Source organism: Salvia splendens, chromosome 17, assembly GCF_004379255.2.
Source record: "Salvia splendens isolate huo1 chromosome 17, SspV2, whole genome shotgun sequence".
NCBI lineage: Eukaryota > Viridiplantae > Streptophyta > Magnoliopsida > Lamiales > Lamiaceae > Salvia > Salvia splendens.
The window spans coordinates 7,047,390-7,119,478 of record NC_056048.1 but is presented as its reverse complement, the minus strand read 5'-3'; the positions used below and the strand labels follow the sequence as shown (position 1 = coordinate 7,119,478).

The 72,089-nt window shown below is 40.2% G+C and overlaps 4 protein-coding genes across 5 annotated transcripts; 2 read left to right on the top strand and 2 right to left on the bottom strand.

Annotated features, from left to right (window-relative positions):
* Window positions 1–18,959: 18,959 nt before the first annotated feature.
* Window positions 18,960–31,507, top strand: LOC121774923 (RAB11-binding protein RELCH-like). Its single transcript, XM_042171829.1, has 20 exons — window positions 18,960–19,258; window positions 20,888–21,040; window positions 21,314–21,495; window positions 25,486–25,593; window positions 26,152–26,322; window positions 26,403–26,924; window positions 27,020–27,094; window positions 27,213–27,341; window positions 27,421–27,495; window positions 27,582–27,791; window positions 27,991–28,143; window positions 28,219–28,433; window positions 28,556–28,673; window positions 28,794–28,926; window positions 29,252–29,447; window positions 29,522–29,627; window positions 29,723–29,863; window positions 29,941–30,064; window positions 30,254–30,370; window positions 30,957–31,507. Exons 1-20 carry the CDS (start codon window positions 19,060–19,062, stop codon window positions 31,337–31,339), a joined length of 3,510 nt encoding a protein of 1,169 aa, XP_042027763.1. The 5' UTR covers window positions 18,960–19,059; the 3' UTR covers window positions 31,340–31,507.
* An 892-nt stretch (window positions 31,508–32,399) lies between these two features.
* Window positions 32,400–34,678, bottom strand: LOC121775065. Its single transcript, XM_042172027.1, has 2 exons — window positions 33,872–34,678; window positions 32,400–33,444 (listed from the first exon to the last, which is right to left on the bottom strand). The coding sequence occupies exons 1-2, from the start codon at window positions 34,609–34,611 to the stop codon at window positions 32,676–32,678; spliced, it is 1,509 nt and encodes a 502-aa protein (XP_042027961.1). The 5' UTR covers window positions 34,612–34,678; the 3' UTR covers window positions 32,400–32,675.
* Window positions 34,679–46,695: 12,017 nt separating this feature from the next.
* LOC121774900 (pre-mRNA-splicing factor ATP-dependent RNA helicase DEAH7-like) lies at window positions 46,696–53,122 on the top strand. 2 transcript variants are annotated; one of them, XM_042171801.1, is made up of 14 exons: window positions 46,696–46,849; window positions 47,308–47,479; window positions 47,650–47,823; window positions 47,918–48,033; window positions 48,161–48,258; window positions 48,386–48,497; window positions 48,882–49,059; window positions 49,164–49,393; window positions 49,484–49,660; window positions 50,073–50,144; window positions 50,617–50,793; window positions 51,088–51,149; window positions 51,234–52,431; window positions 52,508–52,645. In XM_042171801.1, the coding sequence occupies exons 2-14, from the start codon at window positions 47,356–47,358 to the stop codon at window positions 52,508–52,510; spliced, it is 2,721 nt and encodes a 906-aa protein (XP_042027735.1). In that variant the 5' UTR covers window positions 46,696–46,849; window positions 47,308–47,355; the 3' UTR covers window positions 52,511–52,645. The 2 variants fall into 2 exon arrangements, with proteins under 2 accessions (XP_042027735.1, XP_042027734.1); XM_042171800.1 differs by having other exon boundaries at window positions 51,234–53,122.
* A 1,557-nt stretch (window positions 53,123–54,679) lies between these two features.
* LOC121774234 (fibroin heavy chain) lies at window positions 54,680–55,096 on the bottom strand. Its single transcript, XM_042171142.1, has one exon. The coding sequence runs from the start codon at window positions 55,094–55,096 to the stop codon at window positions 54,680–54,682; it is 417 nt and encodes a 138-aa protein (XP_042027076.1).
* Between the last annotated feature and the right edge of the window lie 16,993 nt (window positions 55,097–72,089).

The window sequence follows — 72,089 nt, the reverse complement described above, 5'->3', positions numbered from 1 at the left end:
TCGAACCTAGTTCTTGCTTGTTTGTGTTTTGATTCTTTGTGTTGCTTTCTTTTATAAGTCTTTTTTTTTATTTTGCCAGTTGTCTAGGTCCAGGAGTCCGTTTTTGTTTTTGTTTGTAGAGTCGTTCTTGGGGACCGTGCATTGAAATTCACCTTATTTCTTTCTCTTGTCTTTCATACTTGAGGACAAGCATGGTTTAAGTGTGAGCAGTTTGATAAGGCTAATTTCATGCATCGGTCTAGGGGTTTTATTTCGTGAAATTACTGGGTCTAACGCATGTTTTAAGCCAGGTGTGTGAAGGTTTTCGCTAGATCCAGGAAAAGAAGAGGACGCTTGCATAGTCCTGGGAAACTGGCGAAAGAGCGGACATTATGAAAGAAATTGCTTGACGGAGGAAGCCTCGGAGTTGAAGGGTAGAATATGGATTTCTACGAAGACTCTAGAAGGCTATGTCCGCATCTATAAAAGGATGAAGCATGCAAGCTGGAGGGACCTTCTCGGTGGAGGCCTCACGAACAGCCTGTTGCTCAGTTCACTTTTCACATACTTGGTTCTAATTCGCGGAGGATCTCGGGTTCGCGCTGGGGTTCACATTTAGCTTTCCGATAGTGTTTGTGGGTTGTAACACCGTCCTTCTTTGGGGCGAAGAAACAATTTATTTCTGTTTTTTTTTGTTTCTGCTGAATTCGCCGAGCTTCGCTGTTCGAAGCTCGGTCCTCTTTTGTTTCTGGATATTTCTCTACTTTTATGCAAGTGTCGTTTTCGCTTACGTCGATCGTGATGATTTCTGTCGATTGATTGTGTTTACTTAAATTCTGGAGTTGGATTGTTGGAGTTGGTTGTTTTCGTGGTTATTTTCTGGATTATTGCAGGTTAATGGTGAGATCTGGAAGAATGGAGTTTGTTTGTGGATGAATCGGGGTTTTGTTTTGCTGATGTTGTGGAGTTGTTTGTGATTGTTGGAATTTGGAGTTGATCGGAGCAGATCTGTGAGAATCGGAGTTATGGAGTTGATTTTGTTGGTTGTGGAGTTCGGATGGCTTGGATCCGGAGTGGATTAAGCGTCTGCAGTGATTCTGAGCAGGAGTGTTTTAATTTTATGCCTAGCTTACGTGTTTTCATTTCATTTCGCCTAGTTTATGTAGATCTGATGTATTTCCGATTCATAGCAAGTTTCCGGCGTCCAATTCTTTATATTCTGTTTGAATCTAGGAGTGTGCTCTGTTTTCTTCATCTGCGAGTTTAGTTTAGTTGCGAAGGTGCACGTCGTAGTTAGTTGGAGCATGGGTTGGTTATCTGCAGCTTTTTACCGTACTTGCTATTTCTGGAAATATGGTCCCCACTGTTAGTTGCTTACTGTTTAGCTAGATTAGGTAGTCATTTACTTAGTCTAGGGAGTAATTGTGTCTTTCGGTATTGATGTCTGATTCCAGTAAGTTTTCTGTCTCCTAGGTCTAGCGTTTACATTTCTTGCCTAGATCTAGTGGTAGTTTAAATCTCAACCCCTTTGTGTGGCAGCAGCCGTTTGTTTCCATAGTCTCTTAGCACTACTTTGCGAATCCATCTCTGTGGGATCGACCCCACTTCCCTATACTAATTCATAGTATTCGGGTTGAGGGATTTATTTTTGAAGGGGAGTCGAGTGTGTCCAACGACAAAAACACTGTAGTTCTCTAGAGTTCCTGGACCCAGTGATCCAGTGGATTTAAGGAGCGTTGTGTCTGGACCGAGCTTTGCATTAATTCTCATATGTGCACACTCGCTTACTCCTGAGTCTAGTCATTCGACGTTAGAGTCGAGTGAGACCCACTTCAAATGGCGCCGTTGTCGGGGATGGATGGCGTGCTTAGTGTTAGTGTTCAGAGTCTGTGGTGTAAATAGTTTTGATTTGTTTTCTTTCTCTTTTGTTTGCAGTTTATGAGCAGAGGCTCAAGATCTACCTACTGGAGCAACTCATCTGGGTGGAAAACGGCCAGTTTGATTGGCGGGTTAAGGATACAGTCTCTACTGTGACCACCAGATCAGGGTTCACCACGGGAGGTCCGTTTCCGAGTGAATTTACTAGCGACGAATCTTGGACGTCATCAGGACGCGAAGATCCAGAATCACCACCCGAATCAGAAACAGAGTCAGAAACAGGGGAAGCAGAGGAAGTAGTCATGGCGCAGGTGGTAGACCCGGATCCAGAAATCGGCTCTCTCACTGCCCATTTAGATGGAGAACCAGCTCAAGCTATAGTGATGAATCCACGCCAGAGGACTATCGAGATCAAGACAAACGTACTCGGCATCTTGCCGACGTTCTCTGGGCGTAGAAATGAGTGTCCGTATGAGTTCTTAAATGAATTCAGTAAGTTATGTGGTATTCAGAAGAGGCCGAATGATGCAACAGAGGAGGATTATCGCCTACGAGCGATTTCGTTTACCTTGAAGGGTGAAGCTAATACGGGGCTATTGAGGTTGCCTCCGGATTCTATCCGCACGTGGAGGGACTTCAAGTTAGAATTCTTAGATTATTTCTTCCCATCCAACAAGACGAATGCACTTAAGAAAGAAATACTAGAGTGTAAGCAAGATTACGATGAATCGTTGAGTCAGTATTGGTCGAGATTTAAGGGGTTGTTGGATGCATGCCCGAATCACCGAATGATAGAGGCAGAGACCTACTCTCTGTTTTACGAAGGAGCCACTCCCGAGTCAAAGGACTTAATGAACTCCTCGAGTGGGGGAAATTTCACAAGAAAAATGGGAAGTGAGGCAAGAGAGATCCTAGGGAAGTTGATTGACGCTAAGAAGGCGTACGATAACCCTAGGAATGCAGTGAGAAGAGGATCGGTGCATGCTGTGAGAGAACAAGAAGATGACAAAGTCGAAGCAAGGATTGATAGGCTCGAGAAGGCTCTTTTGAACGCGATTGAAAAGGCGATTCCACTGGCTTCACAAGGGAAGGAGAAATCTCCTGGTCCAGGAGATAATCAAATTCAACAATATTACGGGACCCAGGAAGGAGATTATCAGGCCCAGGTCAATGCAATGGGAAGTTGGAATCCCGATGGGAGCTGGAATCCAGGGAGACAGAGAGATGCGCCCTGGAGAAACCATCCAAATTTCAGATGGACTGACAATGAACAGAATCAGCCGGCACCGCAACAAAGTCAGCAGTTTGCACCTCAGCCCGAAAGACAAGGTAATTGGTTAGGAAGGAATCAAGAGGGGCAGGGCAACTGGATTAATCGGAACCAAGGAGACCACTCGAGCTGGGGAAACAGGAATCAGAGCAGTCAATTATGTACCCCCACACCAAAGGAATTTTCAGAACAATTACTAGGGCCAAGGAAATCAATACAATAACTCTTCAGGCGGTCAAGGAAACGCTCGTCAGAATCAAGCAAGTGGACCGACTCAAAGTATCGGCCCAGGACCCAGTCAGCCACCGAAACCACCAAAAAGTATCGATGATATGGTGCACGACCTCGTCAGTTCTCAGCAACATATGCAAAACAACCTGCAATCGAACAATGACGTAGTGCACAAGCTTCAAGATGCTCAACAGGAGCAGAAAGCAGCCATGGATATGCTGGCTAAGAAATTGTCCCAGATAGCTACTTCTTTGTGTGATATGAGGGGAAATGAAGGGAAGATTCCCGCCTCCGTAAGGCCACCGGACAGAGCTAATATAAGTCAGATTACCTTGAGATCCGGGAAGGGATATGATGGGCCAGTGGTAAGAACAAAGGAGGTGACAGATCCCAAGGAAGACAGGGAAGAAGAGGATACAATTCCTAGGCCAAGACACTTGGAGGGAGGAAGTCCCTTGGTCAAGGATGACCTTAAGACAGGAGATTTAGAGAAACCTTTGCCTAGATCAACTGAACCATTCTTCCTCGATCCAGAGCCGGAGTTGGAAGATGAGGCAGTGGGAAAAGAAACTGTAGAGTTATCAGCTGAAAGTTCTACCGGAGCAGGGAAGCGACTGAAACCTTTTCCGAGTCGGGGGGAAGCCAAGAAACAGAAGGAAGAACCGGTAGACTTCATGGACATTTTTGGGAAGTTGGAAATCAATCTGCCATTCTTACAGGCCCTGAAGATGCCAGTCTTTAGCAAGTTCATCAAGGAATTTATAGCTGGGAAGGCTAGGCCCAGTGGGAAAATTCTAATAGGCGAGAACGTCTCCGCAGTGATTCAGAAGAGGAAGATGCCTTCAAAATGCAATGACCCAGGTATGTTCACCTTGCCCATCTCTATTGGTGATGTGAGAATCGAGCACGCTATGTGTGATTTGGGTGCGTCGATAAATGTGTTACCACTTTCCATATACAAGAAATTAGTGGGGGTAGGCATGGTAGACACGAGGGTTGTGATTCAACTGGCGGACAGGTCATGCATCTGTCCTGAAGGGGTGCTTGAGAATGTGATAGTCAAGGTACATGACTTCTTGTACCCTGCTGATTTCCATGTGATTAAGATGAGTGATAATGAGTCTGCAGAGTCGGGCGGAGTACTTTTAGGGAGACCCTTCCTACGTACCGCTAAGACTATCATTGATGTTTTTTATGGAACAATTTGCCTTGATTATAATGGGGAGAAATACACATTCAGCATTGATGAGGCAATGAAGAAACCTCTTGACGTTGAAAATTTGCATGCTATAGATGTTATTAACCCTTTGGTCCAAGAATACCTTGAGACGGAATTAATGCAGGAACAGATTGAGAACTCCGGGATGAGTCATGCCATTGATAGAGAAGTGGCCAGTTGGTGTCAAGCAATGAACACAAGCGAGTTATCAGATGAGGAGCTAGCTGAAGCAATTCTAAAATTCTGTGCAAATCCGGAGCTAGCTAGGTCAAGGAATACACCTTATGTGGCGAGTGTGGAAGGTTCTGCTGGGTCGAGGAAGGGAATGACAACGGAAGTAACAGAGAAAAATCCCTTGCCCCAGGAAAAAGATGTTCCCAAGAAAGAGTTGAAAACACTTCCACCAGGCCTAAAGTATGCTTATCTAGAGGAGAACGAAACTTTCCCTGTGATTATCAACAGCAGCTTGACCGAGGGACAAGAAGAGGGACTGCTGAAGGTAATCCGAAGAAACAAGAAGGCTATTGGGTGGACACTCTCTGACCTGGTAGGAATTAGTCCAGATTTGTGCATGCATCACATCCGCTTGAAGGAAGGAGCAAAAGCCTGCAGAGATCCTCAACGCAAATTGAATCCTAATATGAGGGAGGAAGTGCTAAAAGAAGTATTGAAACTACTCTCCCTAGGAATCATTTATTCCATACCAGACAGTGAATGGGTGAGTCCAGTCCATATGGTACCCAAGAAGTCAGGAATACAGGTGGTCAAGAACGACAAGAATGAATTGGTGCCCACCAGACTAGTTACTGGGTGGAGGATGTGCATCGATTATAGGAAGTTAAATGAAGCGACCAAGAAAGACCATTTCCCTCTACCTTTCATTGACCAGATGCTGGAGAGGCTAGCAGGCAAGCAATACTTCTGTTTCCTAGACGGGTATAGTGGGTATTTTCAAATCTATGTGGATCCCGAGGACTAGGAGAAGACAACTTTCACGTGTCCTTTCGGCACGTACGCTTACAGGAGGATGCCGTTTGGCCTGTGCAATGCGCCAGGCACTTTTCAGCTGTGTATGATGAGTATCTTCTCGGATCTTTTGGAGGACTGCATCGAGATTTTTATGGACGACTTCACTGTGTACGGGAATTCATTTGACTCATGTTTGGCTAGTTTGGATATAGTATTGAGAAGGTGCCAGGAAATACATTTGGTTTTGAACTTCGAGAAATGCCACTTTATGGTCCCTGAGGGAATTGTCCTAGGACACGTAGTCTCGGAAAGAGGTATACAGGTAGACCAGGCAAAGATTGAGGTGATCTCAAAACTGCCTTACCCGACGAATCAGAAGGAGGTGAGAGGATTCCTAGGGCATGCAGGATTCTATAGGAGGTTCATAAAAGATTTCGCAAAAATTGCTCAGCCACTCACCCACTTGTTGCATAACGATGTTGATTTTGTCTTTCATGAGGAATGCAAAAAGGCTTTTCAGTAGTTAAAAGACAGGCTAGTATCTGCGCCTATTATTAGAGCGCCCGACTGGAATCTACCCTTTGAGATTATGTGTGACGCAAGCGATTATGCCGTGGGAGCGATGCTAGGTCAAAGAGTTGATGGGAAAAGCTATGTGATCTTTTATGCTTCAAAAACGCTAAATCAAGCTCAGAGAAATTATGACACTACTGAAAAAGAAATGCTGGCGGTAGTATACTCATTTGAGAAATTTCGCCCGTACTTGCTTGGGTCGAGGGTGATAGTCTTCACCGACCACGCGGCTATAAAGTACCTGTTGGTAAAGAAAGAATCCAAGCCGAGATTAATCCGATGGGTGTTGCTTTTGCAGGAATTCGATTGGGAAGTCAGAGACAAAAAGGGAACAGAAAATAAAGTAGCCGACCATCTGAGCAGGATATTTCAAGGGGAGACCGAGGAAGCAATACCGGATGCATTCCCAGAGGAACATTTGTACTACGTAAAAAAAATTCCTCGACCTATCAGCTGGGAAGAGATTATGGTGTTAACAGGTCCAGGGGATGCCGAAAAAGGGAAATGTCATCAAAACGCTGAGCCATGGTTCGCACAACTGGCAAATTACTTAGTCACTGGAGAGGTGCCCAGTTCGCAAGTAATTTCCCTGGCCCAGAAGATGAAATTGAAAAGCGAGGCCAAGAACTATTTCTGGGATGACCCGTATTTGTGGCGAATGGGAGCCGACCAAGTAATCCGGAGGTGTATTCCGGAGTGGGAACAGAGGGATGTGCTGAATCATTGCCATGCCCTAGCTTGTGGAGGTCACTTTGGACCTAGGAAGACCGCAAGGAAGGTGTTAGATAGTGGTTTTTACTGGCCTACATTGCATAAGGATGCGTTCGAGTTTTGTCAGAATTGTGAGAGGTGTCAACAGACTGGGGGAATCTCCAGAAGAGATGAAATGCCGCAAGTCCCGGTGATCGTTTGTGAAATTTTCGATGTTTGGGGAATGGACTTCATGGGTCCATTTCCATCTTCATACGGGAATACATACATATTAGTGGCAGTGGATTATGTTTCGAAATGGATAGAAGCCAAGGCGACCACATCTTGCGAAGCTAAGGAGGTATCGAAGTTTCTTAGAGCTAATATCTTCAATCGGTACGGAGTACCCAGAGCTATAATATCTGACAATGGGACGCATTTCCGCAACCGGACTATTGAAGGAAGTTTAAGGAATGTTCTAAAAAATGAAAACATTCCTTAAGGAGTCTAGTATTTCGATGAAAACATTCTAATAGGAGTCTAGTATTTCCAAGCCTCTTACTCCAGTCTTTTCTAGACGGATTAACCGTCTTTTCCAGTATCGCCTTTATCTCTCTGTTGGATATTTCCGCCTGGCCGTTAGATTGAGGATGATAAGGTGTAGACAGTCTGTGGTGGACGCCATACTTTCTCATCAAAGCTTCAATAGTCCGGTTGCGGAAATGTGTCCCATTGTCAGATATTATAGCTCTGGGCACTCCGTACCGATTGAAGATATTAGCTCTAAGAAACTTCGATACCTCCTTAGCTTCGCAAGATGTGGTCGCCTTGGCTTCTATCCATTTCGAAACATAATCCACTGCCACTAGTATGTATGTATTCCCGTATGAAGATGGAAATGGACCCATGAAGTCCATTCCCCAAACATCAAAAATTTCACAAACGATCACCGGGACTTGCGGCATTTCATCTCTTCTGGAGATTCCCCCAGTCTGTTGACACCTCTCACAATTCTGAAAAAACTCGAACGCATCCTTATGCAATGTAGGCCAGTAAAAACCACTATCTAACACCTTCCTTGCGGTCTTCCTAGGTCCAAAGTGACCTCCACAAGCTAGGGCATGGCAATGATTCAGCACATCCCTCTGTTCCCACTCCGGAATACACCTCCGGATTACTTGGTCGGCTCCCATTCGCCACAAATACGGGTCATCCCAGAAATAGTTCTTGGCCTCGCTTTTCAATTTCATCTTCTGGGCCCGGGAAATTACTTGCGAACTGGGCACCTCTCCAGTGACTAAGTAATTTGCCAGGTGTGCGAACCATGGCTCAGCGTTTTGATGACATTTCCCTTTTTCAGCATCCCCTGGACCTGTTAACACCATAATCTCTTCCCAGCTGATAGGTCGAGGAATTTTTTTTACGTAGTACAAATGTTCCTCCCGGGAATGCATCCGGTATTGCTTCCTCGGTCTCCCCTTGAAATATCCTGCTCAGATGGTCGGCTACTTTATTTTCTGTTCCCTTTTTGTCTCTGACTTCCCAATTGAATTACTGCAAAAGCAACACCCATCGGATTAATCTCGGCTTGGATTCTTTCTTTGCCAACAGGTACTTTATAGCCGCGTGGTCGGTGAAGACTATCACCCTCGACCTAAGCAAGTACGGGCGAAATTTCTCAAATGAGTATACTACCGCCAGCATTTCTTTTTCAGTAGTGTCATAATTTCTCTGAGCTTGATTTAGCGTTTTTGAAGCATAAAAGATCACATAGCTTTTCCCATCAACTCTTTGACCTAGCACCGCTCCCACGGCATAATCGCTTGCGTCACACATAATCTCAAAGGGTAGATTCCAGTCGGGCGCTCTAATAATAGGCGCAGATACTAGCCTGTCTTTTAACAACTGAAAAGCCTTTTTGCATTCCTCGTGAAAGACAAAATCAACATCGTTATGCAACAAGTGGGTGAGTGGCTGAGCAATTTTTGCGAAATCTTTTATGAACCTCCTATAGAATCCTGCATGCTCTAGGAATCCTCTCACCTCCTTCTGATTCGTCGGGTAAGGCAGTTTTGAGATCACCTCAATCTTTGTCTGGTCTACCTGTATACCTCTTTCCGAGACTACGTGTCCTAGGACAATTCCCTCAGGGACCATAAAGTGGCATTTCTCGAAGTTCAAAACCAAATGTTTTTCCTGGCACCTTCTCAATACTATATCCAAACTAGCCAAACATGAGTCAAATGAATTCCCGTACACAGTGAAGTCGTCCATAAAAATCTCGATGCAGTCCTCCAAAAGATCCGAGAAGATACTCATCATACACCGCTGAAAAGTGCCTGGCGCATTGCACAGGCCAAACGGCATCCTCCTGTAAGCGTACGTGCCGAAAGGACACGTGAAAGTTGTCTTCTCGTAGTCCTCGGGATCCACATAGATTTGAAAATACCCACTATACCCGTCTAGGAAACAGAAGTATTGCTTGCCTGCTAGCCTCTCCAGCATCTGGTCAATGAAAGGTAGAGGGAAATGGTCCTTCTTGGTCGCTTCATTTAACTTCCTATGATCGATGCACATCCTCCACCCAGTAACTAGTCTGGTGGGCACCAATTCATTCTTGTCGTTCTTGACCACCTGTATTCCTGACTTCTTGGGTACCATATGGACTGGACTCACCCATTCACTGTCTGGTATGGAATAAATGATTCCTAGGGAGAGTAGTTTCAATACTTCTTTCAGCACTTCCTCCCTCATGTTAGGATTCAATTTGCGTTGAGGATCTCTGCAGGCTTTTGCTCCTTCCTTCAAGCGGATGTGATGCATGCACAAATCTGGACTAATTCCTACCAGGTTAGAGAGTGTCCACCCAATAGCCTTCTTGTTTCTTCGGATTACCTTCAGCAGTCCCTCTTCTTGTCCCTCGGTCAAGCTGCTGTTGATAATCACAGGGAAAGTTTCGTTCTCCTCTAGATAAGCATACTTTAGGCCTGATGGAAGTGTTTTCAACTCTTTCTTGGGAACATCTTTTTCCTGGGGCAAGGGATTTTTCTCTGTTACTTCCGTTGACATTCCCTTCCTTGACCCAGCAGAACCTTCCACACTCGCCACATAAGGTGTATTCCTTGACCTAGCTAGCTCCGGATTTGCACAGAATTTTAGAATTGCTTCAGCTAGCTCCTCATCTGATAACTCGCTTGTGTTCATTGCTTGACACCAACTGGCCACTTCTCTATCAATGGCATGACTCATCCCGGAGTTCTCAATCTGTTCCTGCATTAATTCCGTCTCAAGGTATTCTTGGACCAAAGGGTTAATAACATCTATAGCATGCAAATTTTCAACGTCAAGAGGTTTCTTCATTGCCTCATCAATGCTGAATGTGTATTTCTCCCCATTATAATCAAGGCAAATTGTTCCATAAAAAACATCAATGATAGTCTTAGCAGTACGTAGGAAGGGTCTCCCTAAAAGTACTCCGCCCGACTCTGCAGACTCATTATCACTCATCTTAATCACATGGAAATCAGCAGGGTACAAGAAGTCATGTACCTTGACTATCACATTCTCAAGCACCCCTTCAGGATAGATGCATGACCTGTCCACCAGTTGAATCACAACCCTCGTGTCTACCATGCCTACCCCCACTAATTTCTTGTATATGGAAAGTGGTAACACATTTATCGATGCACCCAAATCACACATAGCGTGCTCGATTCTCACATCACCAATAGAGATGGGCAAGGTGAACATACCTAGGTCATTGCATTTTGAAGGCATCTTCCTCTTCTGAATCACTGCGGAGACGTTCTCGCCTATTAGAATTTTCCCACTGGGCCTAGCCTTCCCAGCTATAAATTCCTTGATGAACTTGCTAAAGACTGGCATCTTCAGGGCATGTAAGAATGGCAGATTGATTTCCAACTTCCCAAAAATGTCCATGAAGTCTACCGGTTCTTCCTTCTGTTTCTTGGCTTCCCCCGACTCGGAAAGGGTTTCAGTCGCTTCCCTGCTCCGGTAGAACTTTCAGCTGATAACTCTCCAGTTTCTTTTCCCACTGCCTCATCTTCCAACTCCGGCTCTGGATCGAGGAAGAATGGTTCAGTTGATCTAGGCAAAGGTTTCTCTAAATCTCCTGTCTTAAGGTCATCCTTGACCAAGGGACTTCCTCCCTCCAAGTGTCTTGGCCTAGGAATTGTATTCTCTTCTTCCCTGTCTTCCTTGGGATCTGTCACCTCCTTTGTTCTTACCACTGGCCAATCATATCCCTTCCCGGATCTCAAGGTAATCTGACTTATATTAGCTCTGTCCGGTGGCCTTACGGAGGCGGGAATCTTCCCTTCATTTCCCTTCATATCACACAAAGAAGTAGCTATCTGGGACAATTGCTTAGCCAGCATATCCATGGCTGCTTTCTGCTCTTGTTGAGCATCTTGAAGCTTGTGCACTACGTCATTGTTCGATTGCAGGTTGTTTTGCATATGTTGCTGAGAACTGACGAGGTCGTGCACCATATCATCGATACTTTTTTTAGTTTCGGTGGCTGACTGGGTCCTGGGCCGATACTTAGAGTCGGTCCACTTGCTTGATTCTGACGAGCGTTTCCTTGACCGCCTGAAGAGTTATTGTATTGATTTCCTTGGCCATGGTAATTGTTCTGAAAATTCCTTTGGTGTGGGGGTACATAAGAGTTCCCTTGACTGCTCTGATTCCTATTTCCCCAGCTCGAGTGGTCTCCTTGGTTCCGATTAATCCAGTTGCCCTGCCCCTCTTGATTCCTTCCTGACCAATTACCTTGTCTTTCGGGCTGAGGTGCAAACTGCTGACTTTGTTGCGGTGCCGGCTGATTCTGTTCATTGTCAGTCCATCTGAAATTTGGATGGTTTCTCCAGGGCGCATCTCTCTGTCTCCCTGGATTCCAGCTCCCATCGGGATTCCAACTTCCAATTGCATTGACCTGGGCCTGATAATCTCCTTCCTGGGTCCCCGTAATATTGTTGAATTTGATTATCTCCTGGACCAGGAGATTTCTCCTTCCCTTGTGAAGCTAGTGGAATCGCCTTTTCAATCGCGTTCAAAAAAGCCTTCTCGAGCCTATCAATCCTTGCTTCGACTTTGTCATCTTCTTGTTCTCTCACAGCATGCACCGATCCTTTTCTCACTGCATTCCTAGGGTTATCGTACGCCTTCTTAGCGTCAATCAACTTCCCTAGGATCTCTCTTGCCTCACTTCCCCTTTTTCTTGTGAAATTTCCCCCACTCGAGGAGTTCATTAAGTCCTTTGACTCGGGAGTGGCTCCTTCGTAAAACAGAGAGTAGGTCTCTGCCTCTATCATTCGGTGATTCGGGCATGCATCCAACAACCCCTTAAATCTCGACCAATACTGACTCAACGATTCATCGTAATCTTGCTTACACTCTAGTATTTCTTTCTTAAGTGCATTCGTCTTGTTGGATGGGAAGAAATAATCTAAGAATTCTAACTTGAAGTCCCTCCACGTGCGGATAGAATCCGGAGGCAACCTCAATAGCCACGTATTAGCTTCCCCCTTCAAGGTAAACGAAATCGCTCGTAGGCGATAATCCTCCTCTGTTGCATCATTCGGCCTCTTCTGAATACCACATAACTTACTGAATTCATTTAAGAACTCATACGGACACTCATTTCTACGCCCAGAGAACGTCGGCAAGATGCCGAGTACGTTTGTCTTGATCTCGATAGTCCTCTGGCGTGGATTCATCACTATAGCTTGAGCTGGTTCTCCATCTAAATGGGCAGTGAGAGAGCCGATTTCTGGATCCGGGTCTACCACCTGCGCCATGACTACTTCCTCTGCTTCCCCTGTTTCTGACTCTGTTTCTGATTCGGGTGGTGATTCTGGATCTTCGCGTCCTGATGACGTCCAAGATTCGTCGCTAGTAAATTCACTCGGAAACGGACCTCCCGTGGTGAACCCTGATCTGGTGGTCACAGTAGAGACTGTATCCTTAACCCGCCAATCAAACTGGCCGTTTTCCACCCAGATGAGTTGCTCCAGTAGGTAGATCTTGAGCCTCTGCTCATAAACTGCAAACAAAAGAGAAAGAAAACAAATCAAAACTATTTACACCACAGACTCTGAACACTAACACTAAGCACGCCATCCATCCCCGACAACGGCGCCATTTGAAGTGGGTCTCACTCGACTCTAATGTCGAATGACTAGACTCAGGAGTAAGCGAGTGTGCACATATGAGAATTAATGCAAAGCTCGGTCCAGACACAACGCTCCTTAAATCCACTGGATCACTGGGTCCAGGAACTCTAGAGAACTACAGTGTTTTTGTCGTTGGACACACTCGACTCCCCTTCAAAAATAAATCCCTCAACCCGAATACTATGAATTAGTATAGGGAAGTGGGGTCGATCCCACAGAGATGGATTCGCAAAGTAGTGCTAAGAGACTGTGGAAACAAACGGCTGCTGCCACACAAAGGGGTTGAGATTTAAACTACCACTAGATCTAGGCAAGAAATGTAAACGCTAGACCTAGGACACAGAAAACTTACTGGAATCAGACATCAATACCGAAAGACACAATTACTCCCTAGACTAAGTAAACGACTACCTAATCTAGCTAAACAGTAAGCAACTAACAGTGGGGACCATATTTCCAGAAATAACAAGTACGGTAAAAAGCTGCAGATAACCAACCCATGCTCCAACTAACTACGACATGCACCTTCGCAACTAAACTAAACTCGCAGATGAAGAAAACAGAGCACACTCCTAGATTCAAACAGAATATAAAGATTTGGACGCCGGAAACTTGCTATGAATCGGAAATACATCAGATCTACATAAACTAGGTGAAATGAAATGAAAACACGTAAGCTAGGCATAAAATTAAAACACTCCTGCTCAGAATCACTTCAGACGCTTAATCCACTCCGGATCCAAGCCATCCGAACTCAACAACCAACAAAATCAACTCCATAACTCCGATTCTCACAGATCTGCTCCGATCAACTCCAAATTCCAACAATCACAAACAACTCCACAACATCAGCAAAATAAAACCCCGATTCATCCACAAACAAACTCCATTCTTCCAGATCTCACCATTAACCTGCAATAATCCAGAAAATAACCACGAAAACAACCAACTCCAACAATCCAACTCCAGAATTCAAGTAAACACAATCAATCGACAGAAATCATCACGATCGACGTAAGCGAAAACGAAACTTGCATAAAAGTAGAGAAATATCCAGAAACAAAAGAGGACCGAGCTTCGAACAGCGAAGCTCGGCGAATTCAGCAGAAACAAAAAAAATAGAAATAAATTGTTTCTTCGCCACAAAGAAGGACGGTGTTACAACCCACAAACACTATCGGAAAACTAAATATGAACCCCAGCGCGAACCCGAGATCCTCCGCGAATTAGAACCAAGTATGTGAAAAGTGAACTGAGCAACAGGCTGTTCGTGAGGCCTCCCCCGAGAAGGTCCCTCCAGCTTGCATGCTTCTTCCTTTTATAGATGCGGACATAGCCTTCTAGAGTCTTCGTAGAAATCCCTATTCTACCCTTCAACTCCGAGGCTTCCTCCGTCAAGCAATTTCTTTCATAATGTCCGCTCTTTCGCCAGTTTCCTAGGACTATGCAAGCGTCCTCTTCTTTTCCTGGATCTAGCGAAAACCTTCACACACCTGGCTTAAAACATGCGTTAGACCCAGTAATTTCACGAAATAAAACCCCTAGACCGATGCATGAAATTAGCCTTATCAGGTTACCTCACCTTTAGTTCTAGTTCAGAGCTTACCCCTCCTTGCGCAGATACACATTGGAGTTTTTGAGCTCTTTGAGGGTCGCCAAGAGGACAGTTGGCCGACATGAGGTAATGGACATAATAAAATCTCAGTTAGATAATCAAAATCGAGTTCTTACTTTAGCCGATTTTTATGTCGTGTTCAAAACTGCTATGGATGGAGATGGACAGGATTTCAACCATGATTCATTTTGAAAATTGATCACATTGGAAGATCATTACATAGCCGGCATCTCCAAGGCGAGTGCCATCCGAAATCCTGTGCTACGACTGTGGCACATAGGGATCTCAAACTCTATCTTTGCACGCTCCGACAGTGGGAGCATAAAGGGTCTCTTTCTAGACCCGGGAGCTGAAGCTGGATCAAACCAGCCTATAGATGTTCATGGTGATGAAGAGGAGGAAAGAGATGAGATGGCTGAACCTCTTGGAGCCTCTCATAGGTAACAACAGAGGAATCAGGCAGAAGAAGGAATCAAGATGCCCGAGATTCAGAGTTCAGGATTCTGTCACTCGGCAATTGGAGGAGCTGCATACGTCCCCCCAACTTGGGAAATCGAATGGATGAGCGATGGGACCAGCAGCAGACTCAGTGGGTGCAGTCATCAGTGGCATGGATAGTGGAACCAGACTTGGGATCAGCATCAGCAACAACAACATCATAACCAGTGCCAGCAGTTCCAGACTGCCCAATGGAATACGATCCATGATCGGGATATGCACATTGCACATTGCAGTTAGACCATTTGACTGGCATGATGAACCAGTGGAACACCAACTTTTTCTCCAACCACCCGTTGTAACGACCACCACAGTAGTGCAATGTCTCTCTTTTCCACCAACTCTCAAACTTATTCTTTGCATAGCTTTGAATAAGAACTCCATGAATTATTTGCTTTTGAGGTACAGTCCTTACTACTTTATTTTTGCTCTAGTTTATTTAGTTGTGTTTTGTTGTTTTTATTTTTATTAAGAACTCCATGAATTATCCATTTTAAGTTATTGGGGTGAAAGCTAGTCGTCTATGATAAAAAAGAACTATCCATTTTAAGCTATCACTTGACCATTAACATGAGAGTTTGAGTAATAGGGTACATAAGTGATGAATTGTTTGTTTACCTTGATTCATGCTTTTTACCAAGTGAGATTTGAGCTTATATTTTTTTTCATGTGTGTTTTATCATCAATTGTGCATGTGTTTATAGAACTTGTTTCTGATCTTCTTGAGTCTACATAGTGACCTTAAAGATAGGGAAAGACGTTAGGCCATCGTTGTTAGCCTCATTTTTACCTAAACACTAACCATATTATATAAACCCTTGATAGACAAGTTTGTGCCTTAAGCCTTTTCTTTTGTCAGGCTAATCAATTGGGTTAGGAATCCTAGACTCTAGATTTGTCGAACTATGAAAAGAAGAGTTGGGAGAGTTGGAGTGAGGGAGTTTTTGTGTTGTAGGGGTTTCAATCAAACAGGTCCAGAGAATTCACCAAACCGCAAGGTCTAGCAGATCATAAACCTATCTGAATTTGTCGTTGGGTGCACTCTCAACCACTTCAAAACCATAACCCATCATACTATTGGCTAGTATATAAAAGACCTTTCGGACTCTCGATTTATTGTCACACGAAGTAGATGAGAGGTTAGACATTGAGCAAGCCTATGGTAAACCATGCATTTTTTATTGAATTGAGTGACTACCTGATATCTTATACACTTTTGGGTGAGACGAATACACATATATATCTTGAGTGAAGCATGAATCCAAGGTGATATACGCGTTAGTAGTAAAAGTGCATTCAACGGCTTGACTTGGTGGAATTTGTATAGTGATATGCTCCTTTTGAATCCAAGTTTATTTTAGTTCTTTTTCTTCGTTACTCGGGGACTAGCAATTGTTTAAGTTTGGGGAGTTGATTTATTCGGTTTTTGCATGGTTTTAAAGAGTAGTTTTACTTCGTTTTGATCATATACTGTGTACTTTGAGACATGGTTATAACTACTTCTCTATTATATTGGTATTTTGACCATTTTGTGAAGAATGTGTAGAAAAAAAGGTTGAAAATGAGCTTAAATGGCGAAAGGAAGCATTCGAGATGAAAAAGGGAGAAAATGTCGAACGGAGCTGGCGAGCCGCCAACTTCGCACAAACGAACCTGGCGACCCGCCAAGATTCTTGCACCGAATTGCCGAGAGCAACTAGCGCCTCGTCAGCTTCGAGCCACAACGAACCTGGCGAACCGCCAGGTTCGGCCGACCGTGCTATTGAAGGAAATTAAAGCCCTAACTAACTGTAAGTGACTTAATGATGATTTAATGACTTAGAGTGGCGGTTCGGCCGACCGTGCTATTGAAGGAAATTAAAGCCCCTAGCTAACTGTAAGTGACTTAATGATGATTTAATGACTTTGAGTTCCATTAATCTTGGAGTTGGAACTGTAAGTGACTGAAATGTTCACTAAGTATTTTGTTTTGAGTTCGTTGTTTGGTAGTACTCTACATCTGTATTTTAAAAATAGACACCTTTGAAACGATATTAGTTTTAATGCACAATTGGTAAAGTTAATGAGAAGGAAGAGAAAAATTGATAAAGTAACAAAGAGGAAGAGAAAAATTGGTAAAGTAAGAGAAAGGATGAGAAAAAGTAATGTAATTAATACTCCCTCCGTCCCTTTATAGCTGAGTCGTATTCTTTTTTGGGTTGTCCCATTGTAGCGGAGTCATTTCCTTTTTTGGCAAAAAGTATTTTACTCTCTTTTACTTTACTCTCTCTTTATCTCTTTACCTTTTTCCTTTCTACTTTATTCTCCTTTTACTTAACTCATTTAAAACAATTTTTCTTTAATCTCGTGTCGAAAAGAAATGCCTCTGCTACAGATGGAGTATTAGTGGATTGTGAGGTCCACTTTATTAGTGATGTGTATAGGTTTAAAGATTTCCTAAAATTGAAAATTTGAAGGTTTCTATTTTTAAGAGGACTAAAATGGAAAGAGTTGTTATTTTTAAAATACGGAGGTAGTAATTAAATAAAGACTTATATATTTTGATTTTGATATATTTGAACTTATTGGCAATGTCATACAAGCTGGTTCACTAAGATCCTGCATGGTTGTGTATGAAAAAAAATATTCGCGATGCATTTGATGTTATTAACACTCAAAAACGTACGTATGATAATGCCATTTTTTGTTTATTATTCACATTTTATTATGCATGTAACTTATAACATATATATTTTTAATAAATATTCTGGTTTAACTAGTGGTACGATCAGTTAAAACCCTTAAAACCTGGCTGAACCGTGAATCAAGTGGAGGACAAAAATGAAGGTTGGCCAACCTTCAAATGTGCAGTATGAAAATGTCCTCATAGCTTGGGTGACATTTTAGTCCAGACAAAAAGAAAAATAAAATGCAAACTGATAAAAGCAAACGTGCAAACATTAAAGTTCAGGGATCACAAATGTTATTTTTTAAAATTTAGGGACCACATACAAAAACTTTTAGAACTAGGCACAAATAAAGGAGCTTTTTTATTATTTTTAATAATTATTTTATAGAAAAAATGCATACTCCTTTTTATGTGACTGCATTTTGCAATAAATAAACCAATAATTATGCTCTATCTTAATTTCATTATTAGGCCATGTGAAATTTGAAGTGTGTGATAAGGAGTATTAAATTGTGGCGAGTATGTTTTACTACATCCGTTTATAAATACTAGACTAGTTTTACTATTTTGGACCGTCCATTAAAATTAGACTAATTTTAAATGAAAATTTTTAAATCAATATTAATTAACCATATACATCATTCTAAATGTGGATCTCACAATCACTAACACTACTTTCATCATATTTTTCCTCCCTCTCTCTTATATTATAAATTGCACATTAAACCCGCACCATTTATGACTTTATCTATTTTTTGTGGACGGATGAAAGTAGGTAGATGCTGACACGTTTGATTTTTTACAATTGAGTATTAATTTTTGCCAATTATTATATAGTGTATTCTCTAGTTTAAAAAATACAAAAAGTAAGTAGAAAAATAATGAAAAATTGGTAATGTTTTTATACAATAATTTTATAAGTAATCAATATTCATGATATGAATTAATAAAATGTAAAATTATTTATAAAAAATTTAACAGCGGTATTTCAAAATAAAAATACTGTGAAATATTAATAGAGTAGAAATCATTTTTTTTTAATTTTTTTTGCTAAGATTCAGAAACAAGAGCGTTGACCATGAACCGCGTAGCATGCGATTACTCCCCTATGATAGGTTCTGTTCCGTATAAATTCCAAACGCTCATAAAACAATGAAATTCCCACGCTTCACAGATCTCACCAAGAGCTTCACACCGGAAAATGTGGCATTGATTCACCCTCGGCACAGGGTTTAAGTCGGTACACGGATTCTGAATTGGTACCGGCGATTCTAGATGGACGTGGAGAGATCGTCGCTCTGCAATTGCGTAGTCAATTTCCTGCTTGAAGAGAATTACTTGCTGTCGGCGTTCGAGCTTCTCCACGAGCTCCTCGAGGATGGACGCGACAATCACGCTATTCGCCTCAAAGAATTCTTCTCCGATCCCATTCACTTTCCGCCCGATCAGATCTCCCGCTTCAACACTCTACGAGGTTCGCACAATCATTGCATACTAGCGCGCTGGCGACGTGTGTCGCTAATCCTTTTTCTCTATTGGTTTCTGAATTTTTTCTTCGTGAGTTGGTGGAGTTGTGGTAGAGCTGCCGTGCCCCAGTTTAAAACTTATTTCGATTGCAATTGCAATTCAGTTGCAATTAAGATAAATTGCAACTCTTTATGTGCTTTTCTTAGTATGTAATTTAGTCTGGTTTAGAATTTTGCATTGATCATTCAGTTTACTGGGGTGTTATTGTGGCATAGTCCGCCTATTTTATAGCCAACTTATATTTTTTTAGGAAATTATCCAACTCATTCCACTTATCATTAATATTAAATTTGGAAAACAATAATCTCATGCTGTTCTGTTAATCATCATGTGATGGAAATTCAAAGCTTTTTTTTATCAGCTGTGCACTTGAAGATATAACAACCCACAGAACATGCAGTGCAGATGATAGTTAAGTAATTACTATTTCTATATTGAAGATTAATATTTTTGTTGAGAACAACGAAGAATAGTTATTATCTCCCATACTCTTTGTCACTAGCTAATGTTATGTTACAAATTTCTGTTTATGTGTTGTTTTTTATGTCAATGCTATGAAGTTCATAAGATTAGATGATAGTAAGCTATATTGCCAGTCAAGTTTGGAGGGTTGTTAAAAATGGTAAAATTTTGTTTACCACAAGTATTAGAAAACCTGATATTTGTTCGAGTCTTGAGAATTATCCATATTTCATCATAATGCCAGCTTTAAGATAGCTCACCAGTTGACAATGCAAGTACACAACTTTAAGGTGTTAATTGAATGCTTCAAAACACAGAAAGGCGGTTGGTTATACAGTGCATATATTGGTCAATATAGCTGAGGAGGAACCAGAGAATTTGTGAGAAGGAGGAATTCGATGGCTTTATGGGCCCAAAGCAAAAATAAAATTATCATCTGATTACCTTGGAGATTTAAGCTTAAATTTCAGTATATTGCTCTCTTCTTGGAGTAGATGTCTTCCCTGGTGGTTGTACTCAAATTTTTCTTGATTACAGTGTTATGCTTTATTTCATGAAGTTATCTGGTGTGTTCTCTGCAGCATGCTAGTGGTTATTATCCATGTTGTTCTTGGAACCAAGAGCAAATTTCCCATAAAAATAGGAACTGAAGAGATGACAATGCAAACGTTTCTATCAAACCTAGTGGAAACTTTCTGAATACTCATTTCTTCAGGTTTCTGTCACTTTTGGATGAATAATATAAGTAATTCATTTTATCAATTTTAAAATCCTAATACAGCACTAAAAACTGGAAAAAGGGGCTCCATAGATATAGCTGCTGATTGGTTTAAGATGTGCTGATTGATAGAGCTGCTTCCAAATAATTTGACCACATCAATTAGATCAGTTATTATACATAGTAGTAAGAGAAAACTGTAAAAAATGAAATAGTCTGCAGATCACTTGTTATGACTTCAATGTAATTTATTGATACTGGAACTGTTCATATACGGAGTATAATGTTTCACATCCTTATTGACTTTACTTTGATGTCTGGTTTTAGTTATAAGTGGAGGGTCCCTTGTAGAGGATGTCAAATAATTCCTTTTTTCTTTTTTTTGTTGTGAAACAGTGGCAGATCCCCAGAGCCTGTTTGAAGAAAAGGAATCATTGGAAGAAAAATTGGCTGTCCGGGAATATGAACTTCGTCTAGCTCAAGAAGACATTGTTAACCTCAAAACTGAGTTGCTCAAGAAAGCTGAAACAACCTTGGATGAATCAAGAGGTAAAGCTACAAGTATACTCTCCAGCACAGCTAATGGTTATGTTCACTGTGCATAGAAATTAGAAAGTGATTGCCACCTTACTTGTATGTTGCTGGAAAATTCACACACATGCATAATGCATCCTTAATTGTGTTTGATTATGTGATCTAAAGGTTCCTTAGTTTTAGCAACTGCTGTATGTGTATCTGTAGTAGTTTTTCACTCTCTCAAGATAAGAAAAAGTACTTGTGTGTTATTTTCTTGTTGACCTATGTGTCTAAATGTGTTTTCAGATCCGAATGTTAACCATACTACAGCAAATAATGGACTGGTTTCCGAACCAATAAACAGGGACATCTCTTCATCAGATTTGGGTCCTTTGAAGGATAATGAACGATTGGATATCAATTGTGCAGTGAAGGAGTATCTATTATTGGCAGGATACCGTTTAACTGCAATGACATTTTACGAGGAGGTATATCGATCAATGACTTTTTAGTTCCTTATGTGGTTTTTTGTCCTTCCTAGATAGCAAATGGCCCTTATATTGTGTGCAATCTACTAATGAATTTCTGAACCAATGTTTTATTTGGTAATTCCTGTTGTTAGGTAAAAGTTCCTTAAAGATATATGACCTCAATTATAACCAATGTTGTCAATCATGTATGGCGGCTTACGGCGGTTCACCTGAAAACCGCCACAAGGATATGGCGTATTGGTATGGCGGGAAATGGCAGTCTATAATTAAATGAATAAAATAATACCTATATATTTATATATAATTCAAAAAATTAGAAAATAATAAAAATATAACATCTAAAACTCTTAAAACAATTAATAAAGCATAAAATACAACTCTACCCTCCATGTTTCTTGCATAATGCCTCATTCCTAAATGCACTACACATGCAATTTTGTCAAATAGCAGATATAGCGGCGCTATGGTGTTTCCACCGCCATATCCGCTATTTGACAACATTGATTATAACTCTGATCAGTAGTATCTGAACCTGGTAATCAAGAAGTAAAAAGGAAAACACGTGTTTGATGGATTTTTATATTTTTCTATCAAGTATGAGTCTCACTATTAGAGCATCTCCAGTGGGCGGATGTCCCACTCGGACATCCACTAGGACATCCCGAAAACACCTCCCGCCATGTCACTAGGACTTCCCATCCCACTGCCATGTCACTAAGACATCCCTTCCACAATCCGCCCTTCCCACCGCCCTTCCCGCAATAAAAAAAATCACAAATTCACAAATAAAACAATTTACGTTTACGGAAATAAAATTTCAACACGAATACAAACGGGAAAAATTAATAACTTCATTTAAAAAAAACATACATGATTTGAAAAAAAAATTACATAGTAATAAAACAAAAAAAAGTACTAACATCAACGTCAACCCTTCCGCGTCCAAACCTCTTCGATAATATCGTTCTGAAGTCTAACATGGGCATCTGTTTGCCGCATGTCGGCAAATGCACGCATCCGCTCGACCTCTCCATGAGGTACCCCCATATTCACATTCGCGGTGGCCACGCCGTGACTTGGACCTGGACCCGTATCATCTTCATTGGTCCATTGAGTCAGTTCCGCACCTTCATTTTCGACAATCATGTTGTGCATTATGATACATGCGTACATGACATCGCCGATGTTGGGAATATACCACTGCCGTGCAGGACCCTTGACTACCGCCCATCGACTCTGGAGCACACCAAATGCCCGCTCCACATCCTTGCGCGCTGCTTCCTGACAGCTCGCAAAGTATGACTTCTTTTGTCCGAGCGGATGCTTGATTGTCTTCACAAAGACGGGCCAGTTTGGGTATATCACATCCGTCAAATAGTATCCCATATTGTGCTGGTTGCCGTTGGCGACGAAACTGATGGCGAGACCAACGCCCGCCAGTGTTGTTAAAATCGCGCCCCGAGCGCGCTTGGGTCGTGGGTCGCAAGGGTCGAGACCGACGTCGCCCCATTGTGGGTGGGTGGGTCGAGATTCAGGGGTCGCCGTTGGGGCGGCTGAGGCGACTGGGTCGAGCGGCTGGAAGAAGAAGATCGTCGGCCATGGCAGCTCAGAAATGGGTCTGTGAGAAGGAAGAGAGACGAAGGGATGAGAATGAAGAGAGAAGAAGGGGGGTTTACGAGACAAGAAATTTTAAAAGTAAAGTAGGTAGAAGCTATAGCTAGGGCTTAGGGCAGGACCTATAAAAGTTAATAATCATTTTCTTCCCCCTTCACTTTTTTAATATTAGTATTAATATTGATTGTGAGATTCTCTATTCCTTAAATATGATTAGTTCTTATTTAAATAAAAAATACCTTTAATTACCAATTAAAATTACATTCAAATCTAATTAATATATTGTGATTGTTCTAATCAAATTAAATATATGTTGATTTTTATTTAACTATATAACTAATTTCTTAGAGAATTGCAACTGCACTTTATTTATTTGTTTAATTTAAAATTACATTTTATAAATTACTATATTAATTTGAGAATTATAATTAAATTTATTAATTTTACATCTAAATAGTTATAAAATTAGGTTTTAATTTGTAATTTATGATTTTTTGAATATGAGTGGAGATTTATTGATTTTCATTATTTATTATTATTATTACTATTATTATTGTTATTATTATCTAAAGTCTCTAATAGATATTAATTTAGTTAATTATTTTAATATGGGTAATGATGTATGTAGATTTATTAGATGTGACAAATATTCAAGCAACAAACTTATAAAAGTGACACAAATATAATCATCATTTGTCTATTCTGGCGCCCCGATTCGTGGGTCTCTCGCCCCGTCGCCCCATCGCCCCGCGACCCGGGGTCCCCCTCATCGCCCCGGGGCGCCCCGCGACCCTAACAACACTGACGCCCGCGCACTGAGCATTGAATAGGGGCGACGACTGGAGAACGTTGATGTCGTTGTTCGACCCGGCGATTCCAAAATAAGCATGTCATATCCACAGCCGGTAGTTAGCTACAGCTTCTAGGATCATCGTGGGATGCTTGGCTTTGAAGCCAGTAGTGTACATCCCCTTCCAGGCGGCGGGGCAGTTCTTCCACTCAATGCATACAATCTATGCTGCCCAACATCCCAGGGAACCCGTGGACCGACCTATGCATATCTAACAGACTCTGGCAATCTTCGGGGCTCGGACTCCGAAGATACCGCTCATCGAATATCGCTCTCACGCCCGCGCAAAAATTCTGCAGACACTCGACGGCTGTCGACTCGCCAATGTGGTGTACTCGTCGAACATGTCGGTCGCGCCTCCGTACGCCAGTTGTCTGATTGCGACAGTGCACTTCTGCAAGGGCGTGAGTCCGGGTTTGCCAGCTGCATCCTCCCTGATCCTAAAATACAGGTATCTTCTCTCTAAAGCACCCACGATGTGCAGAAACAGCGGACGATGCATCCTAAAGCGTCGCCGGAATATGGCTTCCCCAAAACGCGGTTGCGGAGCGAAGTAGTCTGCATACAACCGAATATGTGCAGCAATGTGGTCACGGGGTACTGTAGTTCGACGATGGATCGGCCGAGGTACCGCAGCCTACTGCCGTCGCTGCGCCCTCTGCTGTAGCAGCCTATCTATCGCACCTTCCACAGCGACCTCCAATTCATTCTCGCTATCACTGTCACTAGACATTCTAGATATACTTAAAATTAGAGATGTAGAGAGAGAAACTTGTTAACACAAGTGGTGCGAATGAAATAAAATTCAGCGAGCCGTATATATAGAGTTTAAAAAAAATTTAAAAAAATTTAAAAATCGGATGTCCGACCCACGCCACAATGGCGGACGTCCGCCCGCCCGTCGCGCCGACGTCCGAGGACACCCGACATCCTCACGGGACGTCCGTATCCGACCTCCCCTGCCACAATGGCGGACGTCCCGGTCGCCCGTCGCGCACGTCCGACCGGACGTCCGCCATTGGAGACGCTCTTATAGAGAAAATTGCTCAGTACTACTCCCTCCGTCCCACTTTAGGAGTCCCGGTTTACCATTTTTTGGTGTCCCACTTTAGGAGTCCCGGTTAGAATATTCCATAAATGGTATTAGGCCCCACATTCCATTAACCTTTTTCCACTCACATTTTATTATAAAACTAATATAAAAAAGTAGGACCTACATTCCACTATCTTTTTTCACCAACTTTCCTTTACATTTCTTAAAATCCGTGTCGAACTCAACTGGGACTCCTAAAGTGGGACGGAGGGAGTAGTTTCTAATTGTCACTTTTTAATATAATAGCACCAGCTATTGATTAAATGATGATCATGTAGGTAAGAAAAATGTCCTGGTTCAGTCATAGAATGTGATTAGAAAAAAGTTCACATGAAATATGGTCTACTGTATATTTTTCATTTGACTGTTGGGTCATTGTTGTGTAGAAACAGGTATTTAATGTTATAATTGTGTTTTATATTTGCAACAGGTCACTGACCAAAATTTGGATGTTTGGCAAAACTCATCTGCATGCGTACCAGATGCATTGCGACACTATTATTACCAGTATCTTTCTTCAGCTAGAAATGCTGCTGAGGTACATCTTAGATATGCATGCGTAACCTGAAAAATAGATGAAGTAAATATAACTTCAGGTCAGCATCTACTAGATCCAAATGATCGAAACCATAAGCCCATCCCCATTTCTTGAATGTGTGGTCGACTACTAGCATGTGATGCTCCAATGCCATCATCATAGGTTTTTGTAAATAACACTGATAAAAATTTTATAAAAAAAAAAACCACCTCCATTAGTCAAATTTCAGAACCCCCCCCCCCCCACCCCCAAAAATAAATCATCAATAAAAATAAAAATTATCTCTTGAATTCTCTTTGTTGCTCTGTTTATCCTGGATTATCAGCCTTTTTATTCAATTTCAAGTAAACCTAATTAAAGGGACTGTCTCATATACTGGATTTGTAAATCATGTTGTAGTTGGAATGAATCTGAATATTGAGAAAGGATGCTCCCTCACTAGATTTGGTCCAACTTACTGAATCAAGATCACTTATATTTCAAATGTGTTTGACGTATTTTTGTAGGATTATTTTTTGTGTTCAATTTCCCATGCTCGTAGTATTCTTTTTACTGCAGGAGAAAATAGTGATCCTTCAAGAAAATGAATCGTTGCTCAAAGAAAATGAAAGGATAAAAAGTGATATACAATCGTTGTTGAAAGAAAAAGAAACGCCAGATCCTCAAGTCATGTCATTGACAAATTCTCTGGATTTGCTCCAAAAAGATATAAAGGAAAAAACAAATACAGTAACTTTCTCAACAGATATCTCTGTGTTATTCATTTTTGGTTTCATTTTATAGTGCTTAACAGTATAAATGCCTGTCAGGTCCAAGCTCTGAAGAAAACATTGAAAAGTCAGAAAAAAGAACTAGATGATTGTAGAGCTGAAATAACGTCACTGAAAATACTTATTGAAAGAGCTCGATCTGGAAACATTCTGTTGCAAGCAGACTCTGAACCTGCTCATTCTGCAAGGAGCAATAACGATGATATGAGACCTCTTCCAAATGAAGTAGATATGTCAAAAGCCAACGCTTCTTTGAATACAGGCCTTGAGTCATTAAGGACAGATGTAGGGATAATGGGGGAAGTGGACATTGTTAAAGAGGCACAAGTCAATGATAAGGAAACATCTGCAGTTGGTTCATTGGCTGTTTTAACTGATGCAGATGCTGACATGACAGGGAAACAGAAATATGATGATGCAATTAGCATAACTGATACAATTCCAGAAGACTTATTAACTCCTCAATATGAAAGTGGGTTTGTCAGAACACCTTCCCTAGGAAAAGATAAACTTGTGATAAGGTCTCCCAAACTTGATGCTGAATTACATACTGAAAAGATGGTAAAACTCTTGTAGTATATTCCTTCATTTGATTTTCTTGTTCCAGAGAAATTATCTTCCTTCAGGATGAAATCTAACTTATGTTTACTTGTCAGGGAGTGGGAACCATACAGATATTATCAGATGCTTTGCCTAAAATCGTGCCTTATGTTCTAATCAACCATCGAGAGGTTTGTTGATATATTTGCGTTTGTTATTCAAAGCATATGTACTAGGCTAAAGGTTATTGGAGCAGTTATATACAATATGTTCCTTGTCATAATTATTATCGGAGTTCATCCCCTTTAGGAGCTTCTTCCTCTGATTATGTGTGCAATCGAGCGTCATCCGGACAGTGCAACGCGGGACTCCTTGACTCACACGTTGTTTAATCTGATAAAGCGCCCTGATGAGCAGCAGAGACGGATTATAATGGATGTAAGAATCTGATGGAAAAGCATCTGCAGTTAATGAAGATTATATATTTTGCACTTATGGATTTTATTTGTGGCATCAGGCTTGTGTTACTCTTGCCAAGAATGTAGGGGAGTTGAGAACAGAAACAGAATTGCTGCCCCAGTGTTGGGAACAAGTATAACTATCTAAAATATATAGTGCTTTCTTTTTCCCATATGATTCAAATGGCCACAAACTTAATGCTGGCTTTGGCACTTGTAGATTAGTCACATGTACGAGGAGCGTAGGCTGCTTGTTGCTCAATCATGTGGTGAACTTGCAGAATTTGTAAGGCCTGAGATACGTGATTCACTCATCTTGTCAATAGTTCAACAGCTCATGGAGGATTCTGCTACAGTTGTCAGAGAGGCTGCAGCTATTAACCTGGCTTTGTTGCTGGCACTCTTCCCAAATACAGACAAATATTTCAAGGTCAGCCTCACTAAATATGCTTCAAGGAAATCATGGAGAAGATATTGGACTTCACAGTTTCCTACACTGTAAGCTCCGTGATCTAGGAATGGAGCATTTCCCCTGGTCATAACATGATGCCTTACAATAAAATAAAAATTTATGGAAAAGAACGAAATAAAAAAATATTTTCAAACACTTACATCTTGATTTTGAATAGGTTGAGGAGATGATGTTTCAGTTGGTTTGTGATCCCTCTGGTATAGTTGTTGACACTACAAAAAAGGTTTTAGTTCCAGCGCTCATGAATTGGGGAAACAAGCTGGACCACATTCTACAAGTTTTGCACTCTCACATATTGGGATCTGCTCAGGTATTATAATTAGCATAATTCCGTCATTAATCGATGCTAACACTATTATGCTTATCTGAAATGTTTGCTTTTCAGCGTTGCCCTCCTCTTTCAGGCGTTGAGGGTTCCATTGAGTCACAACTTCATGTTTTAGGTGAAAGAGAACGTTGGCACATTGATGTTCTATTGAGGCTGCTTGCTGAACTACTTCCATATGTGCACAAGAAAGTTGTTGAGACTTGTCCTTTCTCTTCAGATTCAGATTCTACAGGAATCTCTTTCACGCCATCTTTGCTCGAACAATATGCAGAGTATGATTGCTACCCTTCTCTGATGTCCTGTTTACCACAGAGATTGCATGATACTACTACTTTTTGTGGATCTAGAATGTCGTTTGATGGATTTACTACCCAATGCATTTGTAATTGATCAGGGGACAAGTGGAATGGCCAGCCTTTGATTGGTTGCTTACTGAGTGCTTTCCTAATTTGATTCAGTTATGCTCATTATTGCCTCAGAAGGAAGATAATTTAAGAATCCGTGTTACGAAGGTACAAATTTGAGTTTCATTTATTTTCTTCGAATTTCGATGATTGCTCATCAGGTCTTTTCGCTTTTCTTTTTCTTTTTTTATTTCCTTACATTTTGAAGTTGTGGATGACCAAATACAGTTTTTGCGCGAAGTGGTTGATCATTTTGGTGAACCTTATTTGACGCACATCCTGCTGCCATTGTTTTTAGTGGCTGTTGGAGATGATGCTGATTTTAAATCGTTCCCACCTAAGGCCAGGTCGAAAATTAGAGGTAATATACTCCATAATTTACTCTTAGTCGTGACTCATGAGAACTAGCTTCCATTTTCTTGGAAATAGATCTCATGATTTTTTTATTATCTAGTAGTACTATTGAAGTAGGAGAAAAGGTGCCAAAACAACATCATCTTTTACCCGCGGTAGCAGATCCAATCCTAAACATTGTTTAGACACAAAATACACAAAATTGACTGATAAAAGGTGCAGTAGCCCTTCACAATGTTTGAGGTTGGATCTGCTTGGGTATTTTTTTTCACACCTTTCCCTTTAAGTAATGGCTCTTATTTGTATTAAAGGTATCAACTTTATCCTTTCAGGTTTGACACCTAAATCTGCATTTGCTCAGAGACTTGCTACAATGTGTGTCCTACCGCTTCTCCTGGCAGGCATACTAGGACAACCAAGCAAGCGTGCCAGCCTAACAGTGTACTTAAGGAATCTTCTGATTCAAAGATCTAGGGAGAATAGTCTGCCTGCAAATCACGAGATTATCAATTCAGTTCGTTTTCTTTGGTATGTTTTCCCGCTGACTGTTGCATATTATTGAACTATCTTTTACTGTTACCATGGGTTTTTTCCTGGTGCAGTACCTTTGAAGAGAATCACAGTATAGTATTTAACATCTTATGGGAGATGATTGCAAGTTCTGATGAAATGTTGAAAATCAGTGCTGCCAATATTCTGAAAGTCATCGTAAGGGTTCAATTTTCTTTTAATTTCAGAAAAGACGTCCTTTCATCCAATCTCCTGCAGTGCTTAGTATCATATATCTTTGTTTTTTCCCCTAGGTACCATACATTGACGAAAAGGTTGCCTCAGCTAATGTTTTGCCTGCCCTCGTGACTCTTGGTTCTGACCAAAATCTGAATGTAAAATATGCCAGCATTGATGCATTTGGTGCTGTAGCACAACATTTTAAGAGTGATGTGGTATGCAGATCCTTCCATCCTGTGCTTGCTTTTCTGATGAAGATTATCATGCAATTGACTGTCTGGTTTTTCCTTAGATTGTCGACAAGATACGTATTCAGATGGATGCTTTTCTTGAAGATGGATCACATGAGGCTACCATTGCTGTGGTTCGTGCTCTTTTGGTAGCTGTGCCTCACACAACTGCTAGGCTCCGGGATTATATCCTTCACACTTTTTCTTTGGCATATTAAATTTCTTCCCTTCCGCTAATAATGATGTGTACTATTTATATCCTGTCACTGTCTCTTGGCATACTGAATCTGTTCTTTTCTGTATATAAAATCTGATTTAATTGTGTTTCAGTTCTTGTGGTCAATGTGCAAGCTCATTTTCTTTAACCTTTTGTACATCTAGTCTCCAAGATTTTTCAGTTCACATCATCACCATCCCTTTCAAGTGATGTAACGAGGTGCAGAGACAGAGCCAATGCCTGCTGTGAAGCAATTCGTGCTCTTGATGCAACAGGTATGTGCTCAAGATTTCTTTAAATTACATATCAATATTAGTATGGTCCTAAATGTGTTCTTGCGTTGGCATTTTCTGAATTTACTTTTGCATTGGTTAAACCTCTTCGAGGATTTCAGGCTCAGCTTATGCTTCCACTCGTATAAAAACTCATTAAGTTGACATTACTGATCCATCGTTGACCTAGCAAACGAACCTCATGTTCCATTAACACCATTTAAGCCTGCAATGGCGTGCATTTTCAAATCCTATTTTAGACTAGATGAAGACTTTTACTTTATATACTCCCTCAGTCCCATATAAATAAGCCATTTAGGGTTGACATGAGTTTCAATGTGTAATTGGTAAAGTAAGAGAGAAGAGGGAAAAGTAGTTGAAAGTGTAGTAGATAGTGGGACCCATAAATGATAAAGTAAAAGAGAAAGAGAAAAAAACTGACATAAATGGATATGGCCTGTCTTTGGGACGGAGGAGTATACTAATATATTTTCAATCTTTCAAAACATGTACAAATCTGGAAATACATTCTTCTCCACTCTGGAATTCAGCTTGTTACACTGATCTATGTTCATATCTATTCGTGCAGATCTTTCAGCATCAACTGTCAGGGATTTCCTACTCCCTGCAATTCAGAATCTACTGAAAGATACGGATGCGCTTGATCCAGCTCATAAGGAAGCTCTCGAGATCATATTCAAGGAAAGATCAGGTGGAACGTTTGATGCTTTTAGCAAGGTGATGGGAGCTCATCTGGGCCTTTCTTCAGTGAGCAGTTTCTTCAGCGACAGTGGGCTACTGGGGAAAAAGGAAACCGGAGATTTTGGGACTCCAGTGCCAGTCACAAGTGAGAACACAATTCCACAACCACCAGCCGAGGACACAAGATTTAGACGGATCATGAGGGCCGGTTTCAGTGATATGCTTCGAGGGAGAACTAAGGGCAACGATGAAGTTAATCCCAGTGAATGAGAGACACCTTCATTTTTGTTTTTGCTTGTTGTATGATGATAGGAAAAGAAGGGTATAGGCTTCCATTCATTTGTAATTATTTATTTTTTACATCACAACATAAAATTTATTAAGGGAGGACTTGTGTCTCTTCCGACTAAGGTATCAAAAGTCTGTGCTTAAGCAAAACATGATGAAATATCAAAATTCCTCCCAATATGAAACTTGTGAAACATCAAATTTCCTCCCAATATCAAACATATGGTTAAAACTTAAAACTAGCACACCCTACCACCTGTTCTAAAATGGTTAACATTTTAAATATAAGAGAACAAAATAAACATATATTGCTCAAATGCAATCCTTATATTTTTGAGGCACTTACACAGAGCCCAAAATCTACGAATTTATTAAATCATACGTTTAAGTTAGTATTATAATAAAGGGGTAATATAACCATGAATATCATGAACTTAGGGCACTTATTGATTTCCACTTTGTAGCAAACTTCTAAATATGTTGCTAAAAATCATAAACTTTGATGGATCGTGTCATTTTCCCAATCCGACCTGACTCGAAACTTTGATGGATCGCATCTTCTCTAGATTATCGTCCATTTGTGGAAGCTTGCTTTGACACGGGTGAGAAAGATGAAGCACTTAAATGTATACCGAAACTATCAGTTCCAAGAGAGAGTTGAAGTAACTAAACTAACATGAAATTTTCACATAGCTTTGTGTCTTCTCTTTCACTAGCTGAATGTGCTGCAATTGACAAACAAGCTTATGCGAAAATCAGGATGGCAAATGAAGCTGCAGATACAAGCTTAGATGATTCATTATTTTACAGCTTGAGAAAATACAGATAAAATGTAAATCCACCATCAGAATGAAACAAGCACCATGTAAGAGAAAAGCTAAAACCATCAACACCAGCCAACGAATCATGGCAGCTTTCAGCAAGTAATGTAACATAACAAATTGAAGAAATAAGCTCTTACAGGATGAAATCTTTTCTCTGATTAGCACATCAAAATCAAAAATTAAAAAAAACAGAGGAACAAATTTTTGAAGAAAATACAAACAAATGAACAAATTGTGTATAGCATTTCAGTTAACTTTTACACCTTGAGTAGGTACATATCTCACCAGAAACAAACTTTTTAATACTAAGAAATAACTATGTTCTATGCTCTGTAAACAAAATCTTTGAATATCAACCATCCTCCATACAGGGGCAATTCATCCACAATAATCTTTAACTTCACGCTTAACAGGGTTGACAGAGGCAAAGGAACGAGCACCTGATACAGTATTCCTTTCATTCAGCAGCACTACTGAGGATGCAACGCTGCCTACTACTTTGCATGGACCGAAGGCTCCGGAAATGTTGTTGTTCCCTTAGTCATTGTCTGGTAATGAGAAGGAAATATCGGCGCTGAAGGCTGAGTTTTGTATATTTGGCTGTATGCAATTTCTTCATCAAATTCACTGGCCCCAGTAGCAGAGACTGCCGAAATAGGTTTAGCCGATTCTGAGGGAATCTGGTGCTCTAGAGACCCTACAACTAGTTGGCCTTGATTAGAGGGGATATTAACTAGTTGTGTTGAAGCTGGATTACTACAGTAAGTGGCTGACTCAGATGTTTGACCTCCAAATACTTCTTTATGGCCCACAGGTTGAGGAATAGCTGCAGTCTTTGGATGCAAGGGTGGTAGGCTCGGAGGACTAACTGTATTTGCATCGATTGAGCTACATGGCATCGGAATATTTTGATATTGAGGTGGTCTCATGGGCACCAAATATATTGGGTATGGTTGATTAGGATGACAAGATACATGCTGTGGGTGCATTGGCATTTGATATAAGGGATAGTAAGGAGAAATTGGCACTGGACCTGCATACTGAGGCATATACTGCACCCCTCCTTGAATTAAGGGTGTGTCGTGCTGTTGCTTCATTCCCTCCTGCACCTGAGGTAAAGGATATCGAAGAACTTGAACTGGTTTTTGCCCTGCCATATCAATTAAAGGGTCTTCTGATGATAATTCCGGACCAACCTGAATCAGCGGCTTTTGGGAGACTCCGGTTTTTGGAGGGGCAGCCGAACTTCCACCACTATTATCACTGTAAAACCACATACTACTAATTCAGCCATCAAGTTCATATCCACAGTGCAAGAGTTTTGCTGAGCTGCTCAAGAAGATTAGCTTCAAAACTAGACTACATACGTACTCCTCAATTATTCAACAAAATTTATACCGAATCTCTGATGTATTTAGTTCCTAGTCAAATTATAGATTCGATTAAGGTCTTCGCAACTTCAAAGAGTTAACTAGAAGTTCTCCTAAAACCAAGCATACTTACATATACATCATATTATTAAGCATAGTATGCACGAAAATAATCAAATAATTGTAAATAAACTGAAGTAATTTGCACTCAAAAATCGTATAATCGCGAATTATCAAATAATTGTATAGCTGAAGTAATTTGCAATCAAAAATCGTAAAAGCAAAATCGATGTATAAGAAATTGAAAGAAATTGATCTACCTTTCAAAAGAGGCTGAAGACGGCACTCTATTCTTCCGGTCAAGCAAATTCAAACCCTTTTCATCCGCAATCGCAATCGGCGGAGAATTCGATGTGGAAAAGGACGAACAAGTAGAGCCAAACGACGAATTCGTCTCCAAAACCAACGACTCCGCCCCCGCTTTACTCTCCCCTCCGCCGCCGCTATTGCTGAAACTCTCAACCGGAGCTTCCAAATCCGGTCCAACGCCGATCAGAAGGCCACAATCCGCCGATTGCCCCTTCTGCAAAACCCCCGTACTCCTGAGCGCGTCGCTGAACCACGTCTCCGACTTAGGGCCGAGCAGCGCGGAGCCGAGGGACTCCGGCTTGACGGCGAACAGAAACAGCCTGATGCGGGCGGGCGGAGAGATCCGATCGTGCTCCTCGAGCATGTTGGCGAGATCCTCGTCGGAGACGACGGAGATTAGGGAATCGAGGTCCTCGTCGGGGAGCTGGTACTTGAGGAGGAAGGGGCGGTTGCTGAAGAGCGTGCGGGAGAGGTGCGCGGAGAGCAGGGAGAGTGACGAGGCGGTGGATCGGCGGTCGACGGCGACGATGCGGGTTTCGCCGGCGGCGTAGTAGAGTGATTTGTCGTGGGGGCGTGGGACTATGTGGCCGCCGTAGCTGCACATTAGGCGGATTTTGGGGGGCGAAAGAGGGGGGCGAGGAGAGGTGGCGGTGGAGGAGGGCGGTGGCGGAGGCGGAGGCTGGGGCTCCATCAAGAGAGAGAGGATTGTAGAAAAAAAGAGAGAGAGAGGGAAAGTTGAGATTTAATAATAGTGGAAGGAGCTGGCGCGATAATTACGCTGTGTATCTTTTTGGGGGCAATTATCAAATTTTCCAAACTTTAAAAACTATCGCACCAAAATAGAGATATATTTAACATGAGGGCATAATCGGAAATATTTGTTATGATAACTGGTTATCTTTAACTAAACTTGAGGGCATAATTGGAAATTGAACATTACAATTTCGTGGGGCAATTGATGTTACTTTTGCAAATATAATTATACCGTTTAGGTAACGATTACTTATGTTATACTAGTACAGGATAAAATAAAAATACATAGTCACAGAAAAACGTGGTTTTAATTGAATAATAGTAGTCCCAACTAATATAATCATTTTCTTTTTTAGTTTGTTCAAATTAAGATGATACATTACTAAAAATGAAAACACATTTTTCTTTATTTTATTTCCTCTCTCTCCATTTCACACATAAAATAACATTATATAAATTCTCGTGTCGTCCAAGGAATGAGTCATTTTTTGGGGACGAGTGAGTAGTATTTATTTGTATATATGGCATGTCATCCGAATGTATTAATTCATAAAATATGTTGATAATCCATATATTTCCCATTCAAAGTGATAATATGCGATTTTAGATAGAATTAATAAATTTAGCAGTAGGAAGAACAGATTAATTGGATACTTATTTTATAAGAAGATAGAGGAGAAAATATTTACTCCTATTTCAAAAATAAAAAATGATTATCTTGATTAAAATAAATCAAAAAAGAAAGGTAAACATGTTAATAAGACAAAATAATCATTATTTAATTTATTGTGTTTAAAGTGGTTAGGATTTGACTGAATCAAAGTTTTTTAGTAGTATTTATAATACTTTAACTATTTTTTTCTTATTAAAAATTCCTTGTGTAAATATAAGATGATAATTCTGCGTCTACTGATTTAGTTGTCCATAATTGGTGGTATATTTGTTTCTATTTTACTACTAAGTCTATATATTAAAATTCAATGTATAAATCTAAGATGATAATTTAGCATATACCCATATTGCATGCGTAAAAATATTTATTGGTGGTATATTGACTGGTTAATATCTATTGACTATAGTCTATATATACTACTTCACATTAAAAATATTATACCATTAATTACAAATCTAACGTAGGTTGGGTTTATCTTCTAAATCCAATACTTAGGTCTTAGAAGTTACTACGCCTTACATTATTTAATTTAATTTGACTTAAAAAGATTGTTTGATGGTTATTGTATCAAACAATTCGCTCAAATTAGTGGTACAATAAGTAGCTGGTTTTTCTTAAATAGTCTATACAGTATATACCACCGGTCTAAAAAATTATTATAAAAAATATACTTTAAAAAATTCTAATAATAGTAGTAGTACAATATTTCCGATATTCATATTTACAAACTTATTGGTATACGTCAAATTAGTTGGCTTCGAATAAAGATTTATAAATTCGTCACTTAACTGCCAAATCATCACATTGAGTGGATGATAATCATTGCAACTTATCTACTGCATTTTTCACTAGTGGTAAACATACATAACGTTAACAACGATAAATTTGGTTTATTATATTTTTAAGACTCGATGTGATCAACTAGTGTTTGGGAGAATCAATTTCACTGGACAACTGTGAGACCAAAAAATATTAATTAAAGTATAGTTTGTTTCAATGGTTAATACAATGTACACAATTAATTAATTGACAGCAGAGCCCACCGTCCACGTAAACCTGATGACGTGTCAACCTGTTATCTTGGGACAGGAGAAAATCTAGTACACTTTGCTTCTTGGATTTTGGAGTTAGTCATATTGATGACTAATTAACACGCCTAATTGCCATTATCTTATTAAACAAATGGTCCTTTTTTTTTTGTTTTTAATTGAGTATTGTCCAATGAGAGTTTCAGAGGGATCCAACCAATAAATAAACGTACAATACAATATTATTGTTGGACTATTTGGTTGGTGGTTTCATGGGCAAATTTATATATTTGCCCTTAGATTTTAACATTCTTAGTCAAATTGTCATTTTAATTTTGTCTTAACAAGTTGTCACCTGGGCTAGAGTGCGTGAAGCAGATGATACTAGTAGATAATATACTTTAAACTCCACTAAAGAACATTTTATCACTTCATCAATTAATGATACATTATTTTAACGTAGTAGTAAGAGTATTTGGGATGTCTACAAATTTGTTTGATTCTTATCAAATATTAACAGTCTTTGTTGATGTGATAAGTTGTCAAAATTTAAACAAGAGGTGATATTAAACTCGTAAAATAATAGTCATGAACAAGAAAATCATGTTGGCTTAAACAAACTTTAAACTTTTTTTATAATTATTCAAGTCATACATCAAAATATTTGGAATTAATACCACTATTGGAACTAAGGGCATGGAGCGTAAGAGCATCTCCAGTGGTCGGCGGACAAGCAATAGCCCAGCTATAGCCCAGTCATGCCACATCAGCAGCACTAAATTCCTCCTGCCACATCAGCTGGACAAGCAATAGCCCAGCCATAGCCTTGCCACATCATCAGCACTAAAAACAAATAATTAAACAATCATACAAAATACGGAATTAAATTTACGACACATATACGGGAAAATTCTCTAATAATATTAAATTTTTAAAAATACATTAATTAAAAAAAAGTAAAAAAAATTACATTACTTAAAAAAAATCCTAATCCACGCACGGGACCACCCCTTCCGGCGCCGCCTCACTCCTCGCCGTCGTCGCCGCTATCCGGGACCCCCAAATCTGCGGCATCTGAGCCCGCGTCAGAGCCCCCCACCTGTGCCGCGCCGGGATTCAAATCCTGTCACATACTCACGAGCACGGCGTGAAAAAAACTCTTCTCCTCGGGGTCAGTTGCATTCCTCCATTGATCTATGACCTTGATCATCTGAGCTCGCGCTTGTTGACGCGCCAAGAAGACGAGGTCAGCTGTCGAGCTGCCAACAGGGGGGATGCCGACTTGACCTCCTGAGACCTCTGGCAAGGGCGTTGTGCCCGTCTTTGACCAACCGGGCGAGTGCGGCGAGTAAACAAGGGAGGGGACGGGGTCTCCTGAGCATCTTCGGGGAGGTCGTGGGAACCGCCGCTGCTATATCCGGTGTAATCACCTGAATAGTTCAGGCGCTGCTTCTTCGGCCAGCCCGCATCGACACCTGCCCGAAACTTCTCGGAGTCCATTAGCACCTCGTAGCAGTTCCAGTAGGTGAAGTCCTTGTAAGGGGGAACTCTTTCTCCGCCAGCCTCCTACAGTCGTCGTCAGTTTGGCCGCTGGACTTCATTCGGAGGGCGTTGGTGTACAAGCCCGAAAATCGGGACACCCCAGACCGGATTCGGTCCCACCCCTTCCGGCACTCCTCCCCGCTGCATGGCCTCCCCTCTGGGCAAAATGCCTTGTAGGTTGCTGCTATTTTAGCCCACAAATTAACGATCCTCTGATTGTTCGAGGCGAGAGGGTCATCGCAAACACTCACCCACGCCTTGGACAGCGCGACGTTCTCCGCGTCTGTCCACTTCCTCCGTACCTCCGTCTGCGACGACTCGCCGACCACCTTTTTCCCCTTCTTCTTCTTGGGCGCGCCCCGACCCCGCCCCACGGGAGTGTCCGGTGCCCCGAGATCTATACCCAACTCCTCTAAGGAGAATGACTCAATCCCCTGGAACTGCGTATCCGCTGGGGTCGATGTGTGCGAAGCAGCAGTACCAAAATCAAAGCTGGGGCGATAGACGTCAGAGCCCCCCGGCGTCCCCTGCCCCCACGGTGTACCCTGCGCCCCCTGCATCCCCGGGTACCCCGACGTCCCCTGCATCCCGGGTGCCCACCCCGGCATCATCGACATCCCGGGATGCATCCCCGGTCCCCCCTGACCCCCCGGCATCCCCTGCCATCCCGGCATACCACCAACAGATGCCATCCCGGGCATCATCTACTGCCAAGGGTACATGTTGTTGTAGTACCCAGGCATCTGATTCCATCCACCTCCCATGGGGACCGTGGGAGTTTGAGACCCGCTCGACCCTGAAGTTGGCTCGTTGTTGAGATCCATTTTGCGTTGTTGATCTTGTACAGAAATTAAGATAGAGTGAGTACTCGTTAAAACAAGTGGTGCGAATGAAAATGTCGTGCAAATTGCGTATATATAGTGTTTCGAAAAAAAAAATTAGCTCGCCGGCCTCGCCGATCGGAAGGCTGCAATAGCGGCGAGCCGATCGGCGAGAGAATCGACGAGCGCACGGGAATCGGCGTGCCCTCGCCGATTTGGCGCTCACCGGCTGCAATAGTTCGGCGAGCGCCAAAAATCGGCGAGCCGCTCGCTCACCGACCACTGGAGATGCTCTATCTACAGGTAGTGGATGGCATTGGGTGGGGCTAGCGCGAGTGCACCGCCCCGTTGCCCATGCAGCGCCTCAGAGCATCCACAATGGTTTTCGCCCAGCCATAGCCCAGCCACAAACTCCTCCTGCCACATCATCAGCACTAAAAATCCTCTTGCCACATCATCAGCACTAAAATTCCTCTTGTCACATCATCAGCACTAAAAATCCTCCTGCCACATCATCAGGACAAGCAAATAGCCCAGCAATAGCCTAGCCACATCACTCCTAATTATATAAATCAAATAATAATTGACAATCACACAAAATACGGAATTAAATGTACGACACATATACGGGAAAATTCAATAATAATATTAAAAATTAAAAAAGTACATTAATTTAAAAAACACACTTCATTAAAATTAAAATAACATTACAACATCCTCATTAATGAGTTTGTCCCACATCGAAAGTGGAACATAAAACATTCAAGGATGTCTCTATAAAAGAAAAACAACCAAGAATGAGTTTGTCCCACATTGAAAGTGGAACATAAAACATTCAAGGATGTCTCTATAAAAGATAAACAACCAAGAATGAGTTTGTCCCACATCGAAAGTGGAACATAAAACATTCACGGATGTCTCTATAAAAGAGAAACAACCAAGAATGAGTTTATAAAAAAAACATTAAATAAAAAAAATTAAAAAATCCGCTGGACGATGCGGTCGGCGATCCGGACCCTGCAATGGCGCCGAGCGGATCGCCGAGCGCCCGTATATCACCTAGCGCTAGGCGAGTTTTTTTTCAGAAAACCGCTAAGCGGTTGCAATGGTTCGCCGAGCGCCGGGGCTCGGCTAGGCGGTGCGCTAGGCGCCATTGTGGATGCTCTCACGGAGATATGTGATAGAGGGACTGAGCACCGAGAGAGGGCAGGAGGTGGGTTTAATTAAAGTATCAAAAATGAAAAATGAAAAATGAAAAATGAAAAATTATATAATTATGTAGATGGCTATTTAATAAATTGTTAGTAGCTTGACTTTAGTTATATATATATATATATATAGGGGTGCATTATAATGATAACCCCAATTTCCGTAATAACCCTATAACTAAATCTGGACCACACATTTTTAAAATCACGTGGTCTAGATTCAAACTTAGATTTACTTCATAAAAAAAAGCACGGGGGTAAATATGTCATTTCGCTCATGATAAAATTTACGTATCCAAATTTCGCTCATTTAATTTCTGAATTTCCCTCATTTTATCATTTTATCAGTCAGTCAAAAGTATCATTTTATCAACTCAGAGTATCATTCTATCCGGCAAAACTATCATTCTATGAAATAAACCTATCATTTTATCACAAAGCAGTAAACGTATCATTTTATCAACTCAGAGTATCATTTTTATAAGGTTACTGTCATTTTATCCGCTTAGATTATCATTTTATCAGGTAAAAGTATCATTTTATTAAACAAAAATGTCATTTTATACACCAAAAATACATATCATTCTATCGGCTGAAAGTATCATTCTACCCGGCAAAACTATCATTCTATCGGCTGAAAGTATCATTCTATCTGGCAAAACTATCATTTTATCAGTTTTATGTCATTTTGTCACGTTAAAGTATCATTTTATCAGCTTATATGCAATATCTTCAGCTAAACTATCATTTTTATAAGGTTACTGTCATTTTATCCGCTTAGATTATCATATTATCAGGTAAAAGTATCATTTTATTAAACAAAAATGTCATTTTATATACCAAAAATACATATCATTCTATCGGCTGAAAGTATCATTCTACCCGGCAAAACTATCATTCTATCGGATGAAAAGTATCATTCTATCCGGCAAAACTAACATTTTATCAGTTTTATGTCATTTTGTCACGTTAAAGTATCATTTTATCAGCTTATATGCAATTTCTTCAGCTAAACTATCATTTTTATAAGCTAACTGTCATTTTATCCGCTTAGATTATCATTTTATCACGTAAAAGTATCATTTTATTAAATAAAAATGTCATTTTATACACCAAAAATACCTATCATTATATCGGCTGAAAGTATCATTCTACCCGACAAAACTATCATTCTATCGGCTGAAAGTATCATTCTATCCGGCAAAACTATCATTGTAAGCAATAAACCTAACATATATCATTTTATCAGTTAGTCAAAAGTATCATTTTATCAACTCAGAGTATCATTCTATCCGGCAAAACTATCATTCTATGCAATAAACCTAATATAATCAGCACAATACATAATATACAAACCTACAAAGCAGTAAACGTATCATTTTATCAACTCAGAGTATCATTTTTATAAGGTTACTGTCATTTTATCCGCTTAGATTATCATTTATCAGGTAAAAGTATCATTTTATTAAACAAAAATGTCATTTTATACACCAAAAATACCTATCATTCTATCGGCTGAAAGTATCATTCTACCCGGCAAAACTATCATTCTATCGGCTGAAAGTATCATTATATCCGGCAAACTATCATTTTATGCAGTAAACCTAACATTTATAAGCTAAAAGTATCATTTTATCAACTCAGAGTATCATTCTATCCGGAAAAACTATCAATCTATGCAATAAACCTAACATATATCATTTTATCATTTTATCATTTTATCAGTCAGTCAAAAGTATCATTTTATCAACTCAGAGTATCATTCTATCCGGCAAAACTATCATTCTATGCAATAAACCTATCATTTTATCATTTTATCAGTCAGTCAAAAGTATCACTTTATCAACTCAGAGTATCATTCTATCCGGCAAAACTATCATTCTATGCAATAAACCTATCATTTTATCAGTCAGTCAAAAGTATCATTTTATCAACTCAGAGTATCATTCTATCCGGCAAAACTATCATTCTATGCAATAAACATATCATTTTATCATTTTACGTAATATTTGGCGAAATTCAGAAATTAAATGAGGGAAATGACAGTTTTACTCCCGCGCTTTTTTTATGAAGTAAATCTAAGTTTGAATCTCAAAACTATCATTCTATGCAATAAACCTATTATTTTATCATTTTACGTGATATTTGGCGAAATTCAGAAATGAAATGAGGGAAATGACAGTTTTACGCCGCGTTTTTTTTATGAAGTAAATCTAAGTTTGAATCTCAACCGCATGATTAGAAATATGTGTGGTCCAGATTTGGTTATAGGGTTATTACGATATTTAGGGGTTATCATATGATCACGACTATATATATATATATATATATATTATTTCATGCGAGTGATCAATTGCTAACTCAACCTTTAATTGCTAACTATAACTAATTTAGAATCATAAGATTTGTAGAGATTTAGTGGTCTATAAATAGTCATGTGTAAATTCATTTTATTATTATTTAAAGATAAAAAGATAAAAAAAACTATTAAAATTAGGGTTTTGGATCAAAATGTCAATATAGTGTAGTAAACATATCAATACTATTCATTGAATATGTCAATACAATTTAGCATTGACATTGTATATGTATTATATTGACTTATTATGATAGCTACATTAACATTATGCTGTTTTTGAAAAATACAAAAATTAGAGAATTTTTTTTCAAATTTTGACATCGGAACATATGCAAGTGAGATCTCGTTAAAATACTTATAAAATTATCTTTAATTTGATATAAGTTGTGTAAAAAAATAATTTAAATTGAGATAGTTATAATCATTTAAAGTTTTTGGATTTTTTTGATAGTTAGTTATAACTAACCTTTGGTCAATTGACATTAATACTCCTAATTGACTTTTTTTGCATTGTATTGATACTCTGGTTAATCTTGTCCCTTGATTTCATAATCTAATGTCTATTATTTAGTTGTAGTTAATAATTTAGGGGTGAGTTAGCAATATAACACACCCAATTATTTCATACTATTATAATTAAGACATATATACTTAACTTTGAATAATTTAAAAATAATATTCAATAAATTAAATTTTACTATTACTACTATTAGTCAAATTAATTAAATAAAACATATGCCCGCAGGGGCGTAGCGCAGTTGGCAACGGAAGGGTAGATCTTGCTCGCTTTTTTTTTTGCTGCAATTAAATAAAACATACTATTGTTTTGGGCTATTGTACCTCTCTTAAGTAATGGTCCTTAGAGCATCCACAACGGTGGTGGGAGTGAAGGCCGCCGTCCGTGCCAGCGGCGAGGACGAGGACCGCCGCCGCTGCGCTCGCGCCGTGCCAGCGAGCAGGTGACGTGGCGGCTTATGATTGGGCAACGGCATAACCGTTGCCTTTGAATTATTATTTTTTTTAATTTTAAAAATCGTTTTTAAATTATATAAAATGATTAAAAAAAAATTTCCAAATCCCAAAAAATGGCCGTTTTTTTCCATTTTTTCTGATTTTTTTGAGTTTTTTTTATTTTTTTCCCCCAAAATCATCTATAAATACACACATTCATCATCCATTTATCACATCAATTCATCTCCCATTCATCTCTCATTCTTAAAATTCTTATACAAACTACCAACACATTCATCCCTCATTCAAAACCTCAAATGGATTTCACCCATATTATGGCGGAAGCGGAACGCCAAGAACAAGAATACTACGAACAACATCGTGCCGCTTACGAAGCATATGTCGCGGCGAATACCCCCGCTCATCCTCCTCAGGGAACCAGATCAAATCGGCGCTACATCCATCGTGACCGGGAGGGAGCCGACGAAAGGCTCGTTGCCTACTACTTTGCCGACCAGCCGCGGTTTCCGGCAGATTACTTCAGGCGCCGTTTTCGCATGTCAAAGCGCTTGTTCATGCGAATTGTCAACACATTGTCCGCACGTGTTGAATTCTTCCAAACAGGTCAAGATGCAGCCGGCCGGCAAAGTATCACGCCGTTGCAGAAGTGTACGTGTGCCATCCGACAACTCGCTACTGGGCAAATGGCCGACATCTTTGACGAGTATTTGCATATCGGTGAGTCCACTGGAATCCTTTGTCTAAAGAATTTTTGCGAGGGCGTTCGTTCAGCTTTCGGGGATGAATTCCTTCGGGCACCCAGCACCGATGATTGCCAACGGTTGCTGCGTCTTCACGAATCAGTCCATGGCTTCCCCGGAATGCTTGGCAGCATTGACTGCATGCATTGGAGGTGGAAGAATTGCCCGAATGCTTGGAGGGGGCAACACTTAAGCGGTCACAAAGGCGGCGGCCCAACACTTATCCTTGAGGCGGTCGCCGACTACCGCCTATGGATTTGGCATGCATATTTCGGCGTTGCCGGAGCCAACAACGACTTGAACGTGCTCTATTCTTCACCACTCTTCAATGATGTGATGAATGGTGTAGCACCGACGATCGACTTCACCATCAACGGAAATACATACCACATGGGTTACTATCTCGCCGATGGTATCTACCCACGGTGGTCGACGTTCGTGAAGACGCTCCACAACCCGCACGACCCGAGGCGGGTTCTTTTTGCGCAGCGTCAAGAGTCCGCGCGGAAAGACGTTGAAAGAGCCTTCGGGGTCCTTCAAGCCCGATTTAACATTGTGAATGCCCCGGCTCGGCTGTGGTACGTGAATAATATTGCCGACATCATGTTCACGTGTATTATCTTACACAACATGATTATAGCCGACGAAGGGCCAAGGGCAGCTAGCTTCTACGACGAGGATGAAGCCGGAAGCTCAACAGCGAGGTCTCCCCCACGCCGAGGTGAGCATACGACGGTTGGCCAGAGGATCGAGACAAGGCACACAATGCGCGATACCCGAACCCACATTCAGCTACAAGAAGACCTAATCAAACACATGTGGGCGAAATTCGGCAACGAGTAGTGATTTTTTTAATTTTTAGTATTTTAATTATGTAATTTTTAATTTTTAGGATTTTAATTATGTCGTTTTTTATTTTATTTGTCATTTGTAATATTATTTATGTTTTTTTAATGAATTTTAGTATTATGGAAATGTTTATGTTTAATTGAATATTAAATTAATTGTGCTCGTCCTTGCGGAAGAGCACAGTTGTGGGTGTTGTGCTCTTGCCAGAGAGCAGGCATGAATAGTACCGCCCGGGCCCACAACCGTGCCGCTGGCAAGAGCACGGTTGTGGATGCTCTTAGTTTATTGAGTGGCATTTTAATTGTGGCTAGAGTGGTTACGTGCGATGTACTACTAAATTTATTTTTTGAATATTAATTATTGATATTTATTAATTAATACATTGCAATAAGAAATAACATATATTTTAAATATAAAAATATATATAATATGTTAATACTCAATTAAAGACATAACATTAAATTATTTCGTTTCTTCAATACACAATGTCCACAAAACCACAGATAGTATCACGGGCGGATCTAGCATGGTTGAAGGTGGGGCAAATGCCCCTCGTCACTCCTTCACCTCTATACATTTATTGCAAATTTTTGAATATATACATAAAATTATACCAATTGCCTCTTTTAAAATATATAAAAAATATCCTATATTATAATTTTACCCCTTTTACAATGAAATCATGGCTCCGCCCCTGGATAGTATAACAGTAGCCAAGAAGACATACACGCTGAATAATTTCACGGTAACTTTGTACTTAAATTTGGGCTGAAAATTTACCTTCATAGTATTAAATACTATTATTAAAACTTCGCAAATAGGTTTTGGCACTGGTATGGAAATTTTTATTGCTCATAAAAGGTAGACCATTATGTGAGTAAAACATTAAAAAAATTGGAACATGAATTGGGATAGAGATAGAAACAGTGGAATCATGCTTATAATATTATTAACTCAGTTACCTAGGAATTGGGCTACTGATAATAAGTGGAATTAGCTCAAATCAAGGAAATGCACATGATATCATGATATAACCTTTTTTCAGCGCATAATCAGCATATAAAACACATTTTATCAATCAATTAAAAACAATAAAAATGTATAAGAAGCAACAATAATATAGAAAACTTAAAATCAGATTAATGCACGGCCAAATAACAAAAGTGTTAATATATGCGGCTGATATCAATATAGCATCAAGTAATGGTCAAGATATAACACAAAAACAAAACAGTCTCTTTCCTTATAATGACAAACATGAGTAATCATTTAATTCCACTAAAAAGGCCTACATACTAAGATAAAAACTATAGCGCCCATTAATGACTAGTCCAATTTATGTTTATTAAGCCCAAAATTAGGACTTGTAAGCTTGATTTATATTTTACCAATATAAATTATATTTAAACTAATGAGATTTGCTTTATAAATTAATCTGAATTAATAAACGATTTTATGTGTAGGGATGGCACCAATTCATAAACAGTATTCCTTCTGGCCCAACTAAGTTGACTCGTATTCCTTTATAGATGTCTTAACCAAGTTGATTTATTTCCTTTTTAATAAAAAGTAAAACATATACTTTATCTCATCACTTGCTTATCTTTTCTACTTTATCCCTCTCTCTTATTTTTCAACACAATTTTTTAATTTTCATGCTTAAAAGTTTTAACTCAATTTAGTGGGACGGAGGGAATACTTAATTGGTAAGTTCATGCATGTAAGAAATACTAATATTAAGGAAATGGGAATTGGGATAGAAAAAAATAATGGAAAATGGCCATAAATAGATAGGAGATAGCAAAAAAGGAAAGAATTGTGATTAGAGCAAGACTATTAGTAAAATCGAATGGAATTCTTTAATTGAGTTTTTTATAAACAGAATTAACTGCGCCAAATCCGTGCGCCTCCGCCCCCACCGGCGCCCCGAATCCCTCACCCCGGCCACCACCCACCGGCGCCCCCGAATCCCTCGCCCCGGATGGTAATTAACTTTATTTCTCTTACAAATCTATAATTTCCTGTGTTTTTGCCTCTTCTAGATTGTATTTACCTGCAAATTAATGTGTATTTCTGTTCATGGCGTTGTTGATAAAATATATACTCAGATTTTGATTCAGTTTACTGATGGTTGGTGCAATTAGTGCAAGATAAGTTAGTGATTGGTATGCTGATGGTTGGATTGGACCATGGGTAGAAGTCTCAGTTAGGGTTGTGCATTATGTCGAATAGGTTCGAATAGAACTGAACTGAGAAATTATAGTTTTGAATGCTGAACCAGATTGGTTGATTCGGTTTGGATTTTTAACTAAGCGTGGAGTTTATATGACTATGCAATTCAATATTTGCTTTTTTATACATCTGATATATATTTTTGAAATAGCAAGATGTCCATCAGTGTTATCCCTGGGATTTATTTGATAAATGTTTGCTTGAATGCAGATAAGGTAATTAAGAGTGCTGTAGTCAGAAAAGGCCAACCAAGTAGAAATGGGGGTTTGTGCTGACAGGGAAGAAAAGACCCCCAGAGATTCATCTCGTGGTCAAGAAAAAGAGCACAATGGAGAGTATGGGAGAAAAAGAGGTAGATACGACAGGTCTACGAGAAAACCTGGTATGCATTGTTCTCTATTTTCACTATTTAATGCCTTCAAATATATTATAACTATTTGCTGAGACATCTGAATAAAATCTAGTTCACATCTTCAAATCATTGCATCAAATTTAAAATGAACTATTTAAGACTATGTTTTTTCCAACATAATGATATGCATATCATTGTAGGCATGTTTGATTGGGATGATGGAAGATGGGAGTGGGAAGAATCCCCACACAGTGATGGTCACGATTCTAGTAGCAGACATTGTCGGCCTTCTGCATCCCCAATGCTTGTTGCGGTCTCGCCTGATGTACGGCTTGTTTCTCCATGGTTGGGAGGGCGTACTCCTAATTCTTCAGGTAAGTCACATAAACCTCTCATAACTCATTGCTGAAATTTGGAATTATATTGTATAGTAACTTGAGTTAACCTTTTCTGAATGTGCTGCAACAGCTGCGTCTCCTTGGGATAGCTATGCTACTTCCCATACTCCAATTCGGGCACGTGGGAAGTCTTTTAGGTCTTCAAGTTCCCAATATGGTGGGAGCTCCAATCAGGCTGAGTCGACGGTATAAAGGCTCTCCTTCTCTTCGAACTCTTTCCTCCTATCTCTCTGTTTTAGTTCTCCTGAACCCCCTCCTAACAGTTACATATTCTTACGTATTTCCATATTCTATGTATCTTTGCTTGTTTTAGAATGGAGAAAATGGTCCAGAAAGCACATCCGCAGACCAAAATCATGAGATAACAGAAAGAATGCGTTTAGAGATGGAATACAATTCTGATCGTGCTTGGTAATTTAATCTGGACATTTTTTTTCACATTTTTAGTCTGTCAATCGCTCTATGGGATTTTGTTGTTTTCAGTTTTGCTTCATACATAATCTGAAGGTTTCTCATTTCAAATGAATCATGTCTGCAGGTATGATCGAGAAGAAGGCAGCACTGTTTATGACGCTGCTGATGGCTCCTCCGCTTTTCTCGGTGACGAGGCATCTTTCCAGAAAAAAGAAGCAGAGTTGGCTAAGAGACTGGTATAGTTCCTAAGGCTTTAGTTTAACATATTTCCTTGTTTAGGGTGGTCCAACTGATTCCACTTTATATTCTGACTATCTATGACCCTTGACTTTGTTCTGATCAATGGTGATAGTGGTTAATTCCAGAATTTCAGCTATGGCCTTTGATCCTAAAAATGTGAACAGTTTTTTGGCTTTTCCGTGTGTGTGTGTGTGTATAATGTAACTCAATCCTTTTTGGCCTACGTTTTGAAGGGCAATGAACTTGAAATCTAATTGCTTAAAATTGTACTATGTGCTCATGTAATGTGGAATAGTTTAGAACTAGTATAAGTATTAATATAGCTTGTTCAAATTTCTCATGCTTGTCTAAAATCCAACGGATTCTGTTTTGGATTGTAGGTGAGAAGAGATGGGACTAAGATGACTCTTGCACAGAGCAAAAAACTTTCGCAGCTCACTGCTGATAATGCTCAGTGGGAGGATAGACAACTTTTGAGATCAGGTGCTGTCAGAGGAACTGAGGTGCAGACTGAGTTTGATGATGAGGAAGAACGAAAGGTTATTCTTCTTGTGCATGGTATGCCTGAATCTTACACTTGGATGGTCTATGATGTCCTCATTTTCACTTTGAAGCAAAGCTGTTATATTTGTTATTCAGATTCTAAATATTTTGTTTAACAGATACAAAACCCCCTTTTCTCGATGGGAGGATTGCTTTCACGAATCAAGCTGAGCCAGTTATGCCATTGAAAGACCCTACGTCAGATATGGCTATAATATCACGGAAGGGCTCCAATCTGGTTAGGGAAATTCGGGAAAAACAAAGCATGAACAAGTCCAGACAACGGTTTTGGGAGCTTGCTGGTTCTAATCTTGGCAATATTCTTGGTGTCGAGATAACTGCAGATCAGGTATGCAACATTCTGAATTTAAATAATTTATTGCTAAGTCTTTTGCCATTAGGCATTGAAGCTCTGAACTCTTTTTGCATTGTTTACTAGATTGACGCAGATACTGCTGAAGTTGGCGATCAAGGTGAAATTGATTTCAAACAGGATGCAAAATTTGCACAACATTTGAAAAAAGGAGAGGGAGTCAGCAATTTTGCTAAATCAAAAACGTTAGCCCAACAGCGACAATATTTGCCCATCTTCTCTATACGAGACGAATTACTGCAGGTATGAGTTGTTTATTGAGCTCTTTTCTTATGCTTAATTGATTATTGTAGAAACATTAAAGTATTCCCCAATACATGAAGCTTTGAATGGAAAATAAGATTGGTGTTCTGTAATTCTATTGGATTCTCAGTTTTGGCTCATAAACCATTTGTTCTGCAGTGATGTGGTAAATAGTTTTGACCCAAATTTACCCTAATTTCTGTTTTCTTGCTTTGTTGTTGGGTCCTTCGAGAAAGAGTTTGTGCATTTCAGCATTTTCTGGAGAAATCCATGTAACTATCATGCAACAAACATGTACTATATCTTAGGTTATCTATCATTTAGTCTAATCTGATCTGCCGATAATCCACAATTCCACATTTTGATAGTTTTTGGTGTATTTGTTATTTAATCTCATCTTTTATAAATACAGGTAATCCGCGAAAATCAAGTGATCGTAGTGGTTGGTGATACTGGTTCAGGAAAGACAACACAATTAACACAGGTATGTTCGGAGTTGTATTTATAAAAATATGAGTAAAGGCCAAAACTGGTTCTGAACATATGCCATTTTATGATTTTGGTCATATACTTTATCTTTTGATTTTTTGCATCCTGAACATTTCAACTCGGATCACAATTGGTCCTATACTAACAACTCCGTCAATTTTTAAACGGTTTTAACCCGATTTTGACCGATTTTTAAACGGTTTAAACTCGAATGGGACTGTTAAAACCATCAAAATCGGGTTAAAACCGTTTAAAAATTGACGGAATTGTTAGTATAGGACCAATTGTGATCCGAGTTCAAATGTTCAGGATGCAAAAATTCAAAAGATAAAGTATAGGACTAAAATCGTAAAATGAGCATATGTTCAAGACCGGTTTTGGCCTTTACTCTAAAAATATTTGTCTGAATTTGTGCCTGTATATCCTGAAGACATTGTTTCAATCATAAAAATACTTTCCCTGCACAGTATCTTCACGAAGATGGGTACACAAACAATGGCATTGTTGGCTGCACACAACCAAGGCGTGTGGCCGCCATGAGTGTTGCAAAAAGAGTGAGCGAAGAGATGGAAACTAAACTTGGTGATAAAGTTGGATATGCCATACGTTTTGAAGATGTCACCGGGCCTAACACTGTTATTAAGGTAGTGACTCCTTGTCCCATCCTCATTTGTACTCAATTTTATACTTTTGTTGCTTTTCTTGGCTAGTAGCATTTGTTTGATGTGAGAGTATATTCTCTACAAGTACTTCCATTTCTCGTTCACTTATGAACACTAGCTGCACTGTACACAAACTGCTGCAACTGGTGGTGCATATGAGTGGATTGTCCATCTATTGGCTTGATGTGCGAGTACATTTGTCTACAAACTGGAATACTTAGTTCAAGTCTCTAATTCTTAGTTAACAGTTCTCAAACAAGCTATTTTCACTTGCAGTACATGACCGATGGTGTGTTGCTGAGGGAGACGCTAAAAGATTCAGACCTGGAAAAATATCGGTATGCATATCATGAATTTAAGGTTGTTTTGAGCAGTGCTTGCTGTGTAAATAGTTGTTTTACTCTTTTATCTTCGTCATGTAGCATCATTGTGATGGATGAAGCACACGAGCGGTCTCTAAGCACAGATGTACTTTTCGGTATCCTGAAGAAAGTTGTGGCCAGACGTCGTGATTTCAAGCTCATTGTGACTTCTGCTACTCTAAATGCTCAAAAGTTTTCGGATTTTTTTGGGAGCGTACCTATATTTCACATTCCTGGGAGGACATTCCCGGTTCAGACATTGTACAGTAAGACACCTTGTGAAGATTACGTCGAGGGTGCAGTAAAGCAGGCGATGGCGATTCACATCACTAGTGCTCCTGGCGACATCCTAATCTTCATGACTGGTCAAGATGAGATTGAGGCGACATGTTATGCTCTTCAAGAACGCATGGAACAACTTGCTTCCAAAAAGGAAGCTCCAAAGCTGCTAATACTTCCCATATACTCCCAGCTTCCTGCTGACTTGCAAGCAAAGATTTTTGAGAATGCTGAAGATGGAGCTCGCAAGTGTATTGTTGCTACAAATATTGCTGAGACATCGTTGACTGTCGATGGGATCTTATATGTCATTGACACGGGTTATGGTAAGATAAAAGTCTATAACCCCCGCATGGGTATGGATGCTCTCCAAGTGTTTCCTGTTAGTCGTGCTAATGCTGATCAGCGTGCTGGACGAGCTGGAAGAACTGGGCCGGGGACTTGCTACCGGCTTTATACAGAGAGCGCTTATCTGAACGAAATGCTACCCAGTCCAGTCCCAGAAATCCAGAGAAGCAACCTGGGAAATGTGGTTTTGCTGCTCAAGAGTTTAAAAATCGACAACCTATTAGATTTTGACTTCATGGATCCTCCACCACAAGAAAACATCCTCAACTCCATGTACCAGCTGTGGGTGTTGGGTGCTCTGAACAACGTCGGGGATCTGACAGATATTGGTTGGAAGATGGTTGAGTTTCCCTTGGATCCCCCATTGGCCAAGATGCTCCTAATGGGTGAGCAGCTCGGATGCATCAACGAGGTTCTAACAATCGTGTCAATGCTTTCGGTGCCCTCCGTTTTCTTTCGACCCAAGGACCGTGTGGAAGAGAGCGATGCCGCAAGGGAAAAATTCTTTGTCCCGGAATCCGACCACCTTACGCTCCTAAATGTGTACAAGCAATGGGAGTCTAACCACTGCCGGGGGGATTGGTGCAACGACCATTTCCTGCACGTGAAAGGTTTGCGCAAGGCTAGAGAGGTACGATCCCAGCTGCTCGACATTCTTAAGACACTCAGGATACCACTCACGTCGTGTGGGCTCGACTTGGATGTAGTGAGGATGGCCATATGCTCTGCATACTTCCACAACTCAGCTCGCCTCAAGGGTGTCGGGGAGTATGTTAACTGCAGAAATGGGATGCCCTGCCACCTCCATCCGAGCAGTGCCTTGTACGGATTGGGGTACACTCCAGACTACGTCGTTTATCATGAGCTGATCCTCACAGCGAAAGAATACATGCAGTGTGCCACGGCAGTTGAGCCGCAGTGGCTGGCTGAGCTCGGACCCATGTTCTTCTCGGTGAAGGACTCAGATATGTCGACGATCAAGCACAAGAAGAAGCAGAAGCAGGAGAAGACTGCCATGGAGGAGATGGAGAGTTTGAGGAAGGTTCAAGAAGATAAGGAGAGAGAAAGGAAAGAGAATGAGAAAAAGAAGAGGCAGAAGGAGCAACAGCAAGTTTCCTTGCCTGGGTTGAAGTTGAAGAGAGGGACTTCAACATATCTCAGACCCAAAAGGCTTGGGCTATAACTTATTTTTCGAGATTATAGATATTAATATTATACTAGTAGTACATTTTATTTTGTGGCCACAATTATATATTTCTGCTTGATATACAGAGCTAACGATACATATGAAATCAAAATTTAGTACACTTACGCTTCTTGAATTTTGGACTTAGTCATATTGATGATAGTAAGTACATGGAAATGATATAACGATTTAAAGGATCATTCTCAATCTTATAAGTAGTTGATAGTACATTTTTTTTATTGGAGATCATAATTTTCGAAGAAGTGCTTATACTTATTAAAATGAGTTCAATCATACTTACCTCTCCATATGATATTCCGAATATATTACTCATCCCAATATAATATTCTCTCTAGTTTCAAGTATTTTTTTTTGGCATAATGATTAAGAAAAAAAATGTTTGTTGTATTAAATAGAGAAATAGACTAATAAAGTAGTAGTAGAAGATAGAAAACATAGTATTAATTTTTCATATATAAAAATAACTCAATTATGATACTCCATTTGTCCCACAATAAGAATCAGACTTTGCCATTTTTATCCGTCCGACAATAAGAGTCACACTTTATTTTTACCATAAATTGTAAGTAGTTCTCACATTTTATTAACCCACTTCACTCACGTTTTTTATAAATCAATATAAAAAAGTAGGTCACACATTCCACTAACTTTTCTTAAAATTCGTACTCATAATAAGAGTGACTCATATTATGGGATGAAGGAGTAAAATTTATCAAAATTTAAAAACAATTTCAACTATGGTAAAATAGAGGGAGGTTGTTAGGAGTAATATTTATATGAATAGTCATAATTCCTTACTTCTTAGAGACTTAGTCTTGGACGAATCCTCATCAAATCAATTAAACGGCCCGGTTCAAATTATTACGTATATTATCTTTAACCTATGATTGGTAAGCAATTAAAAATTGGGGAAATATAGGGGTGAGAAAAAAACCGGAAACCGAATATTCGAACCGAACCAAACCGAAATTTTGAAATTCGGTTCGGTTTGGTTTTAAAAATTAAAAAATTTCGGTTTTTCGGTTCGGTTCGGTTCGGGCGAAGAAAAAAACCGAAAAACCGAAAAACCGAATTATATATATATTCTATTAATTTAATATATTATATTATATATAATATATATATTCTTTTAATATACTCTACTATATAATATATATTATATGTATTATTAATTTTATATTAAATATAAATATTCTATTAGTATATATAAAATAAAATAAAATACACATATATAAATATATATTTATATTATATTTATTTTTTTCAGGTTTTTCGGTTTTTTTTCGGGTTTTTCGGTTTTGTTCGGGTTTTTCGGTTTTTTAAGTTCGGTTTCGGTTTTTCGGTTTCGGTTTTTCGGTTCGGTTCAGTTTGGATTTTGAACTAAATTCGGTTTTTCGGTTTTGGTTCGATTTTGGCAAAAAACCAAACCGAAACCCGAATGCACACCCCTAGGGAAATACTTAATCCCACGCTTATAATTAGGTTTCATTTAGTTAGCATTCTTTCAATTCGGAGCTCCATATATATAATCAATTATATACTCATTCACCGACTAATAACAAAAATACAGTATGAAACAAAATAACACTTCATTATCATCCATTTAAAAAAGACACGATGCTACAAAATCTCCGAAAACGAGAGCAAAATTTCCGGGTCAAATCAAACCTACCTAAACCCGAACCCGAACCCGCCTCCGCCTCTTAGATTTAGATCTCGGCTTCGACCAATAAGATCTGAGCGATTCCAAGCTGAACCCTCCGCCGTAACCCTGCCCGAACCCGACTCCAGCCCCGGCTCCGCATCCAATTCCGACGCCAAATACCAATCTAAGATCATTCCACGACGAGCTGAGTAGCCCGGCGCCGCCGATCACTCCGAACCCCAATCCAACGCCGCAGCCGATTCCGGCGCCGACCCCGGGGCCGAGGACGGCGTCGTCTATCTTTTCGTGGAAGAATTCCGTCACCGGATAGAGCTTGGCCTCGGGCTTTATCGACTGCAGATCGATTCTTTTCCACTTCCACAGAGCATTTGAATTCGATTCCGCATTCTGGAAACCGTTGGCGAAAATCAGATTTCCCTTCATTGTTGTTTTAGGCAGGATAAGATATTCGTTTAGCTAGCTGGATAGATTCCTTTAAATATGCCTTCGTAATTTCTCAACGTTTTCCTTATTCTCTTAATTTTGTGTTTGAACAATTATTTGTACTCTGATACGATTATTATTATTATTATTATTATTATTATTATTATTATTATTATTATTATTATTATTATTATTTAGTTAGTTCATTATGGATTTATATATCTTTTTCATATCTTTTATCTTGCTCATTAAGTTAGTATCCACTATTATAAATAGTGTACATTGTTAGTCATTTTGATGAATTCAAGAAATATCAATTATCATTCTATTTTATTTTCTCTTACTCTCTTTTCTTTCAAACGTGCAAAACGCACTAAACCATAATTTTGACGCTGGATTGATCGACGGGCAAAAGCTCCCGCGACGTTCGACGCAAAATCTACGAGTTAAGGAACTTCATCCTTAACTTACTCCCTCCATCCGTCCCAATAACTATGAAACGAGATTTTATGCAACGTTGTTTTGTGAGTTAAATAAGAGAGAGTAAAGTAAAAGAGAGGGAAAAGTAGTGATAAAGTTATTTCTATTTTATGAAATATTTCATTTTTAATGGAACAATCTAAAAAAGAAAACGTTTAATTTTTAATAGGAAAGATGAAGTATTAATTACTACGGAGTACTATTTTATACTCTCTCCATCTTGAAATAATGTTCCATTTTGCCATTTCGGATTATCTGCAATTTATAGTCATATTTATCATTTTTCATTCTAAATGGACCTCACCATTCACCTAACTCATTACACTTACGTTGTATTATAAAATCAATATATAAAAGTGCTCTCTACATTCTATTTTTCTTCATAAAATCAAACAATTTTATAAAAACTGCGACGAGTCAAAATGACACTATAAATAGCAGATGGAAGGAGTACTACTTTTATTTATCTTTGAATAATTAAAAAATAAAATTCAATAACTCTGATTAAATTTTATTTATTATTCATATTAATTAATTAAAACAAGGGTATTGTTTTGGGCTAATGAGCCTCTTTTAATTAATGGGCCTCAGTTTATTGAGCTTGCTAATTCCTTTCCTTCTTCTTATGTACTATTCCATCCGTTCCATAAGAATATGCATTCTTTCATTTTTAGTTCGTCCCACAAAAATGTACATTTTCTAATTTTAGAAACTCTTTTATCCCTAATGAGGTTGGATCCATTATCAACTAACAATACTTTAATTATTTTTTCTCTCTACCTCTCTCTTACTTTACAAATTTTGCATTAAAACTCGTGTCGAATAAAGTGCATATTCTTTTGAGATGGATGGAGTAATTTTTAGTGGCATATTAATTGACATTGGAATTAAATTGTTCAAAGAATTGAATTGAAACCTCAAATTTTGTGATACAAAATATAAATTCAGTATTATTAAAACATAATGATCAATTTGATAAAAAAAACATCCAAATTACCAGAGCAAACTAAATAAACATAAGTTTCAAATATATTGGCTACAATAGTATACTTTAAAAAAAACTTCCACTCAAAATAGGGGAGATTGAAAAGATTACTATAACATGCAGCATGGAGGAGGAGGGGACTCCAATGTCAAAAGAAAAATAAAAACAAAAATAAACAAATCACTTAATTTATTTTTTTTAAGAAGAGAAATTTGGTGTTGACAGTTTGGAGTTTTAAATGGAGAGAGTTTGGTGGAGTGGGAAATTTTTTTCATGTTTTTTTTAGAAAATTTGTTCATTTTACATGCACACTTATTCTGCCGAAAATCAGGACCAATTGTTAGAATTATAAAGCATCTTAATTCACACGGGTAAATAATTAAAAATCACATGTTCATTAAATTTAAGACTCATCAGTGAGAACAACCGATTTGACATTTTCCTTGTAATGAATTATTTTCCTGTGTGGTTTTTTTTCATATATTTATTAGGAGATATATTAATAGTTTCATCAAAGAAAAAACGGAGTAAAAAGCTGATATGCTCATGGAATGAGGCGAGTCGCTGATTTACTCTACGTTCGAAGAAATCAAAATGAAATTACATACATGCCACTCATATAAAATACTACTCTCTCTCCGTCCCTGAAAATTTGTCACTTATTTCCATTTCCGTCCGTCCCTAAAAATTTGTCACATTTCACTTTTTTACTAATTTTGGTAGTAACCCAATATTCCACTAACTCATTCCCAGTTTCTCACTCACATTTTATTATAAAACTAATACTCTCTCCGTCCCACTTTAGGAGTCCCGATTTACCATTTTTAGTGTCCCACTTTAAGAGTCCCGGTTGGAATATTCCATAAATGGTATTAGGCCCCACATTCCACTAACCTTTTTCCACTCCCATTTTATTATAAAACTAATATAAAAAGTAGGACTCACATTCCACTATTTTTTTACACCAACTTTCCTTTACACAGTGGCGGATCCAGGAATCAAAAATCGTGGGGTCGAACCGATCAAGATTATAAATATAATATTTTAATAAATATCTCTAAACAAAAATACGTAAAAATATAAATACCACAATCTTATGCTATGCGAGATAGTTGGCTTCTTCGAGTATCCATTTTCTGAAAACGACTCAAAATCCTTTCATTGGGAATAGTTGCAAACACCTCCTTCTCGCTATATACCGTCAAACTGTCGTTCAACCAGTCATCTCCCATCCTATTTCTCAGCTCTGACTTCACAAATTTCATTGCAGAAAACACTCTTTCAACGGATGCTGTAGCTACTGGTAAAAGTAAGACCAATTTTATCAATCGATAAACCAATTGAAAAATCTTATCTTTCATCGTTTCAACCATCTTCTTTGAAAGAGTTCCCAAATCTTCAACATCTGAAAAACGTGTATCTCTTCTTACATCACTCACGAAACTTTGAAGTTGTTTAGTTAACAAGTTAAGCTCCATGGATGAAAAGTCTTCCGGATAAAGGGTGGCAAGATGAACAAGTTTATCGACATTGAAATTGGAGAAATGATTTCTTGGATCAAGACATGCCATACACTCGAGTAGGTCTGTGCTGGACTCAGAAAAACGATTCCTCATTTCTTGACTAATTAAATCAACAACCTGATTGTGAAAAAAAATTATGTTAGGAGTTAATATCAAAGTTTAAATAAACAAGAATATTAGTTATCAAAAATACCTGATAAAAAATTTCAACACGATAATAATGATAGTTTATAATACTTGAAGAACCGATAGAAACTCGAGGTCTTTTCTTTAGAAATTTATCCATTAACCTAAAAACAAATAACAATGTGACACAAATTTAAAATTTATATTTAATCAATTATCATATACTATGAAACTTTCTAATCTAATCTCGGACAAGGTAAACAAAATCAATGAATAATTATCGATCAATTTTATAGCACTATAATGTGAATTATAAAAACAGAACAAAAAAACAAATAATAGTACAAACTTAAACTTGAATGATAATTTTAAATACCTCAATAATAGTACCAATTGCTAAGGATTTCCTTCGAAATTCTTTTCGTAGCATACATAGATCATATAATTGCATACAGAGGAATACCAAATTGAAAAAATGCATACACATCAATTGCCAAACCATTAGAAGGAAATAACTATTTATAAAATTGTATACACATCAATTACCCAACCATCAGCAATACCAAATCAAAAAATTGAATACACATCAATTACCCAACAATGAACACTTAGCAATTACCCCACAATCAACAGCAATGCCAAATCAAAAAATTGAATATACAGCAATTCCTCAACCTGTTGCGCCGGAGCAGGAATCAAGAACGTCGGAGGAGCAGTTATGAATAGCAGACATCGCCGCCCTTCACCAGACCCAATTCTCTTTATTTAAATAGGTTTATTGGAAATTGAGTTTATTTAATTAGAGTATTGATTTATACCAAGTCCAGCCCATTTGTAAAGCCCAATTACTAAAAGATTGAAAATTTGGAACAACATCTTCTTCTCCACAGGGGCGGCGACTGGTTTGCTGCTGGGGCAGAACTTCGCGCGGCGTGGGGTCGGCGGCTGGGGAAGGGTATTATCCGGCTATTCTCCGGGAACAGCGGTGGGGTCGGCCGACCCCCCCGACCCCACCTAGATCCGCCGATGCCTTTACATTTCTTAAAACTCATGCCGAACTCAACCGGGACTCCTAAAGTGGGACGGAGAAAGTATATAAAAGTAGGACCCCCATACCACTAACGTTTTCTACCCACTTTCTATACATTTTTAGAACCCGTGCTAAGTCATGGTGATAAATTATGGGGGCCGGAGGGAGTATCAAATGAGACCGTCAAAAGTGACCAAACACATTAAAAAACTTTCACTCATTGTTCGATTGTTCCATATTAGAAACTTGATAATGATCATGTCTCTTACGGTGGCGGACACCGAAAATTTTGTTGGTAGGAGCTAGTGACCTGATTTGTCGATAAAAGTATGATATCTTTCATGAGACAAATTAAAAAGGGAAGTGAGACATCTAACTTGGAACAAAAGGGAAGAAGTATTAATGATATGAATCTCATTACTCACTAATAATAATTTATTTTTCTTCTTTTTTATTAAAAACCGTAATGTTCCCAAAATCTTTATTTTTATGGAAAAAAAGTACATATACTAAAACTAGTCCAATAGTTATAAAATTATTGAACTTATGTGGATTACATTGAAAGAAAATTAAAACTATATTTTGTAAATGCCCTATTGTTAGATTTTCCATTGTTTGATATTCATCTTTAAATTTTGTGTACAATCCCTAAATTACAAGATAAAGTTTACGCGGCACATTTTTAATGCTATACATTTAATTCAGAATAAAGGTCTTAGTCTTAAACATATGACCAAAATACGAATTTGGTCATAAACATTCACATTTTGAAAAACAGGTCCATAACAAATGGAATTCTTGTTGGAATGGTCCTTTTATTATAATTCCGTTAAAAAACTAATGATTATGCCACTGTGCAATTTTGGTTATATGTTTAAGACTAAAATTGATCTTTTACTCTTTATTTTAAACAAAATGTTTTGAGGAGCCAATAAGTGAACTGTGAACGTGACCTCGTTTTAAAGCCGTCAACATTTTCACACATTTTACGAGGAACTTTAAAATACACAATAAGAATTATGTTAACATTTGTTTTAAAAATCGTCGTCTTATTCTTCAACCATGTGGCGCACTGGCTCGTCCCTTTCCTCCCAGCGCGAGTCACTTGGCGAGGCGGGCGCTGCAATGCTGGCTAGCCCGTGGCTCGTCCCATTGGGACGAGACTGAGATAGGGTCGAGTCGCGTTGCGGCTGCCTTATAAGCTTTTTTAAGGTGATGAGTGGTCCATTTCTACGTGGTAATTTTTATAAGATTCTTATTAACTTGTGTCTGTTCACCTCCTTAAAAGGCCTCATAAGGGTGAGGACTATCCAATAATATATAGATAAGACATGATCTTTACCAAGTCGATATGTGACAAAAAATTAGGGTACTGACACGCTCCTTCACATGTGAACTAGAATGCAAATCGGACTTCCATACTCTCAACAAAGAGATAGACAAAGTGATATACATCGACTTGAGCCTCCTACTCTAATACCATACTTCCTCTTTTCCATAGTAGTGAAGTCATTTTGTCATTTTGGTACGTTTCATACTAATGGAGTCATTTCCTCTTTTAATAAAAGTCAACACATTTCTTCTCACTTACTTTACTCTCTTTTACTTTATTATCTCTTCATCTCTCTGTTTTTTTTCATTTCCTACTTTATTATTCTTTTACTTAACTCACTTAATATAATTTTTTTTAAATCGCGTGTTGAAAATAAATGTCTCTACTACTATGAAACGAAAGGATTATAAAAATTGGACACCCACTCCTTTAAAAGGTATTATAAGGGAGTAAGGTTATCCAATAATATATAGATGAAAGAACGTATAAGAGAGTAGGGTTATCCAATAATTTATAGATAATACAAGGATATTACAAAGTCGAAATGAGACGAGACCGGGGTACCTAGGCATGCACAAGGGTCGTAAACCGCCGGTTCCGGGCCCGAACCGGCGGTTCAAGGGTCGAGATATTCACGAACCTGAACCGGCCCGCCTAGCTTCGGACGGTTCCGGTTCAGGTTCAAAAAACCGGCGGGTTACCCGGCGGTTCAAAACCGCCGGTTCCGGGCCGGTTCCACGATTTTTTTTTTGCATTTTTCAACTTTTCAATTTTAATCAAATTACATTACACTTTTCAAGTTTGTTTTTGTATGCAATGTGAGTAAATAAAATTGAAAAAAATACGGCTAAAGTTGCAATTTTATTGAAATTGCATGTTTACAAATTACACGTTACAAGTTACAACAATTACAAATTGAAAACATATGGCGGTCTTGAAGTGTTAAACAAAATTTAAATACAAATGAGACTACTAGTGAAGAACTAATTACAAATGACAAGAAACGACGTTGAAGTTCTTAAACGTATAAGTGTATTATATATATACTCTTAACCGGCGAAGAAGATCTTTCTACATAACTAAATTAAGGACACCTTTAGCAATTCAACTTTAAATGTTGAGTTTCGTCTAACAATCAACAATTATAGTAGAATTGTCAAAAGTTTCCCTCATTTAGCCGTATAGAGAAATATACTTCATCGACTAGAGTATATACAAATACAATTATGTAATTGTATTTGCATATTTTTAAAGTAGGAATTAATGGGAAAAAAAAGAAATAAAAGAAAAATGACTTGAGCTCAACTTAAATTAAAAATTTAAGTTGAGGTGCCTACGTATCCCAATTGCTCATTTGCATTAGGGAATCAAAGTCCACGTAGTTCTCTTACCTTACTTACCTATTTGGCTTGGCCGGCGGCGGTTGACGGTTGGCCTAATCTTCATCCCCGGTGAATTCATCTTGTGATCCCTCTTGACGATCATTCCAATCATTTTCTTGTTCTCGGACGTCAGCTTTGGCCCAATCATCAAGTAACATCACGGCTTCCATATTTTTCGCCGAGAGCTTACTTCTTGATTCATCCAAAACGCGCGAGCCAACACTAAAAGCGGACTCGACGGCGACGGTGGAAGCCGGAACAGAAAAAATCTCCTTGGCCATTGAAGCAAGGATGGGAAAATCTTTCTCGTGGGTTCCCCACCAATCGAGGACGTCGATTTGGGCGGGAGGAGTAAGACCTTCATCACCGAAGGAAAAGAGTGATTCAAAATATAAATCTAATTCACTGACCATACCTGAGGACCTTCCGCCGGTGCTGTAGTTGTATAGGTCGGCTAGTTGGGATTGCGCGTCGGGGTCATCATAATCGGCTTGAAATGCAAAGCCATAGTTATGTTGTGGAGGAGGGGGTCTTCTGACTTGGTGAGTGGTGTTATACTTGGTTTCATATTCGGTGTAGAGAGAGCGCAAGTTATACTCGAGGTTTTGTTGCACAACTAACCGGTCCGAGAGGTTTATTTGAAAGGTTTCTGAGAGGTCGACTCCAAATTCGTCATTGGTATCCGATTGGATTGCTTGAAGGGGACCAAGATCAATTGAACTCAAATTGTTATAATAAAAATCTAAAATTCTCGTGGTACCTGCTAATTTCCATTTTGGATCCAATACCTTTGCAATCAAAAACACGTTAGGAATCTCACTGAAATACTTGAGCCATTTTTCAATCATATAATACAAAACGCACATTAACTCGGGAGAAGAGGAAGCATTTTTCATTGCAGTTTTAAAACCAAGGGATATGTACATGCAATGCTCCAAAACACGAACAGCAGTGCAATAATAAACACCCGACAATTCAACAGTAGCATTTTTGAAATATTTGAACAATTTAAATAAAGCCAAACAGTTATCCCAACAACTATGCGAAAGATATAAATCACGGTAGGGGTTAGTTCTATAAAAATCACATAAAGCATCTTTATGTGTCAAAGTAGAATTCAGACAATCATATGTCGAATTCCATCTATGAGACACATCCATAGTAAAATTCGTGTACCTGACATTCTTTTGATGGCAATATTTCTTCCATGCTTTGCCAATAGCTGGCTTTTGATGGATTAATCTAACTGCATTTCTAATAGGAGAAACATGCTTTTGCCATAATTCAAGCGCATCCTGTACACATAAATTTAAAATATGGCAAATGCATCTTTGATGAAAATACTTACCTCCAATTACCGGTGTACAAGCCGCAATCAAATCGGCAATACTTGCGGTGTTGGCAGTTGCATTATCAAAACCAATAGAAAATATCTTGTTGCATAACTGAAACTCATTCAACACTTGTATAATCAAAGAAGCAATTTCGGGTGCAGTGTGTGGACTTTCAAATTCTCTAAAACCAATTAAACGCTTGTTCAAAGTCCAACTGTTGTCCACAAAGTGAACCGTAATACCCATGTATGAATGACGGTTAAAAGAAGTGGTAAATTATGAGCACAACAAATATAGTAGTGACTAGTGAGTAGAAAGTGTAGAATTAAACTTGCGCAATTAGAGAGAATGAGGAGAGAATAGAGAAATGGAGATTGAGAATGAAATTCCGAAAATTCAAGGAATGAGGCAAGGAATAATGAAGGAGAAGTGGGGGTATTTATAGGAGTAAAATTGGAGTAAAATTGGATGAAAAAAAAAAATAATAAATTTTGAAATCTGCCGTAAACCGCCGGTTTACCGCCGAAACCGGCGGTTCAACCCTAAATCGGCGGGTTGGTCACGGGTTGCGTCAGAAAACCGCCGATTTCTGACAAAAAACCGGCGGTTTACGACCGGTTTTGCAGGCCTAATCACTGACCCTACGACCTAGCCTCTGAAAAGTGGCCGGAACCGGCGGAAACCGGCTCCTGAACCGCCGGTTTACCCCGACTCGCCGGTTTACCCCGCAAACCGCCGGTTCCAACGGCTATCCTCAACCCCTACGCGAACCCTACGAACCCGGCGGTTCGAACCGCCGAACCGCCGGTTTTGAACCGCCGGTTCAAGGGTCGAGATATTCACGAACCTGAACCGGCCTTTCGACCCTTCAACCCGCCTGCCGGTTCAAACCGCCGGTTCTGGTTCATGAACCGGCGGGCCCGAACCGGCGGTTAACCGGCGGGCCGGGTCGGTTTGTGCATGCCTACGGGGTACCACAATAGATATCTTTGTCTATCTATCTCTTCTCTACTGTGTGTGAAGTTCGATTACAAAAAATGAGCTACAAACTCTAACCAAGAGGATCAACAGTCACACGCGTGACACGTCTTAAGAAGAGGAAGTGTTGATTGTTGATCATAAACTGTCTGTGTAGGGGACTAGGCAGTGATGGAGCCACTATGGGGCGTGGGGCCACTTAGGCCAAAACATTTTCATATTTATTATATAAGAATTATGGGCAGTGAAAAAATGCAAACTCATATATTGTACGAACTCTAAACTTTTTAATATAGTATCAACCCAATGTTAACACAGTATAAAATTTTAAGATTTTGATGCCAACACAATATAAATACAATGTAAACATAATTTCAACACAAAATCAATCGTTGACATTGTGCTGACATTTTTTATTACTATTATTTTATTATATATTAATATTTTCTAACTGTCAAGATCACAGTTTGGAGTTTGTACAATATTTAGAGTTTGCATTTGATAGTAGTATAATATATGTATATCACTGTTAGCAGTTGTGGCACAGTTGGTCTACATTTCTGCCTGGCACGTGTGAAGTCCCATGTTTTATCCTCTCTCATATTTTTTCTTCCATACATTTATCTATTTTTTCTTCCATACATTTATTACAAGTGCCATGCAATCATGTAAGTCTTTTTCAACATCCACTAAGAGCATCAGCAATGGAGGCGTTAAAACCGCAACGCCGATTTTCACCGACGCCGGTTCTGACGCCGTACCATTGCGACCGGTGTCGGTGAAATCGGCGTCAATTTCGGCGTACCCATGCCGATTTGTGTGGTGACGCCGGTTCTAACGCCGATCCTCACAGCACCACTTGTTTTAACGAGTACTCTCTCTATCTTTCTTTCTGTACAAGATTAATAACGAGCAATGAAGAACAACTACGCAGGAACTCCAGTGACTCCCGGGGGATGGTCTCAGACTCCCCCGACTCCCGGGGTAGGGTCCCAGACTTCCCCGGCTCCTGGGGGAGGTGGTTGGCCTCCAATGACCGGGTACTACAACATGTACCCGTGGCAGCAGATGATGCCGGGGTGGGCACCCGGCATGCAGCACCCTATGCAGATGATGCCGGGATGGGCACCCGGGATGCAGCCACCGGCGCAGCAGATGATTCCACCGCCGCAGGGGACGCCCGGGGGGGGACAACGCCTATCGGCTGACTTTTAATTTTTCCACCGGTTCTTCGCACACATCGACCCCAACGGATGCACAGTATACGGAGACCTTCTCCTTAGCGGACTTGGGTTTTGATATTAACGAGGTTCCGGAAACTCTCATTCAAAGCCAGGGAGTAGGACGGGGTAAGAAGAAGGGCAAGGCCAAGAAGGTCGGCGAGTCGTCGCAGCCGGAGGAGGATAGCTGGGTCTGGAGGAAGTGGACGAACGAGGAAAACGTTGCGCTTGCCAAGGCGTGGGTGAGTGTCTGCGACGATCCTCTCGTTTCGAACAACCAGATGATCGTCAACTTGTGGGCCAAGATAGCCGCAGCATACAGGGCATTTTGCCCTGAAGGGAGACCGCGCATTGGGGAAGAGTGCCAGAAGTGCTGGGACCGAATTAGGTCTGGCGTCTCTCGATTTTCGGGTTTGTACGCCAACGCCCTCCGCATGCAGACCAGTGGCCAAACAGAGGAAGACTGCAGGAGGATTGCGGAGAGAGCCTACCCCGATCCGCAGAAGAAGTACTATGAGTTCACCTACTGGAACTGCTAAGTTGTGCTCAACGAGTCGGAGAAATTCCGGGCAGGTGTCGACGCTGGCTGGCCGAAGAAGCAGAAACTGAACTATACGGGAGATTATAGCGGCAGCAGCGGTGGTTCGACAGACCTCCCCCGAGACGTCCCAGGAGGTCCCGACCCCTCGTTCGTTCGGTCGCCGACCTCGCCCGGTTGGCCAAAGGCGGGCGCAACAGGTTGCGAGGGAGGGCACCCCGAGTTCCCAGGGGGTCCATTCGGCATCCCCCCTCGGCAGGTCTACCGAGGAGCTCAAATTCTTCGCGCGCCAACAAACGCGCGCTCAAATGGTGAAGACCTTAGCCGACTTCCAATCGGCGGTGGACCCCGAGGTGAAGGATTATCTTCGTGTATTGCTCCAGAGCCAGCGTGAAAAATTGGAGGCGATGAGGAGGGAGACCGGCGGGAATAGCCGTGGCGTAGGTGGCGACAGAGGCGGCGGCGACGACGGTGAAGAAGGGCTGGGCGACGACGGAGACGAGGACGGCGGCGAGGAGTGATTTTTTTTACTTTTTTAATTGTACTTTTTAATTTTTGTACTTTTTTTTAAAATTATTGTACATTTTTTTTAAATTAATGTACTTTTAAAATTTTAGTATTATTCGAATTTCCTGTATTTGTCTCGTAAATTAAATTCCGTATGTTGATACGATTGTAAATTAAATTATATAATTGTTATTAGTGATGTGGATAGGTAGTGGGAAGACTATGTGAGGGCTATTTGATGTCCAGTTGATGTGGCAAGCTAATGTGGCAGGAGAATTTTAGTGCTGATGATGTGGCAGTGTGAAGGCTATGTGAGGGCTATGTGAAGTCCAGTCTCATTGTGGATGCTCTAATGAAATGCTTTATTTTCCATATAGTAGCTTTCTTTTTCCATTTTACACTTTTTTTTTATTATTCGCCAAATTTATTTTTACGTATTCTACTAGTTGAATTATTGTCAATATTATTCATTTTTAGCAAATAGCCATATTTATTAAGTAAATTTAACTTTAAAACTATTCTTTATCATTCATTTGACATATCATCATGTAGCTCACCAAATTATAGAAATATTATTGAAATATTATCGTAAAATTAAATAATAGAACTATTCTACTAATATGTTTATTACTATATTATTTGTTAAGTAACTATAAAAACCAAAATTGTGAAGGATGATTAATATTCCATTACTAATAATTTGTCATTTTGAAGTAAGAAAATGCAAACATCATCCCGCATAAGAAACGTACTACAAATGCAAAGTGTAGAGTTATCATCCTGAGATTCACACTGTTTAGGCAAAGTTTTAAGACTTCTTTACCAAATAATTGAAAGACTAAGTTTTAATTCTCCCAAAATCATTTTTCTAATGCCAAACTTTGAATTCTATATTTCTTAGTATTAATTCACATATATTGGAAAGTCTACATTATAGCTTTAGTCTAAAATCAATTAATTCATTTAATACAATATATTTATTCAAATATATTTTATGTGTTTGGCTTAGAGTATGCAATTAGCATTGCTCTTTGGAATTATATTCTATCATGCTTCATAGACAACTATTATTGCTGCTCTTTTTTTGCCTTCATATACATTTTGCATTATCTTCAATTATTCTGAATTTGAGATTTGGATATCGACAATTAATATTGCCAGAGCTGCTGGGAGAACATGTTACAATCATATGCGAGATCGCTACTAACATGCTTGATGGGGTACGAACTAAACCCTAATGGCAAGCCCAATAACAGTGACGGCCCATCAGCCCAGAGCCCAAGAAAGAGTATCTGTTCGGCACCAAAGAGTTCGGCACGACCAAAGAGTTCGGACTCAGCCTACAGCTCGGTAAAAGCCGACCAGTCAAGCTCTCCTCTCAGATCGGCAAGAGCTGATCGGTAAAGTCCAGCAGTTCGGTCTCAGCATTCGACCGAACTAGGAGTTAGTGGACTCATGAAAGGCCTCCACGACCTCCGCTATACCCACGATCTATTTAGTGGTACGAAGCAGTTATGGAGCAGTTATTGCTCACCCACGATCTTGTTAGTGGGGCTGCAAACCACGATCTTAGTTCAATGTATAAATAGAACTTAGATCAGATAGAAAAAGGTTAAGCTCTCTAGAGATAAAATAGCATATAGCAAGTCTGTGTTGTAAGCTGTAATCCCAGATCAAGCAATACAATCTTGCCCTCCCTTCTTCCCGTGGACGTAGATTTACTTCAGTAAATCGAACCACGTAAATTCATTGTGTCGTAGTTTTCATTCTCTACCAGCATTTACTAACATCAGAAATTCGCGGATCCATCACTGGCGCCGTCTGTGGGAAACAGAGAACAAAATTTGTGATAAAGCGAATTTTTGATCCATTTTTTCCACCCAAAAAATGCATACCAGATCGCAGAGTACCCGTATTCCTGCCCGTGAGAACCAGGAGGAAGCCAATCCATCCCACAGGTCTGGAAAACAGCCTAGGGATAAATCCACCACCAGTTCTCATGGCGAAGGAACAAGCCGCTCCAAAAATCGTCCCACTGAGTCTTCCCAGCAGCCCGATTTGAATGAGGCTGTCAAGCAGTTTTTGGAGGCGAAGCAGGAGGAATTCTTAACCTTCCTGCGAAAAAGCCAAAAGCAGCCGGAGACGAAAACGGCGGATTCTCCTTCTCCCTCCGCACAAGAAAGTCACTACCGCAGTAGTGTCGCATCTCCCAGGAGAAAGAATCCCCGTCCCCCACATATTCCAGTTCCTCCTCGGTACCGGAATCACAGGAGAACTCAATCTCCTCCATACCGACGAGATATCGGATTCGCCGTGTACGGAGCACTGAAGACTCCGTTCTCGGACGACATCACCCGAACTCCCCTACCACAGAACTACCGAACTCCGTCGATGACTTACGACGGGCTCGTGGACCCTCACGATTTCTTGGGGCGCTATCAATATAACATGGCGAACCAGGGTCTCAACGAGGTCCACATGTGCAAGCTGTTTCCCGAGCTGCTCATCGGGAACGCGAGAAGGTGGTTCGATAGCCTCCCCCAGGGCAGCATCAGATCTTACCGAGATCTAATGGATGCCTTCCACAGGAGGTTCTTTCAGAAAGCGGAAGCCCGAATCACTTCGGCTCAGCTGCTTTCCATTCGTCAAGGTCGCGACGAAAAAATCAGCGACTTTATGACAAGATTCCACAAGGAATGCCTGCAAGTAGACGATCTCAACGATCTGCTTGTCATCTCGGCATTCCAAAATGGAATCCTGCCCGGAGCTCTCTACAGGAAGCTCGTTGAGTGCGGTCCGCAGACAGCTCAGGAAATGTGGGACATTGCGGACCAGTACTCCCGGGCCGATGAGGCAGACCGTCGCAAACGGTCGTTAGACAGCTCATCGACCCGAGGAGACAGAAGGAAGCCCGATCATAGCGATCAGGGGCATCCTCGCCGGACTCCATTTGAAAGAATTCAAAGGGCTCCGGTGCAAGACAGATTGGGACCTCGTCTCAATCCCGAGAAGCCACCCGCTCAGTTCGTACCGCTGAACAAGCCGAGAGCGGAAATTTTCGAACTGCACTCTGACCTGTTCGAAAAGCCAAAGCGGATGACGAAATCAGCCGCGCGCCGACCACAGGATAGCTACTGCTCCTACCATCAAGACCACGGCCACGATACTGAGGAGTGCAGAAACTTGGCTGCAGGTATCGATGTTCTTGTGAAGGCAGGGACATTGAAAAAATACCGAAGCAAGCAGCCAAAGAAGAATAAAAAGCAGAGTGGTGCGAACTGCGCTCCTCAGGATCCGAAAAGGCAGCCGGATCCCGAAGACGATGACGAGCCGCAATATGATGGAGTAATCCAGACTATTGACGCGCTCCCTGCCGGGAAGACCAAGTCGTCCCTAAAGTCAGAACGCAGAGGCTCCAATCGAGAGGAGCCAACGCATAAAAGGCTGAAGCAGGACGAAGTGATTACGTTCTCGGCTGCTGATCCCGTCCCGGCCATCTCTCCTCACCAAGACGCCATTGTCATCCAAGCCGGAGTGGCAAACAAACTGATCCACAGGGTGTTTGTGGATACAGGAGCATCGGTTAGCATTCTTTTTAAGGAGTGCTTCGACAAACTAGAAGTGGACCCTGCTCGGCTCAGTCCGGCTCCGCTTCCCCTGAAGAGCTTCACCCAGGAGGACACCCGCCCTGAAGGTATTATCAGCCTTCCGATCACGGTGGGGAAAGCGCCTACTAGCTCCAGTACGATGATTGAGTTTTTCGTGGTGAAAGCTCGGTCCCCGTACAACGTCATCCTGGGAAGAGACTGGCTCAACACAGTTCGGGCCGTTTGCTCCACCTATCACCTCACCATCAAGATCCCTACTAAAGGAGGGATAGCGGTCATCCGAGGTGACCAAAAGAGAGCAAAGGAATGTCTGCAAATTGCGCTTAGAAGTGCCGAGCAGTCAGATCGGCACCACCAAGCATAGCAATCACAGCAGCCGGAGTCAGAGGCGATGACCGAAGTCATACCGGAGCCGAACTCGATGACAGTTCAGCTGTACGAAGACGATCCATCCAAAACGGTTAAGATCGGCTTCGCGGGAACGCCCCTACTTCGAGAAAAAACCATCCAGCTCCTCAAGGAGTATAAAGACGTCTTTGCATGGTCTCCGTTGGACATGACCGGAGTGCCCCCCGAGGTAATCACTCATCGGTTAAATATTGATCCTTCAGTCCGGCCGATAAAACAGAAGCAAAGACTCTTTGCGGCAGAACGAAGTCAAGTCATCCATGACGAAGTCCGTCAATTATTGAAGGCGGATGTGTTATTCGAAGTGGAGTATCCTTCGTGGGTGGCCAATCCTGTCATGATCAAGAAAAAGGAAGGAGGATGGCGGATGTGCATAGATTTCACCGATCTAAATAAGCACTGTCCCAAAGATTGCTATCCCCTTCCGAACATAGATAAAAAAGTAGAAGCTTTGATAGGCTTTGAAATTTTTTGTTTTCTTGATCTGTACAAAGGATACCATCAAGTTTTAATGGATGAGATTGACGCTTCAAAAACGGCCTTCATTACTGATTTCGGCATTTTCGCTTATAAAAAGATGCCATTCGGTTTAAAGAATGCCGGAGCCACTTATCAAAGGATGGTAGACAAGCTTTTTCGGCACCTGATTGGAAAGGAGGTCGAAGTGTATGTTGACGATATAGTCGTCAAAAGCAAAAGCACTTCGGAGTACGAGCACAACCTCAAGTCCACTCTCGACGTGCTCAAGAAAGCCAACCTCAAACTTAATCCCCAAAAGTGTACCTTTTTGGTAGATTCGGGAAAGTTTCTGGGTTGTTGGGTTTCAAAGGACGGACTCAAGGCAAACCCCTCAAAAGTTCAAGTCGTTCAGAACATGGCAATGCCGAAGTCCATACATGACGTGCAAAGGCTAACCGGATGTCTAGCCGCACTGAATCGATTCCTTTCCCAAGCAGCCGAAAAGCAACTGCCGTTCTTCAAGGTGTTGAAAAAGGCACCAAAGTTCGAGTGGGGAGCCGAGCAGAAAAAGGCCTTTGACGAGCTCAAAAGTTATCTAGCCGAGCTTCCTATTCTCTCTGCTCCAACCGAAGCCGAAGTAATATTCTTATACTTAGCGGCATCGGATCAAACCATCAGCGCGGTGCTTGTACGAGAAGAAGGCCTAAAGCAGCTTCCCGTCTATTTTACAAGCCGAGCATTAAGGGGTCCAGAAACCAGGTATCAACCTCTGGAAAAGATTGCTCTGGCATTAGTAAATGCAGCAAGGAGACTGCGGCCATACTTCTATGCTCACAAGGTATGCGTCTTAACTGATCTGCCACTTCGGCAAGTGTTGACCAAACCAGAAGCATCAGGCAGAATCGCCAAGTGGGCTATAGAGTTGGGAGAGCACACAATTGAATATCTACCTCGGAAAGCCATCAAGGGACAAGCCTTGGCAGATTTTCTTGCGGAAGCAAAGTTCGATCAAGCAATTCCTGCTATTGCCGAACAGAAGAATTCTGCCAATGCCGAACTAGCACAGCCCTTGGAATCCGAAG

Coding starts and splice junctions, on each gene's coding strand:
- LOC121774923 (XM_042171829.1), top strand. CDS start 19,060: ATGGACGTGGAGAGATCGTCGCTCTGCAATTGCGTAGTCAATTTCCTG. Junction 25,594..26,151: donor CAGCTAGAAATGCTGCTGAG/GTACATCTTAGA, acceptor TTTTTACTGCAG/GAGAAAATAGTGATCCTTCA. Junction 30,371..30,956: donor TCGTGCTCTTGATGCAACAG/GTATGTGCTCAA, acceptor CTATTCGTGCAG/ATCTTTCAGCATCAACTGTC.
- LOC121775065 (XM_042172027.1), bottom strand. CDS start 34,611: ATGGAGCCCCAGCCTCCGCCTCCGCCACCGCCCTCCTCCACCGCCACC. Junction 33,445..33,871: donor TCTTCAGCCTCTTTTGAAAG/GTAGATCAATTT, acceptor GTGGTTTTACAG/TGATAATAGTGGTGGAAGTT.
- LOC121774900 (XM_042171800.1), top strand. CDS start 47,356: ATGGGGGTTTGTGCTGACAGGGAAGAAAAGACCCCCAGAGATTCATCT. Junction 49,060..49,163: donor GGTTATTCTTCTTGTGCATG/GTATGCCTGAAT, acceptor TTTGTTTAACAG/ATACAAAACCCCCTTTTCTC. Junction 50,145..50,616: donor AGACAACACAATTAACACAG/GTATGTTCGGAG, acceptor TTCCCTGCACAG/TATCTTCACGAAGATGGGTA.
- LOC121774234 (XM_042171142.1), bottom strand. CDS start 55,096: ATGAAGGGAAATCTGATTTTCGCCAACGGTTTCCAGAATGCGGAATCG.